The 72,089-nt window shown below is 45.3% G+C and overlaps 1 protein-coding gene across 2 annotated transcripts; it reads right to left on the reverse strand.

Moving 5' to 3' along the window:
• Positions 1-28,081: 28,081 nt before the first annotated feature.
• LDLR (low density lipoprotein receptor) lies at positions 28,082-59,196 on the reverse strand. Of its 2 annotated transcripts, XR_015309330.1 has the most exons (19): positions 58,917-59,196; positions 49,532-49,654; positions 48,624-48,746; positions 47,543-47,923; positions 46,750-46,872; positions 44,450-44,572; positions 43,315-43,434; positions 42,422-42,547; positions 41,498-41,669; positions 41,102-41,329; positions 40,522-40,640; positions 40,208-40,347; positions 38,539-38,680; positions 36,263-36,415; positions 34,184-34,432; positions 33,426-33,503; positions 32,176-32,333; positions 30,229-30,690; positions 28,082-30,168 (listed from the first exon to the last, which is right to left on the reverse strand). XR_015309330.1 is itself a non-coding variant. In XM_086961499.1 (18 exons), exons 1-18 carry the CDS (start codon positions 58,981-58,983, stop codon positions 30,655-30,657), a joined length of 2,661 nt encoding a protein of 886 aa, XP_086817625.1. In that variant the 5' UTR covers positions 58,984-59,196; the 3' UTR covers positions 28,082-30,654. The 2 variants fall into 2 exon arrangements, 1 of the variants encoding a protein (XP_086817625.1); XM_086961499.1 differs by having other exon boundaries at positions 28,082-30,690.
• Positions 59,197-72,089: the final 12,893 nt, after the last annotated feature.

Below are 72,089 nucleotides of genomic sequence, written 5' to 3' on the forward strand. Positions count from 1 at the left end.
ATGACTTGTTCTTGGTGTGGCGGGGACCACAGAATGAGGCTGAGAAATACATCTCTGAATTGAACAAAAATAATCTGAATCTCAGTTTCACGAGCAGTGTCAGCAAGAGTGAGGTATTCTACTTGGACCTCCGGGTCTATGTGGAGAATGACAGAATACAAACCGCCGTCTATAGAAAACCTACTGCGGGCAATACTATATTGCACTCACGCAGCTACCATCCCCGCAGTGTCATTAATAACATCCCTTTGGGAGAGTTTTTGCGAATGAAACGCAACTGCTCAACCACACAGGAGTTTGAGAGAGCCAAGGAACAGTCCAAAAGAAGATTCTCTCAGAGAGGTTATGGGAGAGGAATTTTGAATCAAGCAGAAGTGAGAAGTAATCTAGTGGAAAGGAAAGACCTGTTAACTGATAAACACAGGTCCTCAGATACTAAGATCAGACTAATTACCGATTTTTCAGAAAAATCTCCAGAAGTCTTCAACATAATGCGGAAAAACTGGAAGATTTTAAAATCAGATTCTGTAATCGGGAAGTCAATATCTGACTATCCTCTAATCACTTATAGAAAGGGGAATTCCTTTAAAGATCACCTAGTGAACAGTCACTATGAAAAGAAAAGAAAGAGAAAAGCAACTGTTCCAGGCTTCTATCCTTGTATGAAGTGCAAGGCCTGTAAAAACTCTCAAAAGGTCAAGGAATATCATATTCCAGGCAGGAAAAAGAAGGGCAAAATAACCAAATTGGTGAACTGTAACTCTGACTATACGGTCTATTTTCTGACATGTCCCTGTGGGAAGAGATATGTAGGAAGTACAGTAAAAGCAACCAAACTTAGGGTCCTAGAACATATGAGGGCTATCACCTCAAAGGATCCGAGTTACCCAGTAGCTCGTCATTTCGAGCAGGTACATGACAGCAATAGCAATCTCTTAACGTACTTCATTTTGGACCAATTAGTCAGAACAGAAAGAGGGGGCAACTGGATAAAGAAACTAAGAACTCTAGAATCCAGATTCATTATCCAGTTACAGACCAAGACCCCGGGAGGGATGAATAATGAGGAAGAGATGTGGACTCACATCTAAATAATCCCTTCTAGTCTCTTCATCTGTTTTCCTGTTAACCTGGAAAAATATACATGTATATAATCCTCTTTTTAGACAGAGATTTTGTCCTGCTACCATACACATTCTTTTTAAATAATTGAATTTATTTTGTTCATTGGTGAATCACAGCGATAATTCTAAACAGAAAATGTTTGAATGTTTAGAAGTATATTGTTATGCCCATTCAGGGCTAGATTGTATAACACTGTGGTTTGTCTCTTAATGGACCATAGTACTGTGGACCTTTCGTGATGTTCATCGAGTACTCACAATGAACACCACCCCCTAAGGTACCCGCGGCACAGGTGCCATTAAAATACAAATAAAAAGCATAGGGTGCTGGAAATTGATAAAAATGTAATTTCAGATGTGACTATGTTGAGATTTAAATCAAACCAACATTCTGATATATATGAGCGCTCCTATTGCCTTTTGAATTGATTAAATACAATTAGCCCATTAGCCGTTATAAGATGGCCGCCGTGAAAGTGATGAAATAATTACAACATGTACCCTTTTTTATGTTGATGTTTATCTTCGTTGAAAACACGTGACCTATGTCAATCACGTTTGTTTAAAAATAATGGCCAAAATCAATGTCAGTTTACACTGACGAAGGCGGCAACGCCGAAACGGGTTTGTAGACTGATTTTGCTGAGAAGGCTTCTGTGAATTAAAGCTTGGCGAACCCACGCTATACTGACTTGGAGTGCTCTCATTTTTTGAAAAACCCGAGGATTGGGGGATTTCGGCGTTGTTTAATATATATATATATATATTTATATATATATATATATATATATATATATATATATATATATATATATATATATATATATGCTGCAAATATCCAAGCATTTACTGCCTCCGCCTTAACGAGAGTTGCGTCCTCACCATGGAACTCCTTGGACTGAGTTCCGCTTGTAATCCATGATAAAACGACCACGCCGTGTGAGATTGTTCAAAATTATATTTATTCTACTGCTGCCGGGAGGAGGGAGAGGGAGGAGGTAAGAGGGAGGAGGGAGGAGGGAGAGGAGGGAGAGGAGGGAGAGGAGGGAGAGGAGGGAGGAGGGAGGAGGGAGGTGGGAGGAGGGAGGAGCGAGGAGGGAGGAGGGAGGAGGGAGGAGGGAGAGGAGGGAGAGGGGGGAGGAGGGAGGAGGGAGGAGGGAGGAGGGAGGAGGGAGAGGGAGAGGGAGGAGGGAGGAGGGAGGAGGGAGGAGGGAGGAGGGAGGAGGGAGGAGGGAGGAGGGAGGAGGGAGAGGGAGAGGGGAGAGGGGAGAGGGAGAGGGAGGAGTGAGAGTGAGAGTGAGAGTGAGAGTGAGTGGGAGTGGGAGTGGGAGTGGGAGGAGGGAGGAGGGAGAGGGAGAGGGAGAGGGAGAGGGAGAGGGAGGAGGAAGGAGGGAGGAGGGAGGAGGGAGGAGGGAGGAGGGAGAGGGAGAGGGAGAGGGAGGAGGGAGGAGGGAGGAGGGAGGAGGGAGGAGGGAGAAGGAGAGGGAGAGGGAGGAGGGAGGAGGGAGAGGGAGAGGGAGAGGGAGAGGGAGAGGGAGAGGGAGAGGGAGAGGGAGAGGGAGAGGGAGAGGGAGGAGGGAGAGGGAGGAGGGAGAGGGAGGAGGGAGAGGGAGGAGGAGGAGGAAGGAGGGAGGGACAGAGTGTGAGTGTGAGTGTGTGTGTGTGTGTGTATATATATATATATATATATATCAATATATATATATATATATATATATATATGTATATATATACATACACATACACACTTACGCTGTGGGGACTTGATTGCACTGTGGGGACTTGAACCCAAGTCCCCAAAAGGTAAAGTCTTTTAAATGATTGGAAATGACTTCAGAAACATCTGTGCCAAATTTTACAACTTTTTAAAAAAACTAACTTGTGGGCAACGGTGTGTCACCATGTGTGTTAATTTTTTTGCTCGCTCTGCCCCCATAGACAGGTGGTGGGACTGCAACCTTAAACACACTTACCATATTAAACACACTTCAGTGATTGAATCTCATCTAGCAACAGAGGATAGTGATTTTGAAGGAGCATACCCATCAGAAAATATAATACCTGAATGCAATTGCCGTTTTAATTTCATGAAACCTTTTTTGAGAAGCAAAACATTGATCAAATGAAGCTACTGACTTTGCACTTTAATTTTTTACTAGCTATTTTCTTTGAAAAGCTAAGAAATGCACATTTAATTGAATACTATTGCTTTCCATTTCCAACACATGACAGAGTCCCTATTTAAGAAATGGTGCACTTCATCATCTTATCAGTACTCATGGATGTGACAACAATACAAATATTCTTTTTTTTAAAGGCATATCAATGTCCAAAAACGTGGTAAAGTATGATCATTTTCTTTAATCCTTAACCAGAACTCCCCTTTAATATATACTTTGGCATTGAACTCATCAGTTTTAAAAAGTATATGTAAGACATTAGGATCCTTCTAAATTCCAAACACCCCTTTGAAATAATGACTGCGGTTACAACACAATATTTTAAACAGCCCCTGCTTTACTGGTAGTGCATGTTATGTATAAATGAAAGCCCATTAACATAAAAGAATGTTGTACCAAAATATTTATTTGCAGGTTTGTACCGCGCTGGCATCGACTCCCGGATGAGTATCTCCGCGCCTTTGGCCTCTACAACATAATTTTAGGGAAGGACTGGTTTAGCAGCCATTCTAGTATTGGAATAGGAAGGTTTTCAGCATTTTCCTGAAAGGGAAGTGTTCTGCACATAGCCTGAGAGATTTTTGGAGGCTATTCCAGAGGGAGGGTCCTGCTACAGATAGCGCTTTAGTTCCATGTCTGGCTTTTCTTTCTCTAGGGACACAAAGAAGGCCTTGTTCGCTCGACCTAAGTGTCCGGGAGGGTATGTAGGGAACAAATTTGGTGGTCAGGTATGTAGGACCCATCCCGTTAAGGCTTTTGTGTATAGTACAGCATACTTTGAACTTGGCCCTTTGTTTGACAGATAACCAGTGTAGTTTTGTCAACAGTGGTTTTGAAGGAGTACGAGAAGGGGCGTTCAGAACCAAGCGAGCAGCCATGTTCTGGACCACCTGGAGTCTTGTCGTGACTCCCTCGTTAGCGGACAGGAGCAGGCCATTACAATAGTCTATTCGACTCAGGACTAGAGCTTGTACCAGCGTCCTCCTGGTTTCATCTGGTAGTAGGGGAAAGATTTTACGCAGCATGCCAATCACATGGAAGCAGGCTCCCACAACCTGGTTGCCATGTTGTTTGAGAGTGAGCTCTTGATCTAACCGGACTTCCAGGTTCTTGACTATTTGTTTGGGCTTGGGTGCTAATCCCAGATCTTGTGGCCACCAGTCCGGAGTCCAGAGTAGTTTTGCCTCACCAAACAACATGACTTCTGTCTTTCCAACGTTGCATTGCAAGCAGTTGAAAGACATCCAGTGTGCCACTGCTTTCATGCCCTGAGAGAAGGAGTTTCTAACCTCGGGGGTAAAGATCTTAAAGGGAAAGAGGAGTTGCGTGTCATCCGCGTAAGATATCGGGATGAATACGTACGTTCTCATGATGTTAGCCAGGGGTGCCACATATATGTTAAAGAGCGTGGGGCTCAGGCATGAGCCCTGTGCCACCCCCTTGGAGATTTCAACTTCCTCTGACCGATACTCACCCATTGTTACTTGTTGGGTGCGGTTTGTTAGGAAACTCCTCAACCAAGCCAGAGCTTCGTGCTTCAGGCCGATGTTAGCTAGCCTGGCAGTCAGGATGATATGTGACACAGTGTCAAATGCCGCAGACAGATCCAACAGCACCAGGATAACGAATATGAAATCACGCAACACCCTGTTTGAATCACATTCGAATCACATTCGAATTTGCTGCAATGTGTTTTGCTGCAAGGAAAGAAAATCCCTTGTTGCATTACATCAGTTGGAGATGTCAGAATCTGCCCTAAGAGGAAACTCAAAACAGTACTTTAGAATGGGCAGCCGCAAACATGTAAACGCACACTTATGCCTGACACAAAAACACATTAGCACGACTGCAGATCAGGGTGCTGAAAGCCCTTGGAGTTGACTAGTCTGACCAAGTTAGAGGTGGGCGCTGCTGCCAACGCACCTTCAAACAGAGCTGTAGTTCAGCATGGGACTGCCAAGAAGGGAGTGAGGTGCCCGAGCAAAAGCTGCTGCTGATTTCACGCCTGCTGTTAAAATGCAAAATGCATCACTTTCGAGTTCAAGATGATCTAGCACACATCCTTGAAAAATTACTTTATAATTATGCAATGTATTCTTTGTAAGCAGTCTGCAGATTATCGAGTTTGAGCTCAATTACAGAAATCGAGGCCTTCCAAACTTGGGGTTATTTTATCATTTGTCCTTAACCTGTTAGTAGGCAGTGTACTGCACATTAGAAATACCTAATGTGTTTCATACACAAGGGTTCCTTCAGGAAATAGCATCAGTAAACAGCATCAGTAAACACTGTAGCAGGTAGGTGAATTATGTGGACTATTTCTTTCCTAAAGCAAAGCGCATATGGCTTCTTTCTGTAAACTTGCGAGTAGGCCTGGGTGAAATTTAATTATGGGGGCGAACTTGTACAATTCTATGGTATAGAAATAAAAAGTAAATCTCTGACACCAGATAATTATTTCGGCTGTGAAGCATAGAGATAGCAAATATAATACATATTTATTGAGAATAGATTTTTTTTTTCAATTCGAAAAAATATTTACTGAGCCAAGTTGTGTTTGTACCGGACTCAGTGAAGCTAAACCTTAAGCAGAATATTTCATTTTATATTTAAAAAAGAAATGCTTCAAATATCTAACTGCCAGACCTCTGAAAATGCAAACAATCCTATTTAATCCGTTCTAGCTTTATTTTATCTTTTATCATCTAATGCCAACATGTACATTTGGCCATAAGATGAACTTTGTTGTGTGGTATACTTATTGCTTATGTTTTTTTCATAAAACATTTACTATTTAATTTCTTGGATGTGGAGGCGGTTTAATTTAAGATTAACTGTTTCTTTATAGGCTTGTTACAAGAATGCAAGCATTCTCCGCAGTTTGTTTTCATGCAGAGAAGTAAAGGTAGCCAGGGCTCAATGTGTGGCTCAATGATTAGAGCGGCAGACCCTGATGCAGAGGTCTAGCCCGGGACCAGGGTTCAATTCCCCGCCTCGGTGGGTCTTGGGCTCAAAATTCCACGGACCTGATCATTCTCGCCTCGGTGCCTATTCCAATCATGGAGTCCCACTCTGCAACTCTGGGCAATAGCTTGCTTAATCTCCACAACGGCCCCCACAACACTAAAGATGCCTGGCCTCGACCTTGGGGGTGCCCAGGAGTGGACGCCTCACAGGGGAAGCCAGGATGGGTTCCACAGGGGTATTCGTACAAGCGCCTTGAGACCCGTGCGGGTGAGTAGTGCGCTATACAAGTATCAATTTACATTTACATTACATTACATTTATAAGGCGTTGCCAAGGTCAGCCAAAGATGTACAAATGCACTTTCGTGCATAACAAAGGGCCAGTTAACTAGCGGAGCTGAGAACACCTCATGTCAGTGACTGTTGCAATAAAAAAAAAACACAACGTAACAAAGTGCCTTTCAAGAGAAACCCATGCAGTGGGACAATTATTTCTATGTGTTACTGACAAATATTGTAAAGAAAAAAAGAGAAAGGCCAGGGCATCCCCAGAGTTTAATGGTGCGACGCACTCTAAGCATAGATATCTATTCTAGCTGCACACCAAATTCATCTGCACAAATGTAGAACGTTTAATGGCGACATTTCCTACATTTGATGAAGAAAAAAAACTTTTAGATTTACATTTTGGGCGTCTCCATTTTATTTTCCTTTGAAGATTTCAAAATTATTTCTATCACATTGTATCATATAATGTGGGAGGGTTGATGAGAAAAGGCAAATTAAACTGCATAACGCGGGCACACTTGTGATAGTATCCTTTCCTCATTTAGTCATGCTTTTCAAACAGGTTAACACTGTTTGGGAGAATGTTTCATCTCATTAGTGCCAGTTTAAACCCCAAATGCAGCAATATGCAACAGAAAAGGACTGCTGGGCAAAGTGTGTCACTTCGGGTTTAGTCGTTTTTGTCAATTTAAAGTAGAAACATATTTTTTTGTTAAAATCTGCAGGTTATGCAGCACAGGATTGATTATGTGGCAAAAGCATAACTATACTGAAAATGCCATGGCTGTACAATTAGATAATTCAAGTGGCCCCACGGACAGAGAGCAAAAATAATGTGTCTTTGTGGCTTAAGACGTTCTCAGCAGCCAAAATTAAGCAGGGCAGTCAGGCTGACTATTCTGATTTTATGCCATCTACAACTAAAACAGCAGAGTATGCTATGTTAGAATTGTAATGCACAATGTTGGAAATTGTACCAAACATATGAAAAGTGCGTTAGAATTCATGTGGAATCCTCATACTTGTCCTCATAAGGAAAACAACCATGATGAGCACAGCCTGGTGGTTTGTGATCTATGAAGAGCTGCTCTTCTAATGAAAAGATAAGGCTTAGGCTGAATTACTAGTTTGAAGGTAAAGTTTTTACATTTGCGGTTTTGGTTGATTTGTTCTCTTTCTTGTAATATTTCAACAAAATAAGAAAGGGCATCACCTTATTTCTTAAGAAGAGAAGTATGGACCAGATTCACAAAATGTCATGCATAGCAAAGCTGTGTAATAATCAGCAGTACTGCATTGAGTGAATGGCAAAAAATGATGCAGTACCATATGTAGAAGGAGTCAAACACTGACGTCCTCACGCATTTGTGCTAAAGAGTCATTTTAGCCAGAGGCTAAACTTCATGCAATAGCACAAAAGTGAGGTAGGACTACCAATGAGTGAAACCATGACCCTGCTCCGGAGGGAAACTTCCAGCCTGAACTGCCAAGGCAGGTCCTCCCTAGTTTCACTGAAACCAAGCTAAGCCAGACTAAAGAGCTCTAAAACTTTCAAAACCAGTCTTGTATTCCGGTTCAGGGAGGACCTGGTCTGGCAGTTCTTGTTGGACTGTTCCCCTTGGAGCAGGGTCAAGACTAATTTGCAAATCAGACAAAGCTAGGAATGGGATAAAGAACTTAACCCTGAGAGGCACTGGCAGACAAACAAGTAGTGAGGGAGAGATATTAGAAGAAGCAAGATGTTTTATGAGTGACTTGTATACAGAAGTAACAAATGTAGAACTAGATGTTGAGAATTGGCTAGATACTGTAACGCTTCCTAGCTTATCGGATGAATCTAAGGTATTTTTACAATCTGAAATCACAGAAGAGGAAATTCGGATACAGTGTAGAAAGGCGGCCAGGGGGAAAGCTGCAGGACCGGATGGTCTTCCTAATGAGTTTTATTTATTCGCCCTAGAAGGTTTAGTCCCGATACTGAAAACGATGTTTAATGAAATATATGTGGAAGGCAAAAGTACCCCTAGCTCCTGGGGAGAAGCTACAGTTACATTAATTTTAAAGCCTAACAAAGACCCAAAACTAATAGAATCATATAGACTTATATCTTTACTTAATTCAGATTATAAGTTGTTTACTGGAATTTTGGCGGGAAGAGTGGCAAAAGTTATTAAAACGATAGTGCATTCTGATCAACAAGGCTTTATACCAGGGAGACAATGAAATGAACTGACATTCCAGGTAATGGAAGCCATTGACATGGCTGTAGAAAATGAAAATCCACTTACAATAGTGGCTATAGACGCTGCCAAAGCGTTTGATCAGGTTAGATGGCCTTATCTCTGGCAAGTCATTAAAAAATTTGGATTCCCAGATAACTTTGTCCAAACTCTGAAGAATGTTTATTTGAGCCCCAGGGCGAGGGTTTTAGTGAATGGTGTATTGACAAATTGGTTTAGTGTCGAGAGAGGGTCAAGACAGGGGTGCCCTCTTTCACCATTGTTGTTTAATCTTTACATTGAACCTTTTGTTATTAAGTTGAGACAAGATTCGGATATACATCCCTATTGGATGCGGGAGATAGAACTTAAAACTGCTCTTTATGCAGATGATTTGCTTTTATATACAACAAATCCTGTACATTCTATACCACGGTTATTCGAGTTGGCAGAAGAATTTGGGCATGTTTCGGGATACTCAATCAATAAAGATAAGACAGAAATAATAGAATGGAATCAAGTTAATAATTATCCTGGGGTAAAAACTGAGATGAGATATTTAGGGGTCCATTTAGAGCAGAACCTAGAAGATATCCCCCCAAAAAATTTGAAGAGGATCTCGAAGGAAGTGGTAAACCTTTTAACTAGATGGGCGAATCTCCCTCTAAATATATATGGAAGAGTGAACTTAGTTAAAATTATTTTTTTGCCTAAGATAACGTTTTTATTTAATACTATTCCGTTAACCTTTAACAAAAAAGATATCGCTAAACTGCAAGGTAGAATCGGTACATTTATATGGGCAACAAGGGATTCTAGGATAGCCTGGAAAAAGTTGAGAAGAGGCCTAAGAGTAGGCGGGCTAGCTCTACCAGATTTATTATTTTATTGTTATGCTTTTCATTTTAAAAACTTTAGAATTCTGTTGAATAACCCAGATACTTCACCATTAGGTCTTTTATATAAGGCCATGTTACGAAACATGCCTCAAGGTCAGGTCTCCTTCTTATATAAGTATGGCAATCCCAAATTTTTAAAAAAAGTAAGATTAAAGATATTAAGGGCGGCCTTAGAAACATGGATGTTTATAAGGAAAACAATGAACATACCATACTATGCGACGCAAGCACCAGTGTGGGACTCACCTGGGACTCCTGAATGTTTAAAGGACCAATTGAGTGAACCACTTAAAAGAGGGGGAATAAAGTGTTGGGGGGATTTACAAGTAGGTTGTAACCTGATGAGTTGGGAAGCATTGTGTAAGATCACTCATGGACTATTGACAAGATTTAAATATTATCAAATAGCTTCATGGTGGTCAACCCAACTTTGGCAAGAGGAAGAAACTTATTCTGAAGTTTTAGACCAAATAGTGAGAGGAGGAATCCTGAAAAAAAAGAAGTGGCATACTGGTATGGTGCATTACTTAATCAGGAAGACCAGGCAAAAACTGATGTAATTAGATTATGGGGGGAGGGCTATAGAGAGAATGCGGGAAACACAAGAGACATATACAAGGTTTGGTCTGACTCTTTCTTAATGCTACAGGAATTAGTGAAACCAGCTGCTCTGAAGAGAAATCACCTCTTTACGGCTTATAGAGTATATTGGTCTCCAGAAAATCTGACTACGGTAATAGGGACAGTATATTGCTGTCCAAGATGTAAATTTCCAGAGGAGGATGATATCCACGTATTTATGGAGTGTGTAGAGATCAAACCTTACTGGAAAGAAATATGTTCCTTTTTGAAAGCTGTTCTGAAGAGACCAATAGATTTAAGCATTAGTATGGTTTTCTTTGGTCTACCAAATGATTATCAAATGAATTCACCCATGTATAACTTTATATTTTTTGTAATCATTTTAGCTAGGAGAGAGATTTGCCGGCTCTGGAAGTCAGAAGATCCCCCGGTATTATCAGAATTTTAAAGAAATGTAATATGTATAAGTGAGAGTGACATGGCATGTGATATAAAAAATAAGGTGAAGATATGGGAAAACTTGTAATGTTGTAGAGAAAGTGACAATGGGTCCAATGATTAAGCCAAAAAGAGAACACCGTGGATCCTATTTTCCCTAGTAACTAAGGGGGCTGGAACCGGATAAAGTGAACGGGACTGGAGAAGGTCTCGGTGGAACTAAGAAAAGAACGCCCTATCTTTCTCTGAGGCCTATCCGGAGGGTTGGCAAAAGGCAAGGAGTAGATGGAGGTATTCTATTATGAGTTCGTCTTTTTTGGCAATATGAGGACTAAAAAAAGAAGAAAAAAAAAAGACTAATTTGCAAATGTCTGGGTTCAAATTGAAATAGCATGGTATGCAAAATAGCAATGTGCTACGATGTGGCGTGGCCAGAGTAATTACCAGTGGCTGGTATTAGTTCAAGCATTCCATCCATAATTTTTTTGCATACCTCAGTGTGATGTTGTAAAAGGAATGGATATGCTCAGAAGTGGCTCCTTGCCCACTGAGCCACTGGAACAAGTTATACCCAGCTGAGGAGTCCTACTAGGGCAACACCCATCCTTGCTTGTGTTCGACTTCATGGTGGACCTGTTCTAGCAGTTCAGGCTGGGCTGTTCCCATTGAAACGGGGTCCAGACTGATTTGCAATATCTGGATCCAAACTTAGGTGGGATGGTATACAAAATAACAATGGACCAGGATGGGACATTGAGTATTTACCAGCTGCTGAGATTAATTAGAGTTTATCTTTCTTCACTTTTCTGTATACTTCAGTTTTTCTTGTTCTGAGCAAGCAATTTTAGATGGAAGCTCCCATACAGAGCAAGCTGCCTGTTTGCATAAGACCAAGCATCTCATTTACAAGAGGCCTGCGCTGCGTCAATGTTATTGATGCTCTGTAGCCGCAGGCCTCTGAATCATATCCACAAGGCCACAGAAAGCTACCGTGCATGGCTTTTCATGGCCTCGTAGATACGGCGTTGCCTCACACTGCCTCGGGGAGACGTTCCATGTGATTTAACGGAAGGTGTTCCGACTCAAAGCCCCTGGTTTTTGACACATTTCCAGATTTACAACAACGCATAAACCTGGGAATGCATAAAAAGCCCTGCACCTCCCCAGGGGTGGCAAGAGGGTTGTTTCTGTGAAGAAAGTTTGCCCTTCCTCCACAAAAACAACCTGATTTCTACGCAGACATCCTTGCACCATGGTGTAAGGGTGCCTGCATTGGCACATGGAAGCCATTTGTGTGCCAGTGCTGTGAAAGAGGACAAAAATGCATCATATCTCAGAGATGCACAAGTTACTACTTGTGTAACGATATATCTGTAAGAGAAATTAGTTAGTGATAGATTCCTTACCTTAGAATATCCCCAGGCGTCAGACTGGATCCAGAAATTTTTGCGTAGCAGTACCCTTGCGCGTCGGTAGGAGTCGTCTGCGGCTCCGCGTCCGTCGTCGGCGCTGTGATGACGTCGTCTGAGTACTTAGACGCCCCCTCCGCGTGCTGACGTCAGTTCTTAGACCCAGCTTTTCCGCGCCAGAAACGCAGAGCTATGCTAAAAACCAACACTGGTGCCATTGAAACTAGGGCCCTGAAAGGGGATGACCTTAACCCTAGATATCGGTTCGCAGAACGGGGAGTATGGGTGGGTCGGTAAGGAATCTATCACTAACTAAAGTCTCTTACAGATATATCGTTACACAAGTAGTAACTTGTGCATCTGAAAGAGACACGTTAGTGATAGATTCCTTACCTTAGAATAGATACCCCAGCAATACCAACCCCGGTGGTGGGTCTGCGAACCAATAATCACACCAGAAAGTCCTGGAGGACGGAACGGCCAAAGAAGCCATCCCTCCGGACTTGGCTGTCCAGGCAGTAGTGTCTTGCGAACGTGTGCAGCGAGGCCCACGTAGCTGCCTGACATATGTCCTGCAAGGGGACTCCTCGGCCCAGGGCAGTAGTAGTCGCCGTGGCCCGAGTGGAATGGGCCCTCAGCCCAGCAGGAGGTTCCTTTTAAGCCAAGGAGTAGCACGCTTGGATGCACAACACGATCCACTGAGAGATGGTCCGTTTGTGCACCACCTGTCCCTTCTTAGCGCCCACGTAACCAACAAAGAGTCCGTCATCCACCCAGAACTGGCGTGTGTGATCCAAATAAAATGAAAGCGCACGTTTTGGGTCCAGACGGTGGTGCCGCTCTTCCTCCTTTGAGGGATGCAGAGGCGGAAAGAAGGTGGGCAAGGTGATACACTGACCGATGTGGAAGGCTGTGACTACCTTAGGCAGGAAAGAGGGTTTTGTCCGAAACACAACCTTGTCCGGATGGACAGAAAGGAAAGGAGGTATAGAAGATAGAGCCTGGAGCTCATTCACTCTCCTGGCAGAGGTGATGGCAACTAGGAAAGCAGTCTTCAGAGTAAGAAGGCGGATAGGACAGTTGTGAAGTGGCTCAAAGGGAGCACACATCAGAAAAGTAAGAACCAGGTTCAAGTCCCACTGAGGCATCACGAAGGGAACAGGTGGAAACGTGTGTGTGATGCCTTTCAGGAATCGATTAACAACAGGGGACTTGAACAAAGAAGGTTGATCAGGCAGCCTTAGAAAGGCTGAAAGGGCAGAAAGGTAGCCCTTGATAGTGCCCAGAGCAGAGCCCTGCTGGGCAAGAGAAAGAAGGAAGAGAAGAACCTCAGAAAGAGGGGCAGAGAGAGGATCCACAGCCTTTGCTGTGCACCATGCCACAAATCTGTTCCACCTGCAGGCATATACCAACTTTGTGGAGGGACGCCTGGCTGCCAGAATGATGTTACAGACTTCAGAAGGCAAGTCAAATGGCCTCAACTGTCGCCGCTCAATCTCCAAGCATGGAGGTGGAGACTGGACAGGTTCGGGTGGAGGACCGTCCCCTGCTGCTGCGACAGAAGGTCCTCCTGAAGAGGCATACGAATCGGGTGATCAACTGACATACTGAGTAGCTCGGGATACCAGTACCTTTGTGCCCAGTCCGGAGCCACAAGGATGACTTATGCCCGGTCCCGCTTGATCTTCTTCAGCACTTTGGGCAGAAGCGGTATAGGCGGAAAGGCGTACAACAGACGGCAACTCCACTTACGACGAAAAGCGTCTCCGAGCGAGTGCCGCCTTGGAAATTTCAACGCGCAGAACTGATGACATTGCGCGTTCTCTTCAGTGGTGAATAAATCTAACCAAGGCTCTCCCCACTGCTGAAAGAGGCCTTGCGCCACGTCCGAGTTCAGATGCCATTCGTGATCCATCATGCACCGGCGGCTGAGTTCGTCCGCCCTGGCATTTAGAGAACCTGCCAGGTGTTGAACCACCAGGGTCACACCCTGATGTTCCAGCCACTGCCAAAGGCGCAGAGCCTCCTGGCGGAGGATCCACGACCCCACCCGCCCTGTTTGTTGCAGTACCACATGGCGGTGGTGTTGTCCGTGAACACCTGCACTAAACTCCCCCGGACAGAGGGGAGGAATGCCTTCAGTGCTAGACGAATCGCCCGCAGCTCCAAAAGGTTGATATGGAGCCGGGACCCTGCCGGAGACCAGAGGCCTCTGATCTCCGCCTCTCCCATGTGGCCTCCCCAGCCCTGGAGGGACGCGTCCGTCATAGCTACGTGCTCCGGTTGGGGAAGGGAGAGGGATCTGCCGTTGACCCAATCGCGGTCCGTGAGCCACCACTGCAGCTGTCTCGCAGTGCCCTCCGAGATCAGGACACGGCCGGACAGGTTGCCCTGATGCTGGGCCCACTGAAACTTCAGGTCCCACTGCAGAGCCCGCATCCGCCAACAGGCGTGATGCACCAGAAGGATGCAGGAAGCCATCAGCCCCAGAAGCCGCAGCATCAACCTGACCAAAACTCGGGATAAAGGCTGAAAGATTGGAATCAGAGCCTGTATATCCCAAACCCGGTGTTCGGGTGGGTAAACCCGAAACTGCGCCGAGTCGAGAACCTCTCCGATGAAAAGGAGCTTCTCAGAGGGGCACAGGTGTGACTTCGGCACATTGATGGAGAACCCCAGCTGGTGCAAGAATTCTGCCGTCGTCTGGAGGTGGCTGACGATTGTCTGGGGCGAGCCCGCCTTCAACAACCAGTCGTTGAGGTAGGGGAAGACTAAAACCCCTACCCTGCGCAGATGAGCTGCGACGACCGCCATCACTTTCGTGAACACCCGTGGGGTGCTGGTAAGGCCGAAGGGGAGCACGGTAAACTGAAAGTGCTTGTGGCCTACCTTGAACCGCAGGTAGCTCCGGTGGGCCGGCAGGACGGGGATGTGGAAATAAACGTCCTGCAAGTCTAACGCTACCATCCAGTCTCCAGGGTCCAGGGCAGCTAAGACCTGAGCCAGAGTCAGCATTTTGAACTTCTCCTTCCGGAGGAAGCCGTTGACGTTCCGTAGGTCCAAGATAGGGCGTAGGCCTCCTTTGCCCTTCTTGGGTACCAGAAAGTAGTGGGAGTAGCAACCACATCCTACTTCTGGCCCAGGAACGCGCTCGATGGCCCCCTTGGCCAAGAGGGCCGAAACTTCCTCCTGCAAAAGCCGCGAATGATCCCCCGATACGCGGTGGTGTTGCGGTGGCATGGCTTGAGGGGTCGTCTCGAAGGGGAGGGAGTAGCACCTTCGGACGATTTGCAGCACTCACCTGTCCGATGTAACAGTGCACCAGTGGGAGTGGTGATGGCGAACCCTGCCCCCCACTGGCGTCACATGGGCCGAAAAGCACGGACTAGGAGGGTTTTGAGGCAGATGCTGCGGGGGAGGGTGTGGACTGGCCTCGCCGTTGTCCCTGACTGCCTCCTCTGCAATTTCCACGGCCACCACCGCGTTGGATGTTAGTCTGCGGTGCGTGGCTGGCAGCACGTGTGGGGGCGCCCCTTCCTTGGCCATGAAAGTAGCGAAAGGCACCCGTTTGCTGGCGCGGGGCCGAGAGGCCCAAGGACTTGGCCGTAGCCCTGGAGTCCTTAAAGCGCTCAAGCGCATGGTCTGCCTTGTCACCAAAAAGGTGACGGCCATCAAACGGCATGTCCATCAGTGTATTCTGGACATCGGCCGAAAAGTTGGTGGACCTCAACCAGGCGTGGCGGCGAATCGCCACCGTCGATGCCATCGCTCTGCCTAGTGAGTCGGTGGTATCCAGTCCACACCGGATTGAATATTTTGCTGCATCCCGGCCTTCCACAAGGGCTTGGCCGAGTTTGGCCCGTACCTCCAACGAACACTGGCAGCAATTCCGCGACCGGGTCCCACAGAGAGTGGGTGTAGCGGCCCAAGAGGCATGCGGTGTTGGATGACCTTTTTGCAGTACTGCTCATACCTCTTGAATTCCCTGTCCGGCGGAGCCGACGGGAACGCGGTCTGGGAATTGGACGCCTGGATGACCAGACTCTCGGGGGTGGGGTGGGGGGACAGGAAACATGGGTCGCCTGGGGCCGGGCGGTGCCGTCTGGCCACGTTCCTATCTAAGGGCAAACCCGTAGCTGGCCTGGATCAAGTGCCCAAAAGAACGTCGGTCAAGGCCTCATTAAACGGCAGCAGAGGCTCGGCCGAGCTTGACTGCGGTTTAAGGACCTCAGTGAGGAGGTTAGTCCTCACGGCCGCAATGGGGAGCTCAAGGCCCAGGGCCTTGGCCGCCCTCAACACCACTCTGTAGGTTGCCCCCTCATCCGTAGCCACGGTAGGAGGCGAGACAAAGCCAGTGTCTGGTGAAGTGTCCAGACCACTGGCATCCCCAAGTCCACCTGGCCAGTCCTCTTGAGACTGAGACTCTCGGGTCAGAGGGTCCTCAGACCCCTCCCAATACTCCTCTTCACCCATCCCCTGATAATCAGGGATGTCAAACGATAGGGCCGGTTCATAGAAGCTAAACTCCCCAAGCGGTGTTGAAAGTGATGCCCAGCGGCGCCGTTCGACACCGGAACCAGAGCGAGGGAGACATCGGAGATGGCGCCGGAGGGGACACCTGAGGGACCGGCGCTGGTGAGGTCGTTAGGTCAACCGGCAACGACCCGGATCCCGAAGCGGATCCAATGGGGCCCTGCAGGCGCCAGGCTCGAAGGCGTCGGGCCGAAGCACCCGACGGCGTCGGGGCCAAAGCCCCCGACCCGCTAGGGGCCCCAGACGGGTCCGCTGGGCCCGAAGGTGCAGCGGAACCTGTCAGGGAAGAGAGGGACCTCATGGTCATGAGGAAACGCTCGATCTCCCCCGGCGTCGCGTCCTGCCAGGGACCGGAGGGTGTGGAGCAGGCCGCGACGCCCGCGACTCCGATGGAGCCGTGTGGCGGTGTCATCCGAACCCCCGGCCTCATCGCGCGAGCATCGGGGGGAGTCAGAAGAGTGATGACGTCTCTTCGGCTTCTTGTGCTTACCCGATGACGACTTCTAACCGGAGGAGTGATGTCGACTCTCGGAGCTGTGATGGCTCCGACCCCGCGACCTGTCCCTCAACCTCCTATGGGACCGGAACCTCTCGCGGCGCGGGGCCGACTGCCGGAGTTCGAGTCGCTTGCGGGACCGCTCCCGCCTAGCTTTCAAAGTCAGGGCCCGGCAGTCGGGGCAGGTCTTGTCGTCGTGGTCGACGCCGAGACAGTGGAGACACTGACGGTGAGGGTCGGTGACCGACATCAGTCGGTCGCAATCCTCACAAGGCTTGAAACCTGGCATCCCTATCGGCACTGTCCGGAGTCACAAGACTCAAGAAAAATTATCATAAGGGATCAAAAAGTCTAGTCAAAAAGTGACTAAAGTACTGCTTTTTCCAGATCTGCGCTTGCTGGCGCGGAAAAAAAAAACCTGACGTCAGCACGCAGAGGCAGCGTCTAAGTACTCCGACGACGTCATCACGGCGCCGACGACCGATGCAGAGCAACAGACGTCGCCTACCGACGCACAAGGGTACTGCTACGCAAAAATTTCCGGATCCAGTCTGACGCCTGGGGATATTCTAAGATAAGGAATCTATCACTAACGTGTCTCTTTCAGATACTGTGCAGTCCTACTCTTTTCTTGTGATGCAGGTGAGTGCAGCACGAAGCCTTGCAACGCTGCCCTGTGCCAAAACTTTGTAAAGGGGGCCTCGATTATCATCTTATCAAGATCTTACATTGGGATAAAAGCCCCACCATTGCTTGCCTTTTTTGGGCTTTATTTTTTTCTCATTTGCCTACTCCTGTTTAGATTGCTTGTCTTATCTTATGTTTATCCCTCCTGTGGAGAATAACCTCTTTAGTTGTGTCCTAACACTCCTCACTTTAAGGGAACTCATTTTGTGTTTTCCTTAAGCAGTCTACAAGAGTGCATGTGTTTTACAGCTGTCTTGTCTGTCTCTACTTCTCCCTTTTCTTGTTCTTCTTTCTCTCCGGTCTGTTTTTCTCACTCCTTACTGCTAACTTTTGTTTTGTTTAAGCACTCCACACATGCATGTGTTTTCTAGCTGTCTCCCTCGTGTGCTTCTCTCCCCATGCTGCCATCTCTCGTCCGCATGCTTCCATCCTTCCACTCCACACACTCTTTATCACCGGTGTACTTCTGTGATGTTCTCTGCCTCTTGTGATTCCCCCGCTATCATGCACTGATTTTCCCCTTCCCCCGCTCCTGCATTACCAGGCACCTCCACCACCAAAACCGGCAGTCCTTTTTTAATTGCCACTTTTGTACTAAAAAACATATTGTTTGTATTTTCGGAATCAAATGACATCTTTCATCTTGGATCTGCTCTTAAAATAAATGTCAGCTGTGTCCTTCCACTGGTGAGCATATGCTTTCTGATGCATGTATGCATCAGTGAAAAGATGTTACCACTATTGTGTCTTTCTTTATTTGTTATTTTGATGGTGCTGCACAGCATCCCAAAGGTGTACAGCACTGCTAAAAGCAATTGGCACAGCCAGTAGGCCCAAAAGACAAGATATACTGGCTTTGTCAATGATTGTTGTGGTCAAGCGCTGGCCACTCTCTTGATGTTGGAGTGTGTTCTCAAGTATTGCCTTAGTTGAGTGATGGTGTCTGTCAAGCGATGCTATACCTGTGGAAAACTGTGAAGATATTACAACATAAATGAGCTATGGAAATATGGTTGAGCTGTAAATCTATGAAGGTTATGAGAGAGCTGTGGAGGCTTAAGGAGATATGGTTAAGAAGGTATTGAAAACAACCTGGAGCTGTGGCGAGGTTTGTCAGACTGTAAACTGAAGCTTTTGAAAGTGAGTACTGGCTGGTGGGTCATTTACCGGAGTTTGCAGCACACAGTGAGGGGAAAAGCATCAGCTCCTCACTTCTCCGCGATCCAGCATACGCTGTGAAGGCAACGGCTGAAGTCCGGGCCAGCGGACTACACTACCCAGCAGCCCCGGGGGTGGCGCTGTACCTAGACGCTCACAACGCGCCCGGAGGCGCTTTAAGATCTATGAGCGCCGAGCGTGCTTGGTGGTCATTTACCGGAGTTTGCAGCACGCCGTAAGGGGAACGGCATCAGCTCCTCACTTCTCCGCCATCCAGCATACGCCGTGAGGGCAACGGCTGAAGTCCGGGCCAGCGGACTACACTACCCAGCAGCCCCAGGGGCGGCGTGGTACCGTGACGCTCACAACGTGCCCGGAGGCGCTTTAAGATCTCTGAACGCCTCCGGCATCGCGGGATGCGCGCGGGCACCGCCGGGAGAAGCCTGGGACAAGGGCGGGACAGTCTGAGGCAGTCCGGGCCAGGAAGAGGCAGGGCAGGGCCACCCCCCTGACATCGGGGTTCGGATCATCGGCTCTGTACATGTAAGAACTCTGGCACTGACATTTGTTTACGGACTTGCATGGAGAACCCATTGATTGAAAAACTACTAGTCTCTTGTCACTATTATAGATCATATCTTGGCACAGCTACCTACAAGGGAAATGAATCGTCGCCCAAGTAGTGGTAGGAAATCTTTGGTGGGTGGGCCTGTCAACCAGTTTATCACAAGGGCAGCAAATGTATTGGAAAGAGAAATAGCCTTAACCGAGAGAAGGTTGTCTTCAGAACTACTACAAAACAAACGTTCCTCACTGGGTTTTATCCAACATGCCACTACCCCCGATTCCTTGGGAACGGAAAGGATCGTAGATAGCGAGTTTGGAATTCCATTGCAACAACAAGATAAGCACATACCCACCAATTCTAGTAAGGAGTACGAAACTGACCTTTCTCATACAGAACCCCCAATAACAACTATCACTGAGGGGGCAAGCCAACCTAAACCTGCGTCGCCTACGAAGGAGGATAATTCATTAAAGCCAAGACAGGGAAACAAAAGGAAGCGTAGGGGGACCTGTTTAGCGGGTAGGCGTGCGAAAATTACTAAAACTATCCCAGGTGTTACGAAGGCCTTAAACTTAAATAATGAAGGTAGAGAAACCCCGCCTCACTGCCCAGCCACACCCTCTAATTCTCATCCAGAATTAATGGGAGCCATGGAACACCTATTGAAGTCCCTCTTGCTTCCCTTAGTAGAGAGAGTGAAACGGATCAGTGACCAATTGGAGTCCCTTAAAGAAGTAATTACAACTAATACTAACCAGCTTAATGCTCCGGCCGCTCCTATCACAAGTTTCCAAAGATGGAATCACCAGTAGTTCACAAACGAACAAATGAGTCCCCATGGAAGCAGGCAATGTACCCATAAGAGATAAAGAGGGAGGCTCAGTAGGTGTACCAGTTCCCAAGCCCACACAAGCAGCCAGGGAATATCTTTCCAACAAATCCACATATGGTGCCTTACAACATATAGACCTTTCACCAGAAGCAGCGCCATATGTTATAGTCCTCACTGGGGTTCCTGAATTGACAGTGGGGAAGAAGGAAAGTTACCCAGAACTCAAAAATAAGGTGATTTATTGGCTCCGTAATAACGGGCCCCTACCACCCAACCTAGATGGCGATTTACTTCATGTAAGACGACTGGGCTGGGTGGGACAGAGACCCTAGATCAAAAAAGGAGATGTCATTATAATACATTTCAGGGACCACAGGGTCATTGCACATTTGAGGGATTGTTTCTGGAAAGGGGGGGGGGGGGGAATATCAACGTATGATCTTAAGCTACTTCTACCCTGCATCCCTGGTGGCCAAACCGCAAAGACCCTGGAATTTACACACAAGAAATCTAGCCGGCAAAGCTTTCAATATCCCAACGTCCAATCGCTTTTCACTGTTGTCAGGAATAGAGAGGGTAGACTGACTTGCTAAGAGACTAACTAGTGAGCCTCATCCTATAACCCAGCAAGTCATATCAGAGGCCAGCCCAGATGAAGGAGATGGAGTCAAGGGAGATGGTACGAGCCCCCTCGCGTTAAGGGACCAACATTCCGCAATCCAGGTCTTAGAATTAGCGAGTGATTATAGGCTTGACCCAAGATGTACTGATCAGTGTGGTGTATCCATCGCCCAAACAAGGATCAATAACCCGCTTGTTAACACCTCCACTCCCACTCATTTGCAGGTTACCAAGCGTCTATTAAATAATTTGTCAGCTCACTTAATAGTTTCCTGGAATATAGCAGGTATAAAGAGCAAATTATCGTCTCTAGACTGGCTAGCATTTATTGACCTCTATACGGTCATCTTATTCCAGGAAACCTGGCAGGTGGACCCTCAGTTTAGGCAGGGTCACTTGAATTTTTTTGTTCCTGCAATCCGATCCACTAGAGGCAGACCAATGGGGAGCTTAACTACTTTGTGTCAAGCAGGATGATAGTTACACGGTTACCCAGATAGATTTCGGTTGTAATGACATTCTCATTATAAGGTTAGAATGTCCAAATGCCAGAGACCTGTACATCATTAATGTTTATGCGAGGGGAAAACCGGGTGGAAAAGTCAGAGGTAGTCTTTAAGCTGGGATCCCATTTGGACAAACTTAACGGTAAAGGACACTTGCTAATAGCGGGAGATTTTAATTGTTGTTTCGAGCCCCTGGATCAAAATGATATTACCCTAACTAAGGAGGAAGACAGTGCATGGGGCATCCCACAACTAATTATCTCCCCGATAAAGCGCTGGACTCAGGCCGCACTCCAGCTCAAAGCTTTATGCCTAGAACAGGGGTTGCGTGCAGTTAATGGTAGGACCAGCGCAGACAAAGAAGGAGCACCAACATTTGATAATGGGGTGCGTACCAGTAGAATAGACTACATACTGGTTAACTTAGAGTTTTGGGAATCTATCCATGATATGTTTATCATAAAAAGAGCAGAGAGTGACCATAACCCACTAAGTTTAACTTTGGACCTAAATGGTGCATCGCAGGCAGATCCCAAACTAATAACCACTGACCTATTTCAAACAAATGATCATCGGAGGGTGAAATGGTCTGAATGTCTATTGAAACAGGAACACATTTTAGCTATGGGGAAACTAGCCGAAAGGGCATCCATGGAGCTTCAGGAATGCTTATTAAACCAAGCCTCTCCGTCCATGGCTGCTCCTATTCATTTAACACTTTTCAATAATCTTTAAAAACAATTATTAAGGAGGTGACTGGACCCAAACAACACTAAAAATCACAAACCAGCTTCCTGGTATGATAAGAGCTGTAGGGTCACCTATAAAATACTCGCTGCAGCAGTAAAAATCGAGAAATCGGGATGTAATCCAAGATGCAAGGCACAAGTCTAAGAATGCTCAGCGGGAAGCGAAAAAATCTTGGGACGAAAAATATTGGCAGGAACTATATGATGCCAGCAGATCTAGAAACATGGTAGGTTTTTGGGACCTGGTAAAATGGGGTAAGGGCTGCCCCAGAGCTCAACCAGAAAATAATGTTTCTCCTGAAACATGGGTGAAGCACTTTAAGAAGCAGTTTGCTTGCCACATCTTGGATATTGGGATATCCCCTACAATCGCCCCTGCCAAGACTTCCCAAACCCCCTTACAATTTAGTCAAAAGGAGGTAGGGTATGTCCTAAAAACTGTCCCGAAAGGCAGAGCGCCAGGTCTGGATACCATACCAGCGAACCTTTTCATTCACGGGATGGATGTATGGGCAAAGTATATAATGCACCTTGCTAACGCTATTGCCAACGGCTCCCCAATTCCAGATACCTGGAAGGGAGCCGAGATAATTCCTATATTTAAGAAAGGTGACCACTCTGACCCCACTAACTACAGGCCAATTAGCCTAATAGACTGTATTCAAAAGGTGGTGGCCAGGTTAGTTCTATTGAGGATTCAAAGCTGGATTGATGATGTTGAAGCCTTGTCACCTCTACAAGCTGGGTTCCGTGCACATACAAGCACGGTGGACCAGGTTTTTAGATTTGTCCCGATTTATTGGAGGTGGGTAGTTCTTGGAGGGGGCACCTTATGCGCTGCATTAGTCGACTTAAAATCGGCCTTTGATTTAGTGCCCCGAATGAAGATGTGACAAGTCCTCCAGGAACAAGGCATGCCACCTGAACTACTTGCGTTTTTAGTTAAACTTCATGATAATGATTATGCCCAGGTTCGGTGGGGTCAACAAGGACAGGTAACAGATCGGTTCCCAATTCTGAAAGGCGTAAGACAAGGATGTGTCTTGGCTCCAACACTGTTTTCTCTGTACATCAACAGGGTTATCGACTACTACAAGGACTTTCCAACTGATGCTCCTAAGCTTAGTGGTGTGTCGATATCACTGTTGATATTTGCAGATGACACCCTTTTGATTTCCAAGACCCAGCAAGGCCTTCTAAGAGCAATTGGGCGTTTTGAGACCTTCTGTAATGACTATGGCCTTGTTATTAATGTATCTAAAACCAAATTTATGGTAAGGCACAAGTATGTGACAGGAAGAGCAATAATGAATGGGGAGCCACTTGAGCAAACCCAATCATTCACATATTTGGGCATTACACTAGGCTCAAGGCTCGAATGGAAACCCCATATTAACCGGCTGGTAACCAGACACGCCCAGCTGGCGGGAGGGCTCTTAAGGGAACTGGTAACCAGACACGCCCAGCTGGCGGGAGTGCTCTTAAGGGAATTGCGCTCCTCGGCCACCCAACCCATAGCTCCGGCGCTTAAAATCTATGACACAAAAATTCAAGCATCTGTGTTGTATGGGGCAGAACTATGGGGGTCATGTAACATTTCTGCTCTGGCAATTGCTCAAAACAAATTTATTAAAGGCTTAGTGAGGTTACCTCCATCCACCCCACTTTTACCTCTATATATAGATCTGGGCTGTCAGCGGATAGAGGATGTAGCGCAATTCAGACCTATAGCATACTGGCGGAGGATCTGGGTCACCCCAGAACTCTCCCACTATGCTCAGGCACTCCTTGAGGTTAGGGACATGGACACAGCTAACAGAATAAAATGGTTCCGAGACTCCAAGGCCATCTACATCGCCATGGGCCTTGGTGATCTATGGGAAAACCCAGCACAAAACATTTTTCCCTCACGCAAGATCCTTAAAGAACTGTATTGGTCGATGGTCTCTTTACGAGACTTTCAAAGATGCACTGTGCCCTCATTACAATGTGAGTTTCTTGAGCTTAAACACCTACCAGCCAATGAACCCTACTGGGACCTTATTACAATCCCTGAGGACAGGAAACGGTTTCACCAATACAGGGTGGGCACTTTGCCAATTAATACCTTACCTGCAAATGGTCCACTGGTGGGGGTGCTATGTGCCCCTACTGCATTACACAACCAGAAAGCCTTGTTCACATCTTGTTTATCTGCCCGGTGTATAAAATTCCGCAACTAAGGTGGATCAGGCCGGTTTGTCTCCAGAAAGACATACAAAAAGGTAAGGAGGCCCTCAGGGTCTTCAAAACGGACAGCTCTGAAAGTTTAATAATTGCTGTGTCTAAGTTCCTTAGCTGGATGTGGGTAATACGCAGGAATAAACTGAATTCAGTAGTTGCCCCCACTGTCTAAGTAACCCCTATATTTCATGAAACAATGTTTTGTATATAAAGTTTTCCTCTAGATAAATTGTTGTAAATATTGTTCCTTTTAAATGTTTTTTTTTTAATGCATTTTAACCCCTTCACTGCGGCGACTATTCAGCCGCAGTGCTAATGGGGGAGGGCGGCCGAATGCTGGTGACGGAACCGCTCCGTCACCAGCGTCGGTTGCGCTGTGCTCATGACGGAGCGGTGCAGTCACAGCCGCGCCACGCAGGCGCGGCGGCCGGGCCATGACGGAACCGCTCCGTCATCGGCACAGCGTGACCGCGGCTGACGGAGCAGTTCAGTCATCAGCAGGGGAGGGGTTAATATATTTATGATCTTAAATGGAAATCTTATTGATTTAAAGATAAGGAATAGCCAGAGGACAGAATTGCTTGGAAGTTCTATTGTTACAGCTGTTAATGAATTAGTCCTGTTTATTGCACTATTTGGGCATGATGATGTTTACTTGTCCCTGTAGCACCGTAGCTGCTATGGAACGTCCAGCTCCAGTGCTGAACGTTCCATTGCGCAGGTGCAGCTGGAACGTCCAACGGCAGCACTCCCGAGGTAGTGGTGCCGTCGGCCGTTGGACTGGGCGCAGCACTTATGAGGTTAAATTCTTTTTAAACTATTGTTTTTAATGTTTGTCTTTTATGACATGATGTCGAAATAAAGACTAAATGAATGAGTACTGGCTGTCAGGATATAATGTGGTTAGGGGAGGTGCATGTAGAGTGAAGAACAAGATTAGGCAACATGTTGAGTAATGGAGAAATGTAGTGTGTTTAGATATACAAGGATACTGCAAAACAGATATTGCTCTGATGAGTCTGTAAATATTTACGGCTAAGTAGACAAGTGCAGAATATGCAGAACTCTGAGCAAATGGGAGTCTGACCGGAGCCTCAACTCCAGGTAGGATTCTTAGAATGAGCAGCATCGCAGCTGTACCCGCTATAACTCGGGAGAGCTCATCTGTATGGTGGATGGATTAGCTGCATTTGCAAGTTCAGAGTGTGGGTTGGAATTGTGGATGGTTTGCTTCTGATGGGGAACTATGACAATGTAGGTGATTACTACATGTGTGGTTATTCCCCTACCACTTGTATTTATTTGGTTCTAAGTTTAAAACATTTTAAATTTGTTAAAGACAAGATCAAAAGTATATCCTGAATTGGGATTTGCAGGGAACATTCCGATATTTATTGATGATGCAGGCATAATGGTTTATTCACAAATAAAAATTGCTTCCTTGGAGACAAACATGCTGATGCACGTTTTAATTCCATTTTACAAGCGTAGAATATTCCTGCTTTCTGTGAACCTCCCTGTGTTTCCTGAACCTGTGTTTTGGGGGTTTTTAGGACTCTGTGCACTTTACCCTTTCTAACCAGGGCTAAAATACCTGTGCTCATTCCTTTAAACATAGTAAAATTGACTTAAACTCAACTTGCACATTTATTTTACCTGTCATTCCTTAGTGAAGTAGTAATAGATGTACCCAGGGCCTGTAAACTAAATGTTACTAATGGGCCTACGGCATTTGTTGTTCCACCCACTTAGGTAGCCCCTAAAACATGTTTCAGGCTTGCCATTGCAGCCTGTGAACAGCTTTGAACTGCCAATTCAACTTGGAAAAATAGCCCCATGCCAAATCTAAACCTTCCTTATTTTATTACATATGTCACCCTTAAATGTATGCCCCAAACAGCCCTTGGGGCAGGGTGCAGTGTATGTAAAAAGTTGGACAAGTACTTTTAGGTTTTACATGTCCTGGTTGTGAAAAACTTACATCCCATTTTCACTACTTCAGGGCCTACCTCTCCCATAGGATTACATTGGGTTATCTTATTACTTTTAATAAGTGCTCATTTTTGATTGAGAACAGATTAAATTGTCACGTTTCATCTCAAACTAATTGTAATTTAGAATCCTCTTTAATGGTAAAGTCGGATTTGAAGGCACAATTTTGAAAATGCTAATTTTAGAAAGACATTTTCTTGTTTTCTCCACATGATGCCTGCAGCGGTCACATGACTAGGTGTAGTGGGCTGGTAGCTGGCCTTTATGTATTCCTCCCAGACAGTATTACAAGGGGGGACTAGCTGTGGGCAGGATGGATCATCCTGGCAGGATAGGTAGAGATGGTGGTCACTTACCACACATGCACATGAAAAGGGCCTCCTCATCCTACTCACAAAGAACTTCACACTAGCCTATTGTCACCTCAGAACCTTTGGAGCCAGGGCAGGTTATTAAATACAATTAACATTGTGTGTTCAATGGAAGCAAAACCTATGCTCTGGAGGAGAGAAAGGTAATCGTTAAAACTGTCTTTAACAGTGACGACATGCATTAATTTTGAGGAAGACATATCTTAGCACAACAGTTTATACCAGAAGTTGAAAAATGAAAACAATCCACAGAAAGCACATTATGGTGTTTGCTATGGCATTGCTGGAAACTCCTGTTTTGCAGGAGATGTGCACTCAGGAGCATATTTACAACAAAGTAACGCAGCACGGTGCAGCAAGTCATTTTGCTGCGCCATGCTGCGTACGTTTGGAAAGCACAGAGATGCGGCATATTTACAAGAATATGTTGCATCTCTGTGCTTTCCCCTGCACTGGCGCACAAACTGCAGCCATGTGCCGACGCAGGCACCCTTGCACCATGGTGCAAGGATGCCTGCGTTGTGGGGAGATTGTTTTTGTGCAGTTCCAATTCAGAACGCACATGGCTTTTTATTTACTTTGCCTTAATCTTCACATACATTGTATTTAAAACTGAACAAGCTACTACGACTCCTTCATTTTCGATTTCACTTTCTGCATTGCTTATTTTTTTGCATTGGTTTACACTCATCTTTCTCTCTTAAACCATCTAGTGTACCTTTCTTTGTTTGTACCTTTCTTCGTTCTTGTCCCTTCCCTCCTTGTTCTCGCTCAAAACAAAAGCTTTTAGAAATAGAAATTGCTCATCATGTATGAACATTTGTCTAAAATGTGAACACTTTTCTACTTTGCTGATTTATTTCAAGTAGAATTCTCAAGTATATACTGTGCTTTACTAAAGGAGTTCTTTAACAGAAGCAAAAAAGATCCATCGGCTAATTTTGGTATTTTTCAGGACGAAAGGCTACACATACGTTGTATGCCACCAATTTCAGGCATTCCAACTTGCAACCAAAAGGTTTTTGGTTTGAATGAAGCTATGTAATTGTAGGCTTATCAAAAATGGGCTTAAATGGAGTGAAATCAAGTTTCTAATTATCGGCAAGTTTGAAACTTTCTGCAGTGAGATGCAAATTAAACTTGACAAAAATCACATACAAATACCAACCATCACCAATCACCAACCCCCACGGAATATTCAATTGAAACAGAAGACAAACTAAAGACTCGAAGGCACTAGTCTTATGAAATAAATAAATCATATTTTATAAATTCTTTAGCAATAACATCTTTTCTGAAACAAAATGTACATACAAATGGAAACAAAAGCGTTGATGTGCAAAATAAAAAAAAGGATCTTTTAGGAATTAACATTTACACCCATCAGAGAAGAAGAAAGATCAGAATAGTGGTTTTGACAGTTTTCAGGCACTATGTGGGAACGAACTTTTTCTGGTTGACCCATTTCAGTTTTTCATTCAATTTAGTGCAGAATTGTTCTTTGTTTTACCTTTTCTGGCTTACGTTGCAAGAACTTCCCACGTCATAATGTAGCAGGGCCTTGGCTACGTACCACACTACTGGATGAAGTAATGGAGGAGAATCCCAGTGCATTAAGCAACTCATGAACCTGGTCATAGATGTCAATACCAAAATGGGACAGCAAACCTAGTTTCCAATATAGTGCTCAGGATTGGTGACTGGTTCTTGCTAGCCCAATATTATGAATAAATAATCAGACGTGGAAGCCGCCTGTTTCGGACATTGGCAATACGGACCCTCAGAGAGGTGTGCATTCTCCATTACTACAGGGAGACACATACTGCTTTGTTCTTGGGAACCAACTTTTTTGAATGAGACCAGTACAATTTGTCATCCTAGGCACTTCATATTGCACCTTGCCTTGCACAGAGAAATGGCAACACGTCCAACTTTGTAGTACTCGCTTGAGGCGTTTCTGCGCCTTTGCAGAAGGCACAGTTGTGGTTGGCAACGTGATGGAAGGCACAATTGTACAAACATTCACAGCGTGAAACTAGTTCATGAAACATCTGTGTGCGCCTTGCAGAGAATATTCTGATAGGTCCCTGTATTTTCTAGGTGACAATAACCTTCATCTATACGGCTTATTAAGAGGTGTTTTCTGCTATGTGCAGAACATTGCTTAAAGCAAGGAAGTCACCTGTCTCTAAATGGATGGTGCAAGATAGGTCTCTAGGTGGGTAGAGTGTTTAAAGAGGGGTCTGCAAACATGTATGTCAAGAAGGCGTTTCTCACGTTCTACAGAAATTGTAAAGGCCATGCTTGATGCAGAAACATTTTCTAAAAACAATCTACAACCCTCTACAATATTTAAGAAAACAGTTGTCCGCACAAAGAGAAGACTTCTTCCAAACAAGCACAACCACATTGGCAAGGTGTTCAAAGATCCCAGAATTTAGGGCAGGTAAACAAAACATCAAAGAATGGTGCAATGGGTGGAAGATGCTGCCAGTTCGATGACCACTGTATATCTGCTTGGTCTTGTGCAAGGTTCCCACTGGGTTGTGGATGGTCAAATGAGCTAAACAATATGTGGAGAAAAGAAACTGGCAACACTGGTACCCAAACTTCTTAAGTGTTGGCAACAAAATCGTATACAATTCTGGCGGTTCACAGATGGATTTCTGAATCTGTGCTAAGTATTAAAAACCCTCTTTCCCACAAAACCCAAATATTGACATTCCCAGCAAAGTATTCAAGAGCAACAGAACAGGATATAAGAATATCATGATTACAGCTCATCAGAAAGAATCATCAGAACAAGATTTTGGGCCCAAGAGCCACACAAAAACGCCTTCATACCACTGTATATTCTATTTACAAAACATCGTGAACAGTGCAAGGTATTAACAGTCCTTCTGTACAATATACAAAAACCCAAACAACAACAAAATATGTATATAAAGTGCACAGGGAAGGGAGAACATTTCCAGGGGGGGAAAAACTACAACCTACAGGCACAGTAGTGGTTCAACTGAGATAGAGCAATTGCCCTCCTTTCGCCATCATCCAGACACGCCAACCTTCGTTAAAGCTTAGGGTCAGCCAATAGGCAGCAGTCCTGAGTGGCACAGGTAAGCGTGCCTTTTGTGCAAAAGGAGGACAGCAGGATGGCTTGTGGAAAACCTCAGGGATTTCCTGGGGCGCGTAAACAGTACTTTCTCCTGAGGTCGAGAGCAGCGACAGTCTGGCAAACACAATCACTTTCTTTTTTTAACAGTTTCCCCCACCTCCCACTGCTCCCCAATAGTCTTCTTCTCCCCTTCAAGGGGTGGGTTAGTTAGTCTTTTAGCTCTATAGCTGAAAGTGGGACGCGGTTGGCTTATGTCCAACCTTGTGCTCCACAGACTTTCAAGCGCTCGTCACAGATATTAGTCTCTACTCCAGAGAACTGCTTGGCTCCACGACCCGATCTCCGATCTCCTTCATGTTTAAGAGACTCCCCGATAAAACTTGGGGGCCAAAGTGGCACACTCTTGTAGCTTGCACAAAAATGATTGGGGAAAAAAATACATATCTTGATTTATCATAATAAATAAAAAAATCTAAAGCTCCAAAAACATTTCAATTAAGGTGTTAAAAAAATTAAGCGTCCGTCAAGTTGATCAGGATGGGAGTTGCAGTGTGCTCAGACTTGGATGGGTTGGGTTAAGCGCTGCAGAGTGTAGCCATCTTTTTCTTCTTTTTTTCGTGTACTTTTTTTACTTCAATAAACTCCTCTCCCCACAGTGAGCAGTAGCAGCATCTTGGTTATGACCTATTCAGCATGTTTCACGCAACATCATCCTCCACGCTAACTATTTGTCTCTGGTGAGGAGAAAAAAGTACAGAGAAGGTTAGGACGGGGCTGGAACGGGGGTATAGGGGTTGGGGGAAGAGGGGAATAATATAAAAGACAAAAGAAATTGGCTTCGCATATGTCTACTTCTTGTTTGCTTGTATTTACAAAGTGAGCCTGTGTTAAAGAGTGATCCTGTTCTTATGCCTGATCTAGAACTGGGACTATAAAATGTATTTCGGTACCACCATTACCAACGCCCTCTACAGGAGATTGTGGTTTTTGCGTTTTGGAATCACCGAAGCGAATAAAAAGTGGCTGTTCCTCATGGATAACTCGCATAGGTGCTGCTTCTGCCCCCTCCGGCATGAAATTCTTCTGACAGAGGTTAGATGTACATTACTATAGGAGACGTGTCTTTTCTACTGTAACAATAACCAGAAAAAATAATGGCGACTAAGCCGCCCAAAGACAATTTCTTTAAACTACAGGGGTTTAGCAATGCTGAACAAAGGACTATAAAAAGGAAAGTAAACTGCTCACCAGGGTTTAGCAATGCTGAACTATGGGCCACAAAAAGGATAGGAAACTGTTCACCAGGGTTTAGCAATGCTGAACAAAGGGCCATTGAAAAGAAAGGAAACTGCTCTCCAGGGTTTAGCAATGCTGAACTAAGGGCCTCAGAAAGGAAAGGAAACTGTTCAGCAGGGTTTAGAAATGCTGAACAAAGGGCCACGGAAAGGAAACTGCTCACCAGGGTTTAGAAATGCTGAACAAAGGGCCACAGAAAGGAAACTGCTCACCAGGGTTAAGAAATGCTGAACAAAGGGCCACAGAAAGGAAAGGAAACTGCTCACCAGGGTTTAGAAATGCTGAACAAAGGGCCATGGAAAGGAAACTGCTCACCAGGGTTTAGCAAAGCTGAACTAAGGGCCTCAGAAAGGAAAGGAAACTGTTCACCAGGGTTAAGAAATGCTGAACAAAGGGCCACAGAAAGGAAACTGATCACCAGGGTTTAGAAATGCTGAACAAAGGGCCACAGAAAGGAAACTGATCACCAGGGTTTAGAAATGCTGAACAAAGGGCCAGTGAAAGGAAACTGCTCACCAGGGTTTAGAAATGCTGAACAAAGGGCCTCAGAAAGGAAAGGAAACTGTTCACCAGGGTTTAGAAATGCTGAACAACAGGCCACGGAAAGGAAACTGCTCACAAGGGTTTAGCAATGCTGAACTAAGAGCTACAGAAAGGAAAGAAAACTGTTCACCAGGCATAGAGATCACAAGCCTCAGCTCGTTCTTTAGTATGGTGCAACCAACCCTGTGCCTCAAACATGCTCCAACATGGAAACTAGGAAGAATTTGTATTAAAGACCGGTAGCCAGGTGAACACAATTAGGCTGATGCGGAGAGATCCTTCACGCACCATCTGGGAGAAAGGCGGAGGCGCACCATGGGAGGACAATGACTGAACATTAAAAGGGAACTAAGGAACTCAGGAGGCCGCAGTCTACTTACAGAAGGATATGTGTAGCCGTCCTGATTCCGGCAAATATGGATCTCATCTTCGGTGGTCTTCTGGTACACTGGATTGTCAAAGTTGATGCTGTTGGTGTTCTTGAGCCGCCACTTCTTCCACAGGAGGAAAGCGCTGAAGGCCACCAGGCAGAGTACAGCTAGAAGGAAAAGCAAAATAGCCATTTGTTTCTGTGCAGATGAGAAAGCGAGCATTCATTCACACGGTCACAGTAATTCCTCTGCACAAAAGAACCTGGTGCTGCTAACAAGTGTTATTGCACATTTTATCAAGCTCAGAAAGCTAAAGGCTGATTTGACCACAAGATGGCAAGTCAGGGTAAAACCAGCACAATTTGTCAGGCAGCCATCTTGTTGGTAGTGAACAACCGGCCTTCAATTTAATTGATCTCAAATATGTCCAAATTCTCCTCCTTTAGATGCCACACATTATCATTTTTTGAAGTGGCTTCTACAAACCGTGCCCCCCTGCAGTCTAGCCTTTTTCTGTGAACGCTGCATCAGTTCGCCACCCACTGTGTGCTAGACATGGAATAAGCTTAACAGGAAGACCGCTTCTTGGTTTTGGCACCAAAAGCATTTCACTTGATAGAACACTCAGGCCATCAGCTCTTTTGCTGGATAGGTGGCCACGTGGACAAATCCACCTGCTGCCTATCCTGCACGCAACATAGTCCAGGCCCATTAGCTGTGTGGATAAAGACAACCACCACGGAGATCGATGCATAACCTGCAGGTCACAGGCTTGAATCAAAACAAGATAGGCCATTCGGTCAGTGCCCCAGATGGAGACTGCAGATTACAGGGATTGAGGGAGGGACCTTGGCTACTCATCGGTCTAATGTTTAACACAATGAACATCAGTAGTTCTGGGTAAGATCACCGATCTCTCAATGCTGGTCTCTTTGTGTGGCCTACAGATGACAAGTTGGAACCATGGCATGGCCAACCAGTTTTCTTAATCACAAGGTGGATGACATGCCTATCAATAACATCTTTTATGCACAGCACTTGGGAAAAGGTGATCGGTTTGGAATTGGGTGCTGTATAAAATACAAGTTATTAAAACAAGTGCCCCAAAAAAATCTTGTTTTCGTGGCTACTGTGTAAATCTGGCGTTCACACAAGTCGCAAGAAGGCAGTTAAGTAAAATGCAGAATTTGAGGCAGCCATCCCCCTCTTCCCCTATCAAGAAAGAGTGGTGTAAAACAAGTAGAAGGACATGTGCTTACCGAGAGGGATCACTATGTAGAGGGCTGTAGGGCTGCCATGCTTGCCTGTGCTGATGTCTGCTGCAACGTCATTGCGAGCTGAAGGGACAAAAAAATAAAATAAATGGATCATGCAAATAAACACATGAGCCACAAAATGCAATTCCAAACAATGTGATGCAATTGGTTTAACCCATTCACTGAATCCCCCCAGAGTGCCCTTCGCAAGGCAGCGGTCAACAGTCACTAAGGTGTGGCTCCCCCTCCCCCCATTCAAAAAGATGTGCAGTATAAATTGATCACTGGATCGCAAATCAATATGAGAGTTTATAGGAGGTCTGAATAAAGAGATGCCCTCGATTCAAGGGACAGTGATATTTTCCAGAACCTTCTGTAAATATTCCAGACCCATTCACTGTATGGTAGAAAAATGTAATCAGTGCGCATGTATGACTGTGGACAAGGCAAAAACTAAATGCTGCAGGCAAGTAACAGCTATCCAGCGCTCTGGTGTGACCCAAGTAACAGCTATCCAGCGCTCTGGTGTGACCCAAGTAACAACTATCCAGCGCTCTGGTGTGACCCAAGTAACGGCTATCCCGCGCTCTGGTGTGATCCAAGTAACGGCTATCCAGCACTCTGGTGTGACCCAAGTAACGGCTATCCAGCACTCTGGTGTGACCCAAGTAACGGCTATCCAGCACTCTGGTGTGACCCAAGTAACGGCTATCCAGCGCTCTGGTGTGACCCAAGTAACGGCTGTCCAGCCTAGGCCTTACCTTGGTGCGGCACAGTTTCCGTCAGTGGGGTTGTGGCCTCCAGATCCAATGCAGGGTTCCTCTTAGGCATGCTGGTGGCAGGAGCCAGAGTCGTAATCCTGGGAGTTTGGGTGGTGCTCCTGGTTGCGGGAGGAGTGGACCGGGGAATCAGCACTCTTGTGGTGACTACACGAGCAACGGTGGATGTCCGCAAGGCACTGGTGGTGGCAGAGGGGGTGCTGGCCTTGGTAGAGGGGACTGCAGGTGGTACTTTTGAAAGAGAAGAGAAAACGTTTGTTGGTAAGCAAGGAATTTATCTTTGCACCTGGAAATGTAGCAATTCTAAAAGAGCACAGAACATTGAACTACAAATATGGGTTAAACCCTGCATGGCACGCGGAGTGGGAAAAATGTATATAGTAAAAAGCTTCTTTTGAGGCTGCCTGTCTGACTAGACAGGTCTGGGCTGCAACTCTCTCCCAAAATCTTAATTTGACCATTGTGCCTGCATGGGCCAGGATGGATGATGGATCATCCCAGAAATCATTTAGGCCACACACCCAATCAAGCTTGATCTCGTTAGAAGATTTCAGTTTTAGAATATCAAATAGTTCCTCTCTAAAGGGGCATAGTCCATCAGTGACACAAATATGCACCCAATAGAGTGTCTCAAAGCAGCGAGCTCAGTGACGGTGTTGGTATGAAGGTCCAATGTTACTTAGTAATTGAGAAAACATCTGAAGAGTGGATTTACATGCAATAAGGGGCAAGCATCCAAACGATCCGACCACTCCATGCCCCTGTAACCCCCCCCCCAAAATGGGATCTAAATCTGCGAACGCCAAACCACTAGGAACATGAAACGTGGTGGTCCACAGCCATGGATTGCTCAAAGGCCCTGGAAGGTCACCAATATCTTCAACATTCAACCCGCTTTGTTCTGCCCGGTCAAGGATCTCTCCACAGGCACAAGGACCGCTTTGCCATTAGGCCATGCTCGCAGTCCAGTTTGGGTTTGATAAACAGATGGACCTAGTTAACTACTCCTGCAGCTGAACTATTCATTTTTATTTATTTGCAGGCTTGTATAGCGCTAGGAATAAACTCCCGAAGGAGTATCTCCGCGCTTAGGACAGCCGGCAAACAGGTATCTGAACAGTAACACTGATTTTCTAAAACCATCTAAGACAGCTACAGAAGTTTTTAAACTAAGAGACAAGGCTACAACTAATTTTGGCTAAACAGGAAAGTTTTCAGTTGTTTTCTAAAAAGGAGATGGTCGGGACATTGTCTCAATAAGAGTGGAAGCGCATTCCACAACATAGGACCCGCCACTGACAGGGCTTTACCACCTAATCTGGTCCTCCTGATCTTGGGTACATTCAGCAGCAACTGCTCACTAGACTGAAGTGTGCGAGTAGGAACGTATGGTACAATTTTTTTAGCCAAATAGCCCGGTCCTAGATCATGTAGACCTTTATGTATAATACAGCAGGTCTTAAACTTCACTCGTTGACGTATGGACAACCAGTGCAATTTGTCCAACAGTGGTTTAGATGGAGATCTAGGGGGGGCATTAAGGACCAACCTGGCTGCTGTGTTCTGCACTACTTGCAAACGGTCTAGTACCTCTTCATTTGCACCTGCCAAAAGACCATTACAAAACTAGAAGGGTGGAGACCCCACGAGTCCTCAGAAACTCTATGTCAACAGTCGAGGTGAGGCATGCTCAGGCTTCTTTCAAAGGGGAGACCAGGGCCGTACTTCCAAGGAAGGAACAAAGATCATGAATAGGTCAGGGCTTTTAGAACACAATCCCTCAGCCTGGCCGTTCAAACAACACGCCTAAATCCACCGACTTCAAATGGACAGGTTCTCCAAAGGATTGCATTAAACTGAGCCATAAATCTCAGACACCGAATGAGTGAATTAACTCAAACACTGGTTTTGCCAAAGTAGAACTGACAAGCAGCTTCATGCACTCCAACTGGCGTCACCATTAAAAACGAAAATATTGCATGGCTCAACAACGTAGAATTCCACTTTGATCACTTAGCAGTTTAATACAATAAAGTTAATCTTAACAGGAGCCACGCTTACCCGTCACGCAACTCCTCATATCTAGGGCGAGGTGCAGGTCATCGGGGCAGGCACACGTGTACTTCGCGGATCTGGCAGTGATGCGTGGAGCAGGAAGGCAGAGGTACTCGCATCCGCCATTGGGGAGAGCGCTGGTCTCGCACCAGTTCACACCTTTAGACAACGGAAGGAAATGGGAGGGGGAAAAAAAGTGAGCAGGTTACAACAAATTAGTTTTTTCCTACCTCACAAGTGGTGATCTCCCTCCAACTTTGCATGCAGGCTATCCACCCTACCACATATTAAAAACTATGTATAGAGCAGGCAAGTAAGGCTAGTGAAAAATATAGTATAGTGACAAAACTTGGAATGTGATCAGTGTGCAAAACATTATACAAGCAATATATTGGCTAGAGGCATCAGTGTCGCCCAACCCCACTTTTGGACTTACTGCAAATAAATATTATATACAATGATGAAAGTAAGACCCTAAAAATCAGCTATATCATTTTAGTGCCACTACTATAATTGAACACCCCAACAAATAGGTGGCTTGAGGGACTTGCTATGACAATGGTTGCAACTTTAGAGCAGTCATACGTCAAGTAGACCTGGTCTATAGCCACTGAAGAACTCAGCAATGCGCATTGCTACTAAGCCTGATCACCAGCAGCATATTTCCATCACAACGGCAAGCAGTCAATTGATTCCCACTCTGCAAGGATTCAAGCGGACAACACTCCACAATCGGTTGACAAATCTTTGTCAAGCTTAAAAACACATGAGACTCTAAGAAGAACGCACAGTCGCTGAAGAGTCTCAAGCCAGGACCTGCGTGCGGCCACTGAAGAACAACAGACTTCTTCAAACAATGCTGGCCAAATAGTTGGGGCTGCTTGTTCCTGTTGGAAACCTACACCCCACCTCTGAATACCTTTTAGGATTCACACTTTTAGGAAAGGTTGTGCTTACGGAATCCTGCTGGCTAAACTGTGGAATTCTCTCGCCCTCCTTGATTCGACAAGAGAACAAACCTCTGACCTTCTGAAGCAAACTGAAAACCTGGCTCTTCGTCTGTTAAAGATGTTCTTAGCATCCCTAGCCTGGTTATGGCTCTTTTTTAACACTGGCGAGCACCACAATGCCATTTTTAAAATTGCATCTGAATTCTTTAATTTATAAAACTAAAAAGTCTCACTAGTTTTAAAACATTAACTTGAGACAGTTTATGCCTCCAGGAATGTGCGATGAGAGCTAGAATGATGCTGTACAAATAATGGTATTTTTGACAATATAAAAAACGAAAATATTACAGGACTGCTGGTTATCATGCCACTTAATGAGGAGACGTTTCTTTATTAGCCAATACATCATTACTCCATTATTTTACAGTTCATTGATGGATAAATTACTTTTGGACCCTACTTCTAGTTAAGACTCGACAGCATAGGAAATGTGTACACCTAATAACGAAAGTTACAGCTGAACATATATGAGCCCAGACGAAGTTCCCCTGGCAAGAATCGGGAACTAAACGCGTTGGCTGTGTGCCAGTTTTTTTAAAAGATGTATTGAATAAAAAGAAGTAACTCTGGAACATATCTTGACGTCTGTGTATTGACTCCGCAACTAGTGCACCTTCCATTTCCTCTTGTGAATTTGGCTACTATGGACACCCCTGTACGGCGGGTGTGGTAAGAGACTGCACCACCTTCTGAATTTACTGTAGGAACGGACTGGATGTGCTTGACCTTGGTCTGCCGTTTGTTCTTTAATAGATTTTCCCTGTATTCGTGGTCCTGGCAAAGGCCTCAGATCTGTAGGGGCGACCGATTGTCTGAAACGGCCATACCACTAGGTGTTTGACCAATAACCCATCCACACTACGGCTCAGTTTTTACCCTTTTCCCTGTCCCTATCTTTTAATAAAGATTCCTCTTCAAAGACAGGAGAGAATTTTACGATCCACTCCCCACATCCTGACACGGTCACCACTCAGACAGTCTCCCACCTGGTGGTGGACGTTGTCACTTGGAGAACAGGACACTCAAGTGATTAACCAGAGGATGATCCTATCCACAATATCGCACTTAGGGTGCTGGCATGCACCTTCGGTTGTAAAGACGTGTTTGAGGGTCTTCAAGACAATCTTCTTGGAGATCCTGTCAAATGTATAGGGTTCAATCGCTGCTATTTATTAGGGATATGTTAATGGGAAGCTGAGTGAACTTCTGCTTCTTTCTTCCCCCCTTCTGATTTAGAGTAAGGTGCGAAGACAGTCAAATCTTAGTCTGTACCTGTTGGCTGTTTGAGGTTGTGATACAGAACGATATCCTCCGGAGACATCAGATCCTCAGCGACAGTCACAATATCGCCCCCAGTCAGTCTGTTTGCACTGAAAATTGATTCGTGTTCAATGTCGGTCCAGAATACTTTGTCCTAAAAATATATATTTAGAAAGAATCAAAATAATTTTTTGTTAAAAAGGTAGTCAAGAGATTCTCAACGGCTCAAGCAGACAAAACGTTCAGCACTTGCAAAACACATTTTTACAGATCAACAAACAGTAGCAGATACGAAGAGCAAATATTGAAACAGTAGAAAAATGCTGAAAATCGCTTTTTTTTCTTGGCAAGAGTTCTGAGCAGACCTGAGCGTTACAGCCCTTTGGCCCGGGCGTACACAAACTTTCATACAAATGGAAAGGAACAGAAAAAAGTTTTCAAACACTACACAAGGGGTTAAATCGTTAACATTTGGTGGTATTGTTAAAAGTACATTTTAGAAGATGTTTAGAAGCAAGCCTCTAGGAGGCTAGGCTCCAACAGACAGTAGGATTCAAAAGAGTCTGACAATGGAAATTTTGGGCTACCCGATAAATGATCTATCACTTTATTAGGTCTTAATAAGAATAGACCATAAAAGTACAGAAATATTGCACATGGCTATATTCAAAGATTTAAAACATACTTTCTTTAAAATAGATGAAAATAAATATAAATGCATAAACATTAAAAATTCCTCAATACACCAAATAAATTAGGATTAAGTGTTTTCAGTAACAATTTACTGGACACAAAATGTTATACCTACATTTTCTTGGGATTAAAGCAGAACTACCATACCCAGGAAAAGGCTTGCACGACACTACAACTTTGAGAGAAAAGTGTACCTTTGATAGTGAGGTAGGGGTCACTCCATATGGCGCTACAATTGTTATATTCTTGCATAATTTTAATCTCACAGAAGATATTCGGTATATTAGGAAATGGTATAATAACAGAAAAGGTGGTAGACTGCGAGGTACGGTGAACTCAATTGTAACGGGGCTACCCTCCACTAATCCTGGGCATGACACTTCATGTCACTACTCCTCACTTCCTTCATCTGCGAAAAGGGAAGTGCATAACTGGCCCAACCCATGGAGCTTTGCAACGAAAATGGACACTTTCACTGATGTACCAAACAAGATACCATTTCTCAAAAAATATTCTTTCTGGAGTTAATATTTCTGGAGTTAATATTTCCAGTGGCCCTTGTCCATTAGGAATACAACAGATCACCAACATTACAGCACCCGAAGACAACAGCTGCTAGTTAGCATAAGACGTGATAATTTATATTTATTCACTTTTAAGGCAAAAAGCCTCAGGATCTAGTGAGCAGCTTGATGAAATTTAAAGGTAACCAGCTTTCAGTTTTTGGGGCTACTCAAATTCTTCAGGTCTAAGAAAAGCTACCCCCATGGCTACAGCCATTACATGAACTCAAGGAAAAAGGCTTTCTGGCACAGTGCAAGTACTAGAAAAACTCAGATGACTACGGGTAAGATCAGCAAGGCAGATCAATGCATAGACATCATGGAGTTAATTACCACCATGACATACAAGGGTAAACATGCAATTTGGAAACATTAACCTAAAACATCCACAGGGTGCATGAGTAAGTTACCAATAGAACTCTCACCTCGAAAATAGTGACTGCAAATGGGTGTGCCAATTTCTCCTCATCCATAATTACAGTTCTTCTGTTCCCACCATTTGCATCAATACTGGACAGAGAGTGCAGTTTGGAGTCTACCCAGTACACGCGCTGATTGGCCATGTCTGAAGAGAAACAAGGTAAGGTGAATGAGCCACTAAAATTCACATTTTGAAAAATGCAGGGGAAACTATAACTAATGGTTCATTCTAGGCACGTTTACGAAGAAGCCAACTATGCTCCAGGTGTTTATGGGGCCAAAGTCATGTGACTTGCATGCCTTTCCATCACTCACTCACCTAAAGAGATGCCGTTGGGCCACTCAATGCCATCTTGCACCAGAGTCATGCGGTCCATTCCGTTCAATCCCCCTTTCTCGATTTTGGCAGGGAAGCCCCAGTCGGTCCAATACATGAATCTAAAAAACACAAAGAGACCGAAGGTAAGCGACTAACAGCAATCAACCATCATCACTTTAGTCCCACCCTCTTAGTGTTCTTCCGGTGCTCTGGCACGGCAGAGCTGGAACAGTGCCCAGATGACAAGACAGGGAAGGCCCCCTTTCCACAATATACACATCCTCCCCATCAGGCCCACCACACCTCACCCATCAGGCCATATCAGGCCCACCACACCTTCCCCATCAGGTCATATCAGGCCCACAACACCCTCTTTATCAGGTCATATGCCTTTCAGGCCCACCACCTTCCCTAACAGGCAATATCAAACTACTAAACAACATTTCTGGAGGGGACCTGAATCCAGACACCATTATCGTGCTTGGAAACCTCTCTCCGTTTGAATCACAGGACGGAAGAAGTTGCTCATTGAACAGTGGTCTCTGCCCTTACATCCCTAAAGGGCTCCATCAAACCGTACCCTTCAACGGGGTCCACCACGATGGCCCTGGGCCTGGCCAGCCCCTCCTTCACCAGCGTCCTCCTCTTGGCGCCGTCGGTGTTGGCCACGGAGATGGTTCTGATGTCGGAGTCGGTCCAGTAGATGTTGCCGTGTATCCAGTCCACGGCGATGCCGTCGGGCGCTTTGATTTCATGCTCGATCACAGTGGAATGGTGAGAGAAGTTGTTGGCTTTGTCTAGGAAGGCACTGCATATCAGAGGGAACGGGAAGATAAATTAATAAAATTACAGTTTTCCTCCCCTGGCTAAAGCAGATAATGACGGAGTTACATTGCGCCTAAACAAAAACGCATTAGAAGTGACATTATCTTTGGGAGAGGTGGCACTTCCGGTTCGCGGTCCAATCAAAACTCACCTGTATATCTTTTTCTGCGACAGGTCCGACCAGTAGATCTTATTGCTAACGATCTCCATGTCGAGAGCCACAACGTTTTTCAGCCGCGGGATCAGACTGGTGTACTCGCTGCGGTCTAACGTCATCTTCCGCACCTCATGTCGATTGGTAAAAAAGAGGTAGGCCACGGTACCTGGAGGAGCAAGAAGCGATGAATCAAACTTGCACCTCGGGTTGTTAGCAGAAAAATCGCACTCAAGCAAATTAAAGCAAACCTTGCGGTTCCTGAAGTCCAGCTGCCTTCTGCGCGTCTCCCAACTAAAGCCAAAACTAATTTACTGGGATGCTGTACACGGGACGGTAGTTGGGAGGAGCCCTCTCTCAAATACCGGAATGGGGTAATGAGAAATAGATTTTTTTTCTTTTTTAAACGTCTGCGATTTGGAACACTTTTGACCAAATTAATTAGGCACATTTTCAGTCACCAGGAAGAGGGTTATCCTGTCGAAACACGCGAGTGCTGGCTGTACTTTTTGATTCAAGGAATTAATAAAGAGGGTTTTTTTAACAGCACCCTGATTTTTAATTTGTATCATTTTTGAGATTAAAGAAAGATTAAAAGGAAATAAGACAAGATAGAGTGACTTTCCCCGTATACCTCCTATTGGATTTTACATTTCACTACTCTGGCACCCAAACACACAGGCGGTTTTGGACTCTGAACAAAGTTTTAAGTTGCCTACCACATCTGGAAGCTGCTAGCCAATGTAATACAAAAGCATGTGCCCAAAAAGGCGTCTGTGAGACAACAAGCTGGGAAGCAACCTAAAAGCCTCAGCTGCTCTCACATCAAGCAAGACTAGGAAAACAGAATGCCAGGGCCACTGCTGAGGGTTATGGGGGAGCAAAACCAACCAAGCGGAATAGAAGCCATCTGCTACTCACCAATAGCCTTGCAGGTTTTGGACACCGGGTCGATCTGGTAACCCTCGTTGCAAGCACACTTGTAACTTCCCTCCAGGTTGATGCATATTTGGCTGCAGGTGTCGGGATTTTGGCACTCATCTATGTCTGAAGAAGAGTAGAGGGAGGGAAAAAAAAACACGAGAAGTTTAAAAAAAAGTCAAGAGGGAATTATATGAACAAATTAAACATTTAGGACACACAATTCCACAAGCAAACTGCCCATCATTAATGAGAACATTTATAGATTAAGAAAACGGAAACTTCTCCCTCTCCTTTAAATCCTCCCCACTCCCAGATAGGGTAGATGAGGGGAGTGGCCCACAGGGATGTTCCATTCAGATTTACGATCCAGACAAGTTCCACATGCCCAAATCCAGTACCAACATAAATTATGAAATATTTAACTGAGTTGTACAAATAATTTAAAAGCAAAAAAAAAAGTCTCCGGTATGAAATGTTCACTTCCTCAAGGAGAGATGCGTACTAGTAAGTTTGTTTTGCAGTTGTGTGAAAGCCTGTTTTATAAAACATTTTGAAGTCAGTAGGGCCAGATTAGGATGTTGTTGATAAATGTGGGGCAATGGCGGTAGCGCCATTAGAGTTATCAGAACAAATTTCTGCAAAAATTTAGAGCCTGCTCAGTAAACATTGTGGCATAACCAGAACAGCACTACAATAGCTGGTCGTTTCGATGTCCACACTGCGGCACCAAAAATGATATTTAAGGCACACCCCTTGTCAACTACTGTAAATTTGTAATATTGTGGAGTGGAACATGCCCAGCACCAAGTTACCGTCACTTTTTCTATTCTGTGTCAAAGTTTATAATGGGGGTGCAGTTTGAGCAGAAGATTGCATCTTGGAGAATTTACCTTCACAGTGCTTGCCGTCGAGAAGGCGAAAGCCAGGGGGGCACATGCACTCGTAGCCGATCTTTAGGTCCTTGCAGATGTGCGAGCAGCCGCCATTTCCTCCCAGGCATTCGTTCTCACCTGCAAAGTATAGTGTTTCATTAGCACAATGTTACACACACAATTACCAATACTAATAAAGCAAAGCATGTCCAGATTCGGACTCGAGGGGAGGCGCACTGGGCATTTACAGCAACAGCAGGAGTAAAGACACTCAAACATAGCCAATGACCTGCCCTGCCTACAAAATGAACAGTCTTCAGGGAAAAAGGAGAAGTAATGGATCTTCTTCAGAGTAGAAAATCTCTGGCGAGTGAATGCATTCTCAGAAGTACAGCAGTCAAGGCTTTTAAGCCAACTCCCAAAAGGAATGACCATCCAGTGCAGGATAGTTAATGTGCAATGGTCAAATGGGGTGCCAATGCAGAGGATCTCAACACAAGATTCCCAAGCATTGGAGAGCAAATGTAAAAACCTACATACCAGACAGCTAGAGTGTCTTGGCATACAAGAGCTAGACTTCACTCCGTAATGCACAATGACCAGTCTGGATAGACTCAATGGTACACGAGCCAGGAGGTGACCAAAAGGCAGTTGCTCAAATGCTCAGTCCATCACCCCCTTTGGCATCTCTTTTTTCGCCCCAATTTGGCAGGGCATGCCCAGACGTTGGTCCCTTGCTCACTTTGCCACTGTTCCCATGAGGCACAAGGTCAGACTGATTTGCATATGGCCATGTCTGAACTGGGGTGGTGGAGTGAGCTAAAGAATGATGATGGATTAAACCCAGATCTGTTGACTGGGGGGTGAGTGTTTGATTTGCTCAAACGCTCCGTCCATCATCCCCTTTGGTATCGTAAAAGGCAGTTTAGTCACTATCCACCGCGGTAGAATTGAAACCAGCTGCCAAGAGGGGAATGTATCTTGACGTTTGTTATCAATCCACATCCCCCAGGCCCTGGTCTGAAAACCCAACAGGAAACTGTAATCCACCCTTTACTTCTGCACATACTCCTCACCCTTTGCATATCCCAACACCAATCACTCCACGCAAGCAGGTCTCTGTAGCATCAGTTGACTGTCAGAGGTCTCTTACCACACTCCTTCAGAGGTTCATCTGACCAGTCGCGACAGTCTTTGTATTTGTTGCAGACTTGGTCCATGGAGATGCACTCCCCGCTGCGGCACTTGAACTTGTCTGCCCCCTCGCACTTGGTGACTGGAGAGAGAATGAGAAGGTAATGATGAATAAGTGTTGACTGGCAAGAATATTTATAATCTGAGCCCCATTGCCTTCTTAAAGCCTTTGAAGGGCACTCAGCGAAGGGTTGTTGCCTACAGCAGCATTAATAGAAGGAACCAGAAAGGTTTTTGGTAGGATCGTGCTTTTGAAAGGTCTAAGTAATTTGGTCACGTATCAGGCTGTGCCCAATAGTCAACCGCCAACCACTTCCTGCCATTCAAAGTCAGTCTAACCCGACGCAAACTGCTCTGCCCCGGGTCTTTAGGCCTTTCAGAACCACTCATATAAAAGTTACTACATCACACGCACATTCCTCCTCAAAGTTAAAAAACAAGGTTGAACTTTCAGTGCTTGGAGTGAGAGTGCGTCTCAAAAAACGCTGCAGCAATCCACGCAGAGATGTATTGACATATATTATTTTTTATAGTAACGCCTATCTACTGGATACACCTAATTCCCTCACAAGACCGTTATTGAACCACAAAAGCAAATAACCTTATTCTTTATAGTTAAAGGGGATACACCTCCGAAAACATCCATGATTCTACATTCCTTTCCCACTGCTGAGCTTAAAGCCACTTAATAGTAAAATGAATAATAAAGACATCATTGAGGATTTACCCAAAGATGAACAATTTATCTTCAATTTTTTAAGTGCCAAGCTCGATAAATGCACTTGGTGAGTGAAAAATGTGATTTACTTTGTTGATTTTATTCCACTTAAATTGATACACTACTTCTTTAACTAAACCCACAATCGCACTAATAATCAGCAGCAAACATCTTCATATCAATTTAAATAATTATATTTTCGAAATGACTGCGATTTAAAGTCCTGTTTTAAACCGGACTAATTTTAATTATTTAGGCAAATAGCTGAATTTTGGCCCAGGTCAGGCCCAGTACATATTTGGCGAGAATAGTCAATGCACTTTTACTACTCGTTCCTAAAACACAGCTTCAGCATTCGGCGACGCCGACCCTCGAAATCAGTTTAGTCCAGTATGTCACTTGTGGAACAGACATGCCTCAGAGACGTTGCTATTAAAACATACTGCCAGACACACGGAAAGACAAAACAGGGAGAGCTAGCAGCAGGCTAAACTATTTGCTGATCCACTTCTCGCTAGAGCTCGTCCAGCTCAGTTGACTCTCCATTTGGGAAGCTAGCCAACTCCCTCACCGTGCGATTTCAAGGAGGAACACTGCATATAACCAAGGGGCTTTCCACCATCAGGAAAGGCTAAGGGCCCAATTTAGAGTTTGGTGGACCGGTGCTCTTTCACAAACGTGCAAATCTATCGGATTACAAGTGAATCAGTATATTGTGCATTTGTAAGTCAAAGTCTACAACAAGCCCTAAGTTTGTATGGTTTAACACTTCCATTTACATTTTTCGTAACCTTTAGCTTAAAAGTTTATTAACTACATAACTTTTTAAGCAGAGGCAGAAAGAGCCAATAGATTGGTTCTTCAGCAAGTTTTCATGACTAGGAAAAAGCAATGATCCGTTAGTTAAAAAGGTAATGAGGAATTTTATATATTTTTTTAGCAAATTTAAGATTTCAAAAGAAGTTTTAAGAAACCTTCAACTTTAAAAAAAAAAAAAAAAAAACATGTGGGATATCAATTTAAAGTAGCTTGATTCATTTATAAAAATATTTTTGCCACTTTAAAAAGGAAGCACTTCTTAAGTGCTAAGCGCATTGGTCTTATATTTCACAAGGCAATAAACAAAAAAGCACTTGCAGGGGTCACAGTGTTCTAGATCATTTCGGTTTTCCTGCTGAGGCGATAAAGACCATAGTTGGGACTTTTACTGTTTTAAGCCTGGCTGGACATTTCATCTACGCCCATCTGAGGCTATTGAAAAAGCATCCATTTCAGGACACCATCTACATCAAACACAAGGAAACTGGAAACCCATGGAAAAAAGGTTTGACCATGTACGCCTCCTTTATTGTAGTATCATACAAGGAACAGTTGTACGTGACTTACACATGAATGTACTACGCAATTGGAGCCAATGTTGCCATTAGTTGGCACACAGTGCTACACAAGAAGACAAATACACTGGAGGCTGAACAATATTGGGACACAGCACTGGCGATCACATTGACTTGAGCCCATTTGTCGAGGTCCAGTTAGCTTACCATTTGCACAGCCAATCTCGTCACTGGAGTCCTTGCAATCATGCTCCTTGTCACACTGCCTGCTGCCGTGGATGCAGGCCCCGTCAGTGCATTGAAACTCATCGGGCCTGCAGGTCGCCTTCACTATATTAGGAAAAAAGTTGATTCCACCTATTAAAATGGTTGCTTTAATAATAATGCATTTTATAGTGCTTCACACCACACTTGCGCCATTTCGAAGCACTTTCAATAACAGGTGTTACTACTGCATTCAAAAGGCAATTCACCCTTAAAGTCTGCAAACATGCAGTATCCAAGCAGCGATTCAAATGTGTAGCATGGCAGCTTGTTTTCTCAAATTTCTTGACACAAATGCATCTTGTACCACATAAGAAAGGTAGCTAGAGTCGCAGACACAAAATATGCAAGATAAAAGTGGCTAGGTACCAGTGTGGACTCCATCTTCTTTGGACTGTGCTCACACACACAAATGGAGTTTGCAGCAACTAGGGGAAGGACGTCCCTGACGAGGCAGCCTTACTCCTGAAAGCCAGATATCTTCCAGGAGAATTAGTGACATTCAAGCCTTTTGGATGGCAAACCCTACACTGCTTGCCATACATTTAAGCTGGTACTTGGTACACAGCGTTCATTCACTCCCACATTCCCATGGATTGTAAAGCAATTACGACATGTAATCTGTGGTCTTCTTTCAAAGGTCTCGCCCAATAGACCAGATTAGATTAAACCTCATTTGCCAAGAAACAAATTCCACTTTCGAGCTGCCTGAAAGAGCCATATCCTGGAGACTTACCACAATTTTCTTCGTCCGAGTGATCCTTGCAGTCGAAGCCCCCATCGCAATACCAGGTCATGTGGATGCACTCGCCGCTGCCGCAGTGGAACTCTAGTGGCGAGCACGGCTTCACCTCACGGGCCGCTGGAGTCTCGCCACAGTGTTCCGGCGACTCGTCGGAACCGTCATCGCAGTCATCGTCACCGTCGCAGGCCCACAGTTTAGGGATGCAGGAGCTGCTTTTCTGGCACTGGAAGTAGGCAGGACCGCAGGTGGGCGGGGGACAGCCTTCCTCATCACTGCCATCATCACAGTCATGGTCCTCGTCACACAAAAACTGCACTGAAATGCACTTCCCACTGCGGCACTGGAACTGGTCATCCGCACACGCCTTGGGTGCTGGTCAAGGGGGGAGAAAAAAAGTGCCATAAACACACAGTAAGAACAGAACAAAACAGCTTTATTTCTATACACACACTAAGTCACCCTTATCCCACGCCAAAAGGATAGACTAAATATGCAAAGCGGGGATCATATAGAGCTCACTTGTCCAGCGAATGACTAAAGGTCTGATGTATCAAAGGGATTTCCCCATTCTGGTCTATGGGAAAATGTGTTGGTACTAAAACCTCATTGCCCCTCTTTCATTCTTACTCTGGCAGAGAAACAGCTGCCGTATGTGACAATTGCACCCTAAGCAGGTCTTGCTTTAAGAGAAAAGCGACAAAGGCATGTACCTATAGGATGATTAAAAGGAGGCAAGAGTAAGATCAGAGGGCCTAAATAGCAGTTTTGACAGGGACATTTTTAGAATTTTAAGGATGACAATAGTTTTCAAAATTGGAATTTTAATACTGCAAGAAAAAAGTCAGACCTGGAAACAGTGCAGTGATGCAGAAAGCAGATCCATTGCCTATGGTCTTATGTCTATGCGGCCATGGTTGGCAACAAATACCAAACATATTGTCAGCACTCATTCATTACTCTCTCTTTCTAAGTCTTCTCCTGAGTGCACTTCATTTTGGAATAACCGGCTTACACAAACCAAAGAGTGGGGGAAAAAACTAAAAACACCCGGGATTTTCAGACCAACACTTACAGCAGTTCTCTTCATCGGAGCCATTTTCACAATCCGCCTGAGAGTCACATTTCCATGACATGGGGATGCAACGGTTAATTCGCCCTCCACAGCTGAATTCCTCCGGCCTGCAAGTGACAGACCCTGCAGAAAAAGTGGAGAGAAGTGGTGAGCACACATTGTTTCTCTAAGAACCCGGGCCTACTCAAAATTGCAATATAGTGGCAAGGTAACAAGGTGTCCCTTTCACAGTTCATTGTAACCCAGACCGATGTTGAATCCCTGTCTCTTTAGTACCAGCTTATGGCCTTAAAACAGACTTAACATACTCCTTTGGTGAAGCTCAAACTAGATCAGAGGACACAAATTACAGGGACCTGCTCCTCCTCAAACATCTGTGTGTTCTAAACCAAAGGGGACATTAAAAACCCAATACACACCCCTTCAAAAACTAAATTCCAATTCAGAGATGCACCCAGTGGACAGGGACTATTGGAAACAGGAGACCAACAGAGTCCGTTGTCTAGGCATGACACAGCCTGCTGGCTCTAGGCCAGCCTTAGTAGGCTTTTACATACTATTTAATTCACGACCTGCCCGTGCACACAGTCGGGAAGCCATTGGTAAGGCATGACCTGTCAACTTTTCACTTGAGAAGTCAATGAAGAAGATTTTTTTTTTTCAAAGTGTATTTCTTCAAACCAGTTTAAATGTAACTGTGAATATCTGGAGGTTGTCACTTCCATCAGCATTTTGCTTCATGTAGGCCAAGTGCTATTTTGGCCAAAGTAAGGGAATTAAGAAGCCAAATTGTCCATGTTCCTCAAGGAGATTAAACAATGCCTAATACTACAGCACAGAGCTTGCAAATGCAGCCTTGAGGCCAACTCGAAGACCATATGGCGGTCATAAGGGCTAGCAGTACTCACGGCAGGTCTCCTGCGATTCGTCGGAACCATCCTTGCACTCGGCGCTGCCATCACAGATCCACTTATACGGGATGCACTTTCCATCACCACAACGGAACTCACTTCGGCCACACTCTGCAACACCTACATGATGGGGAAGGCAGATACAAAGTTCAGATTGATGGACGGCTGTAACCTTTGGCCTCATCAATACACATTCACAGAAAACAGAATGGTCTAGGTAAAAGCTTGCTACACCAGAGAGCTCATGGCATGAGACGCAGAGCAAGCAGCGGTTACACCATTGTTTTTGGCTCAAGGACGTCTCAAGAGAAAAGCAAAATTACAAGTGCTACACTGTAAGGAAAAAAAAATGTCTGATGAGATGAACCCGCATGAAATTGGAGAGCTTGTGATGTACAAACTCGGATTTAGTCACACCTGACATTGAAGAGCTTGAGATCTCTAGAGTAGGACAGCTACTTGCACCTGAGAAGGCAAGCGTAGGATCTCTGGCCTGGATACTGCACTCACCCTGGAGATGGGAAATCTCGAGATCTCTAGATGTGGTGCGGTACTCGCATGACATGGTAGAGTGAGATCTGTGGAGGGGGGGGGGGGGGATATCTTCTGAAACCTGACATAGGACAGCTTAAGATCGCTGGACTGGAACAGATACACTCTCTCTCTAACATGAATTACAAGTGCAATTTAGAAAACCATTAGTCAAAGCGCTTCGGTTGTTAATGTGCTACCAAGCAAAAAGAGCAGACCCAAAGCAGCAGCACATTATAAAAAAGTAAAAAATAACACGAATTAACGATTCAAAACGGTGGGCTTTGATATAATCTGTGAAATGGTAGTGGACCATAAAGTGCTGCGATTCTACAGTAAGTCATGACAAATTTTAGATCAAGGCATTAGCTCAAACTACACTTTCAAATCTTTTTGACTAGCCTCATCTTCACATTAGATTGTAAACCTTCTGAACCAGGCACTGTACCAAACAACGCCTGCATTGATGCAGCCCCTTCTCTGGTTCTGCAATTTGTAAAAAGATCAGCGCTGTGATGCTGCTCACACATTGCTCCGCCATACCAGAAGAACCCTGTCCATTTACATCATACAAATTAAACGAAAACATCACAAAGTGTTCCCCACCCTTCTTGAGGGCATTTAACATTAATGGGCTGATGCCGTACAGGCCAATGAAGCGTAGAGTTGGGTGTGGTTCATGTGCTGTTCTGTACAAGTCGGGGTGGGTCGGCTTTGCAGGAATAAGATAAGAAATGTAGAGCCTCATATTCAAGATAGATAGATAGCCCAGCATAACTCTGCAAAGCTCACCCTCGGTTTTCTTAATCCCGATCCAACTATAGGAATACACTTATTTCGACATTTCTACTGTAAGAATACCACTATTGGTTCCTATTAGCCTCCTATAAGGTTGGCCTTTGGAACCTACAAGCATCAGCGATCAAATGAGAAAAATAGTACTTCTCCAAGAAAATAAAAAAGAAAAGAATAATCATACCAGGAAGCCTCAGCAGCAAAGGCCAAGAGTTGCTTCTTAAAGTACATAAAAGGAAGGTAACACCCACAACTCTGAATACTACCAAAAAGCATGCTCCTCCAGCACGCCTACCTGGAAACCCCTCAGCAAGGCATCCAAGCAAAGTAATTTCAATCTCAACACAGACAACATTCCACCTATGACACCGTACAGGCTCTGCAAGGTTTCTTTCGGGACAATCCAACTCCGCTAGGGGCAGTCTAGACAATCGTGAACTTAGATTTTATGAATAGAACATCTAACAAAGGATGCAATTCATGAAGTGGTTAGCTGAGTATCTACAAACAATGTTGGGAGCTGTAACATGCGAGCCATATAAAAATCTGATAATGTTGTGCTGCTGTTTTAAGGATTCAAGCACTTTCTTCTTGGGCAGTCATTTCTTATCTTCAGAAGGAGTCTGCGCTGTGCAAACGTGGCAAAACTCACCACACTGCTGCTTATGAAGTGACACTTTTCACCTTCTTGGGGAAATAAGCAACCAGTGGCACACCCAGTGAAGCTGAGTCACCACCTTAAAAGCTTGAGTTCACTATGTTCACAAAAGTGGAGCAACTACTCCTTGGGCAAAGAGAGCCCCGCCCATTGGCAAACCTCCAGCAAGGGCAAACCCATGCAGCTCCACCAGATCCAAATTTGCCTTGGGCTTTGCGGTGCTAGAATATGGGAGGAAAGGAGGAGGAATTTGGATCACACCACAGGCCTTACTACCAATCAACAGGCAACTATGGGGAGGTGGTTAAGGCTCAGTGCTGCCACAGGGAGGCTTGTGACTAGAATCTAACAACTGAATAGCAGGCACTAGCTTTGGAAAAAGAATATACACAATGGACAGCTAGGAAAATAATGTAATTATTTGCAAACGAGGTTGACTACATTTTTTGCAAGTTCTATTTTTTTCCTCTATAAAAGTGTGGGGGAAAAGCACAGAAAAAATGTTCAGGCACTACCAGGTCGCACGAGTGCACGATGAAGATGTGGTTTAGAAGGTAGCTTGCAAGTCCCAAGTTTTAGTCAATATGCGATGGCCTACTTTGGTTAATTATCATAAGCCTCCACGTGCTCTTTGAAGCAAACCTCATCCCTATCACATGAGGGCTGCAGGCAGCCAACAGGGAGGTTATCGGAATATAAGCTGGAGTGGGTCACAATTTATGTCACACTCTCATGGTAGTCCCTCACATATAATCACTCAAGAGTAGGATACCAGGCTCATTCAACCACATAGTAGAGTGAGTGAGAGCGAGCGTGTATAAAACACTATAAAGGAGTTAACATCGAAGAGAACATTCCACAGTGAAGGTTCTAGCAGTTTTGATCTACAGCCGGAGTTGGCTTGCCTGCACTAGGTTTGCGCAATCTAGGTGCAAGAGGGTTGGATCTTTGAGATTTTCATAATAACCACCGGCTATGTAAAGAAATTCAGTTTCGGTTGCTTGAACGTCAATGTGAGTTTTGTGAACATTCTGTAGACAAGCATGTTTTCTGTCTTCGTGAACCTACATTGGACACTGCTGGTCTAGCACAGCTAAAGAAAGGAAACATTCCCTTCAAATATTTCCGAGATTCATTGTGTCTTTAATAAATATCTTGGATTTGAATGCCGTTTTTAAGGAACCACAAGAGGGCAGCACAAATCTATAAACCTAATTTTTTTAAAGGAGAATCCTCTAAAACCCCTTGAACTCAATCAAAATAGATACACTGAAGAATAAAGTAATTAAAATCGAAGGTCCATCATTTGCCAGTTGTGGTAATCAAGGATCCTTTACTCTCCCGGGATACACACAATTCCTGCATCCCAAGCAGACATTGATCGTCTTGGTAATGGGGCAAACAGATTAGTGAGGGGAAATGTGAAAGTTACATTTTTCGCATTAACTGGGGACTTTCTGGTTATAGGAGGTGTTGTCCCTCTCTATACTTAATCAGTCAGCGGCAACACAGAATAAATACTAATAATGCACTATAGCAAGCGCGAAGGCTTTCAAGGGCATTTTCTAAAAGTCTATATCACAAAGGGCAGGTAAAGAGGGGGGAGGGAAAGGCAGATGTACATGGTCAGAATTTTCCAGTCTTTTTCCATGACTTGTATAAGAAATAATGTTGCAAATTTGGGAAACCATACCACTACAAAATCCCATGATGCGGTCACAAAAAAAGTCAACCAGAGCCCCAAGTTCAAGTAGATTGTTAATTTGGTGAAACAGCAACAGGTAACAGCAGTCTCACCACTTAGAGACCCTTTAGCACAAATACCAGCCAGCCAGTCAAGAGAGTGACCAAATTCCAGCACATTGTTGCCCTGGCACTCCAGTAGGTAAAGAGCAATCCAATACCATTGCACAATGTTTATGCGCCTGACAAGTTAATTAATACCCAGAATTGAAGGGATGCGTGTCTTGATGGGGGGGGGGGGGGTCCAACTGCGCCACCACACCATCCCAGATCAATGGAGTAGGGTTACTGCCCCCAGCAGCTTCACAGTCTTCGCAGGTCCAATAGGTTTGACTTTAATAACAAATTAACTGCAAATGCGGATTGCCTAACCAGGCCTTGGACTGACTAGTCCCAGATGATAGCCATGTCCTGAAGACAGTAAGCCATCAATCTATGTAGGGCACACTGATGAAGACACAAAAAACGGTGTTTTATCGCCACTGCAGATTTCAGTTCTTTATATATTTCTGCCCAAGTTGTAGTTTGGACGACAGTTTCTCAGAAGACCAAAGCTGGTTGGAAGCTAAAGGTCAACAAAAACAAGGCCTGATATGTACAGACAGGGGTCATATTTTCCCTTCATAAGGTTTGTCAGCCAATAGAAATGGTCTTCTGGAATTGAGGGAGACTTGCTCTAGCTGATATTCACTCAGCCATTGCCCAGTCAACTTTGCAAATTAATGTAATGGAAACTCTGAAGTTATTAGTATGTACTAAATCAACATCAATCTTTCTGCAGCCTGCAGGGAAAGCTGGGTTCCATTTTATGGCGACCTGCAGGACCATGGTAGTTCAAATATATACAACTAATAAAAACATGAAAATAGCGAGACACGAATTGTTATCAAAATGTCACTTTTCAATAAGTTACTGAAAAACTTAAGACAAGGGACAGTGCAATAAACTATTTATTGTGTTTAATATTTCTCCAAGTTTGTGTCACCCCAAGGTGCTCTCAAGTGGTCCGACATAACTGGAATTAAAACAAGCCATTGTAATTAACTGCAGTTAAACTTCATCGCATTGGGTCCCCTCACTTTAGAATCCACACATGTTTTTGTATTTTATTGCTCAGCGGGTTAATGCATCTACCGCAGAGATCAGTCTCTACCAAGAAGATTACAAGGTTAGACCCGGGTAAGATAATTCGGGATCTATAGGCGTTGGCTATATAGATCTGCGTGTACCCTCCAGGACACATGAGGGGGTCCCTGCAAGGCAGGCGAGGCACCACTTCCCACCTCTGTCGATGAAATCAATACAAAACATGCATTTGGTACAAACGTTATTAAAAAGGCAAGGATGCTTACTGTGTCTCTTCAGTTAGAATAACAAGCAATCACCCCGTCCACCCTTGAGTGCCATACAATAAGTATGCAGACTAAAACATCGATGGGAAAGTTGATCACTTAAGCAGTACGTGCATATTATATTCTTTTTGCAGCGTGCACAGAGCTACCACGCCTAACAACTCTGCATACAAGATGTAAAGACGCCATCTTGAGGCGTGTCAGCTTCAAGAGAAGCGTGAGTGTCTTTAAAGTGGAATACTAGGGGAAGGCACTGTTTAGGTGTAAGGTCACAAGGGGCGCCAAACCAGTGACATTTTTTTTTATTTTGTCGTTGTTTTAGCTATAGCACGGTAGACTGAGACACCAAGGAGGAACCAGTCTGCTAAATGTTTGCAAACCTTGAGCCTAATCATGCTTTTAGCTTTCCAAGGTCGATAACGTGGACAACCCAGCAGGGTTGTTTATAGATCATTGAAGACACCTCAATTAAGAGTGTGTTCTTCCAGGCAGGGGCCTGGCCAGTCCTATCCGTGGCACTAGCCCAACTGGACTCCTTAAACAGAGCATCTCTCTGCATAATACTAATCACCCAAGGAATATTAATATTACGCAATAAGGAGGGTGATTTCAAGACACAGGTAGGCCTGGCAAGCCCAGGTTTAATATACAAAAGGTGCATTAAGGCCACAACAAGGAAAAGTCAATATCACATGAAACGAGGAGATAATTGAGAGCGCAAGGCAAGGAAATGTCTCCACACTTCAACATCTCTAGCTGCCCATATCTGGGGGAAGTAGCCCACAGAAACCAGAAATCGTAATTTAGCCTGGGTCAGACGTGAGTAGTTTAAAGAGCCTGGAGCTTATCTGAAGCTGTTCAAGGTATGTATGAACAGTCCATACCAGGCCAGACATCAAGCCAGCTCTTGTCAAGTGTGAGAAGCTCACCCAACTCGCATGTCTCAGACTGCCCGAGGTCAGGCCTGTGTAGCTCCTTCATTCCAGAGGCCTAGAGCATAATGAGTTCACTCGATTTTTCTTTACATTTATAGAATTCAGAAAAAGGCCCAATTAGCAGGGGAGTGTTGTATGAAGAAACCCGGATGTGTGTCCTGCATGAAGGATACAAAACGCAAGTAATCTACGTGTCATGAACAGAGCATGTGACCTAGAAGTAATTATGCGATGAAGACAGGAATGATCAAAAGAAGTGCGATGGATCTAACCACCTGACGACCGATTCCTCCTTCATCCCATGGGCCAGATCTCTAAGTCACATGCTCTCTTCATGCGATTTAAACGGCTTTGATGCCACCCAGTACAGAGTTCTCTAGTTGCTCCATGTCAAGTGTGAGCTGCTGCCTCAGTCCAAAAATCTAAAAGGGGTCTCCCATCAGGTATGAGCAGCGCAGCCACACCGCAGAGTTCATGCTTACACATGTTAACTAGAAGTTACTCTCTGCCCCCTCGGGAGGCTAAGGTGTTCTGAAGCGTATCCTCTGCACCTATAACCGTTCTTGAGCCCTCCTCCCTCCCAGCACCTAAGGCACGGTATAGCCCTTCAATACCAAGGCCTCATTGCTGCCTTTTGGATTAAAGGATAGTAACAGTAAGGCTCCTTGCGTGTATTCCACAAAAGTATCAAATAAGAAAACTCAACAAAACGAATGCCACCTACAGAGGTATCCTCCTAGGGCTGGCTCTGTTTTTCTTCCTTATGAGGCTGGTAATACATATGGTTGCAAGTGACTATGTCACGAAGACAATCTTTTTAGTACTGGGCTTTCATGCATCGTAGTTTAAGGAAGGTGGTCCGGTTTGGTAAACAAGAAATATAGAGTATAGATTAACATTCTTGATAACAACTATTTGCAAGAGTAAAACCTGGGACTGGAAAAGTGTCTCAGCAACATCCAGCTGATAAGCCTGGAAAAGAGCAAAGAATGAGTTGGGGGTCGGTAGAGGTGGCGTCAAGGAGTTACACAAGTTATTTACAGTGTCTGACAACTTAAGAATGTTGAGGCACGTCTTACATTTGAGGGAATTCCCATTTGATCTTCTCTGATGGTTAGTTGGAAAGTTGGCCCCAAATGGCTAAAAAAAACACTAGGCATTGGATTGCTTGGCCACTAATGCACGACTTGAGCAGAAGATGGAAGATCAAACAAGGAAATGGACGATGCACTGAGTTCTGCCACACCCTCGTTCATAGCAGGTTTGCAATTCTTGCACTTTAAAAGTATTATTTTTCTATGGACTTCATCTTTTGATTCAAGGGATCACATCTCACTCCAGCAGATCCAAAATACTATTTAACAAGGAGGGATGGGGGGGGGGGGAATAATCGCCTGAGAGAGATATTAGTCTCCCCTTGCAAGCATATTCCACATATATTCAGTACTTCTGCTTCAAACTTCGTTATGTATAAAAGCCAGGTGCACAACTGCATAAACCTAAAAATTGTGTAGCACTCTGCTGCATTTCTGCTAGTATTACATACATTGCTTTTTTACAACAGGTGCATCAGTATAGATTCAAAAGGAAGTCTTAAAATAAAACGGCTAGGTTGATAGACATTCTATTCAAACTGCAGAACATGTAGGGCGGGGCCTGTGATTCTACAGTAACGAACTAAAAAGAGGAACCCGGATGTAACTAGGCCTTCTAGTGGGGCTCGCTCTTGCACGAGGGGAGGCAACTTTCCATTACTATTCTGGGAAATATTTCGGAATGTGCGTGACGTGTATTCTGCAGGCAAGCCCAGTTCAGATAAACCACACTGGATATACTTATAAAAAGGCCTACGAGGTTTTGTTTAATCCAATAACACATGCCCTAGACATGTTAAGACAATAACCATCAAAACTGAAACAGCAGTTTGATCATGAAAAACTAAACAATGCAAACAAATATTTACTCCCCCACCTCCAAATGTGGCAGGATAGTGCCCTAAAAGAAAATAAAGGAAGAGAACATCCAAAGAGCACTAAAATGTTAAAATGGTAAAGGATGAAAGCGCCTGTCAGATTTCTGAACAAGTGGTAGGTAGTATTTCTCGAAGCGCTACTTCATCAAGTTAGATGCCATAATGTGGAAAGCACGCATGATACCAGCCTCAGACTAGAACACATTTTTATAGCCACCGTCAACAATTTAGTAAAACACTACTCGTTTTCAAAGGTGGAAGCTTGCTAACGGGTCCAATTGGGAGAATGAAGGTCACTGGTTAACAGAGTGTCTTCGCGAAAAGGAACGGTATTCTAAGAACGAGATATGTATCGAGGGGCCAGAACATTCCGAGTGCCCCAAGGGCGGGATCGACCTATGACAGCCGACAGACCAAAGTACTCCCCTTACCCGCCGGGCTCCCTGTATAACAGGAAACAGAGGGGACACCGCCCCACGCAACGCCATTCGTCACGCCTCGTCCCTCGCGCCACCAGTCGCCACGCCTCGAACCACCCTCGGGCCTCACGCGCTGTGCTCGTCCATTGGCTACGAGACGAGGGCTCGCGATCGGCAGTTATGACGTTGCCCAATGGGAGAGGCTCTAAACCGGCTTCTATCGCCCTCCCATTCACTCGGTGGGAAGGTGAAAGGAAGGGGTGTGGGTGAGTGGTACGAGAAGTTTTTAACAGCATACAATTGCATGAATATAGAGCAAGCGTCGAAACTTAAACCTACTATGCATTGACGTGGCAACCATTTCAAACAGCCCCGCTGTCAGCTCGGAACCGAACACAAAAACTTTGCTTCGTATCCATGAGACTACCTAATTGGCAGCTGGAGTCAAATTAACTGTTCAATAAGAGAATCGCAATGAACTAGAAACAAGTGCCACACCCAACCCCTTTTATATACCCCACATTACCCACGCCATACTAGACGTGCAAGCAAAGTGGGCACCACACGCAAGCAAGGGGGTTATATATCCTGTGCTCTTTACAATTAAACTTACATAAAATGAGTGGAAACATTAGGAGGGTGCAAATCAAGAGCGGACAATCTAGGTTCCAAGTTCACATCGCCCTGACCCTTTAACACTTCCCCACCTGTTCCCAAAATATGAACACATGGGGATATCGTTACACTCTGAAACAGTTCCACAAATTGAAATAAACAAGTATAGAAACGAACAATAAATTGGGTCATAAGCAGGGGCCCAAACCTGAAACAAATCAATTTAACAACTGGTAAGATGCGAACATCGTCATTTTGCAGCATAGCAAATAAATATTTTTCTACACCGAATTAAATATACAATCCCAATAACCCAGTATTTCAATCCCATTAAACCCGACTAGTTTGGAAATAAAACTCACCAGATGTAGCTGCAGCTCGGTGGCACATTAGTACAAAGAAGAGTAACGGCACCACACATGCTACCATAGTGCAGGGGTCTCCTTTGGCTAGATAGGGACACTCAGAGCTCTTTGAATTTTGGGGGGTGTTTTCTTTTGGGGCAGTGGGTGCTCCTGCCAGCAGGCCTCTTCCTCCTCAGAAGGCTGATATAGCTCTGTGTGGGCAGAAATGCAATGTGCTTTTTACTACAGGCTGTGGGAGGAGTCTGTAGTGGTGTGATTTCAAATCTCCAGCTTTCTCAGGCTTGGGGGGCGGTGCTCGCACAACACATGATATGACATCAGCAGGTTTCCACACATCCCATGGATCGCAGCGTCCCACCCTACGTATATACAATATTGTTATGGTGTATGGCGTGCATCCCCCAAAATGACCCTGGCTCAGCTTTTCTCCGTATTTATTACGCAATAAGAATACCCCAAGCTACTGGGGAAAAACATCATTTCATTTTTCTAGTTCTCCCCATAATATTTTAAATTGCACTATATTTTGTTAAAATTTGTGAATAATATAGCTTCTTTCGATTCTGAGCATCTTTCTTAATTTGAAATTAAAATGCACCATAGTTTCTCTTTCTTTTCTCCTTTCACTCTATGCATATATTACTAATAGTTCCTTGAAATAGATGCATTTTACAGCAGACATCCCCGAAAAGGAAAATATGACTCGCACATTCTAAATGATTTAGAACATTTCGTGGATGATATTGTGCCGGCAACAGCAAGGAAACGTTGTATCCAATTTAGATACTGGTCCCTTCCCCTATTTACTTTTACATTTAGGCGGGGAGGGGGGCTAAACAGAGGACATTTTATGAGGAATGTGCCTCATGCTTTTCAGTGAATGAATCCAGTGGAGCATGTTTTATTCTTTTGCTCAGTGTATTGTGGCCCCAGGGATCTGTCAGGGGCGGCTCTAGGCTCATGGCGGCCCTGGGCAGGGAGCGTAGGTAGGGGGCTCCGGAAGAGGGGGTCCGGGCGGGGGCGGGGGGGTGGGGGGGAGCACGGAGGCCAGTGGAGGCCACGGAGGCCAGTTGGTTAGGGTGTTTGGAAGTGGAACAGAGCCGGAGGCCGCCAAATCCCTGCCAGGGGCTGCCACACAAATATGTATCCATCCTCAGAGGATTATTATATTAAGGATACATATTGGCGTGGTGGCCCCTGGGGTTTGGTGGGCCTGTGCAGGTGCACAGCTTGCACATGCCTAAGGCCGCCCCTGGATCTGTACATCCGCCCACTCTGCTGTAATTTGGGGGTTAGGACGTGCAGAGCAGCGCTAAGTATTTTGAAATGCGACGCTAGTCGGTGTGTAGTATTTGTAGTCTCATGGTATTTGTTGGCTGTGCGGAGGATAAGGCACATTCATATAAAACTAAAACTGATTAGTATCATTTGTGGTGTTAAAACTTTAGACTTGTGGAATTGACTCCTCTGTTACCTTCTCCAGGGTTTTATTAGCACTTTTAAATGGTCTTAACACATGTTTTTAATGTATTCTTATTTATTGATTTTATCTAGATTGTAATTGTCTGCTCTTTGATGATGGCATATTACCAAATAAAGCTAATTTCAATGATTAGTGAACCTGCTACAGCTGAAATCCTTCTGTAATCTGATCTCACGAGCAAAAAAATCCAATAGCAGTGGAATCCATTGGTCAGTTTACCTACCTGCTGCAGAAAACCGGGTGTAACCTGAAGGTTATAGATTGTAATCTGCCTCAAAACTGTCTGGTGGGTTTATATACATGTTGCAGGAATGTGTGTGCAATTTGCAGGTAATTGATTTACGTCCTAGTACTAAGAGCAAGGAATGGGTTAGTGGGCTTGTGCGGCCAATCTTTAGGTCGTACGATTCTAGTAAAACAATTCAGAAAATTATTGCACGCAGCCCTTTCTATTCGCACACATTCCCCACTGAAACAGGGTACACTGGCACCAAGTGATGTTTAAACTTAGCCTGTAGCAAACTGCTGACCCGCCTCAGTAATTTGGTTGTGTACAAATCTATATATATATTTTTTAAATCAAAGCACTTCAACGGAACAATATGTTGGCATAACTGTGCTTGTTTTGTTATGCAAAAGCCCATTGTCCTGTTTCACCACTCAAAGGGGCATATTACCAACGATTAGCGATATTTATCGCTAACTAGGCTTAGCAACGAATTTTTTATCGCTAAGCATCGCCGGAAATTATTGCTGGGATAACGTGCTATTAGCAACGTTTATCTCCAAAGCGATAAATTTTTCGGCAATAGCGTGAATATCGCTGAGAATACAGTGATATTCATGCATTAGCGACAAAATCCTCTTAGCCATGTTATCCACCTCCCATTGGATAACATGGCTAAGAACTGGTCAGAGCCGGCGTTCGTTTTTGGCGATAGCGGGAATATTTCCATCGCTACGCCTACCTTGCTAATAGGCGATAGCGACGTTAGCGACTGCTTTCAGTCGCTAACAGGTTGGGTACGCCCACTTTGCATGTCATTAGCGATAAATATCGCTGACATGCAAAACGGGACCCAAACCGCTCGCTATCGCCTAAAGCTGTCGCTAACTGCTGTTAGCGACAGCTTGCTAATAGAGCAATAGAATTATCGCCGCTTAGCGGGCGTAAACGGCCGCTAAAGCGGCGATAATTGCCTATCGCCCTGCTTGGTAATATGCCCCAAAGTCCCTTATAAATGAGCCTCTGTCTCTCTCTCTTTCCCAGGTTTCTGTGGGCCTACGCCTATGTTTTCAAGGTCTCCTGGATCAAGACGCCACACTAGGTCAAAGAGAAAATGAGTCCACAAAACACATGTAGGAAAATGATAGATTAATTTGACTCTCAATGTCGTACTATGGATTGAACTGATTATATACTATTACCTCTTCTTCACAGGGGTAGTGTCCGAATGTTTTAATTATATCCAAATGTAATAAAACAAATTAAAAAAATTAAGTTTGGACTGAGGTGGGGTGTGGCTGAGCCAACGTGGATGTGGCCTCCTGACCCCAGATCTCCTCTCTGCTTCCTGCTTAATCGTGAGACCTCGCCCTTCAAAAAATCAACCCAGGAGACCATGGAGCAGCATAGGTACATATACTGTGATCCCTGGTCTGGATAGCAAGTTAGGGGTCTCGCCCACCAACTGGTACCCCATTGCGCTACAGCGAAGTTAAGGCCATATGCGAGCAACTAAAATGGCGATGCAACTCTGCTGAGGCCTGAAACCCACTGACGGCATGCAGGGGACTCCTACAGTTGAGGCACAAGTGCTGCAGAGAGACCGCTCCAGGTCTTTCGGCTCTCCAGCTCTCAGTTCTCTGCGTACTCTGCAAGAAGCACTCTGCCACCTCCACCACTACGGCGGCCGCAACAACAAGCAACAATCGCTAAGCAGAGACGAGTGATGAGCTGCAAGCAGCTGGTGGCAGGAGAAGTGAGGCGAGGTGAGGAGCTGCGAGGAAAGCCAGAGGGGTTAACGCTACATCGAGAGAGTAGCGGCCGGAACCACAGAAGGTGGGTAGGTGCCGGGCTGCTGAGGCTGAGGCCACCTTCCACTGCTTCTCACCCGACTCCAGCCGATTTCTTGGGGCCGGGACGGCAAGGCGTGGTGCGGTGTGGGCAGCACCACAAACCTCCCTGCAGCTCCAATTTTCACCCTTTTCACACCCAGAGCGACACTTGCAGTTGCTGTTGTTCCTATAGCCCTAACAGTCTAACTGCCTAACAGTTGCAACTGACGCCCGATTCTCCAGACTCTTCAGACTGCCGGCTGCAAGGTGAGCTGAGCTGGGGTGTGGTGGGGCGGCCTGTCACGTTGGGGGTGCCTTGTTGAAGGCTAGCTGTACTCAGCCCTCGTGAACTCAGTAGCCCCGTAACCAGGCCTTGGCAGGCGTTGGCTGGAGTGGCCCAGCTGGGGTGGTGTGCTTGTGGGTTGTCAGAGAGCCTGGTGGTTTCTGATCCCGGACTTGGACCCCCGGACAGCTGCCCCTGCCACAGGCCTCTTTACGACCTAATCTTCAGCCAATTTTCAGCTGCCCATGGTCCTACTACAAATAAGTTAAACAAAGTCTTTGTCAGACCAGCAAAAGCCATTAGCGGGGGTCAACTGTTGCATCTTTCCGGTGAGCTGCAGAGAATCCAAACCGGAGTTTCCTGTGTGCCCTCGTAGCAGAGCAGCCTCTGAGTGCGGTGTGGCGGGCTGCCGCCTTGACTTGCGGGACTGTTCCTCCCTGCCCCATCACCTGTTATCCGCAGAGGCAGCTTCTAACAGCCCCCAGACCAATGGAGCGTGAGGGGTGTAGCAGACTTGCGAGACTTGCAGGACTTTTTTCTCCCCGCTCCTGCCAACCGCAGAGGCAGCTTCTAAGCGAACCAATGGAGTGTGTGGGGCGGCACAGTCTGGACTGACGGCAGTCCCGATCCTGTCCGCCCTGCGAGCCAGAGCCTGTCAACTGTGGGATGCTGGGGTGCCGCAAACTCGGAGCAGCGACTTCCAATCTACCAGTCCTGCGAGCTCGAGCCCGCCACCCTGCAGAAGCGGCCGGAGGCTTCAGAAACGGGAACGGCCAGCAGCGTTTGATGCGGAACACTCTGTTGGCCCACCCGCTGCGCTTGCCTGGAATTCTCCTCCTTGCTGTGACCAGCCGGGAACTTCCAGCTAAGGGGTGCCCCCGACAGGCCGAAGATCCAGCCAGAGGGCCACACCAAGAGTGGGAATATATATGACCTGCGCAGCTGGGCAAGGACCAAGGACCCCATCCAAGTAGCGGGCAGCCCATAGCGGACAAACTTGGATGCTGGACACAGGAATGATCTGTCCTCAAAGCGTGTAGATATCTCCATTAACAGAACATCCCCCATACTCATATATGACTACGAAGATGTTCCTAAGGGCTCAGAGCTTTTTACAGCCACAACATCTCCTGGAGCCATAATTGCAAAAGACAAATCCCCCAGGGTCAGTACAACAACATGCGAAAGGTCAACAGTTCCATCCTCCCAATAATTGGAACAAAGCCATCTTCCCATCGTCTCTCATCTACACAGCTCTGGGGTCGGACGAAAAGATCTCTGTCTTGCCACAACTTGGGAGCCTCTCCAGCTTTATTTGATTCACATATAACAAAACAGGCAGTAAATCAGGAAGAGGGCTTGGACCCGGGGAACAGCCGGGGCGACTCTGACCGGCTCCTGTAGCCCGCATAACATAAAAAAAATCCATACGATTACTTGCCTAACGCCGAAAGAAGACCCGGCCAATGCCGCCTCAACCCCAGGTATTGTAGCCCATACTAGCAAATGTGAATCATGCATCTCTATAGGATCATCTCCTGAGTTTGATCCGGGGACAAGGGACTCTTTATAGAGATCACCACCGCTCCTGCCTTTTGAGCTCTCATGCGCTCAGGACAACTTGCTAAGATCAGTCAGCACATCCTGTAGGTCTTGCACCAACATTGGACTTGGACAGTCAGCCAGCCCCCTCCAATTTAAACAACATTAATGATGGGATGTCGGGTGCACAAAGCACCAACCCAACAGTAAGGCGGTTGAACGGGAACTCACGAACCATCGGGTCCCCTACCAGGACTTCAATCCCTCCTACCAGAACCCTGAATGTCAGCCAGAACTACAGTAGGGATGGAAAACACTTAACAACCCGCCATGGGAATGTGCAAGTCGAACTAACGGTACATTTTTCCACCAGTATCAAGAATCACATCAGACATGGAGGCTGTCTAACAACTTGGCCGGGAAATGTACAAGGCCAACCAATGGGACATTTCCATCAACCTAACAGCCTGTTTCCAACCTCCTCTACTAGTACCCAGAATAACACCAGGCACAGAGGAATTTTAACAACCTGCCCGGGTAATGTTCAAGGACCACCAGTAGTCCCACTCTATCACCCTAATGTCACCCCACCAGAACTGTGTCTCCAAGATCAAAGGAAGGAACGGAATTTGACCCCCAGGCTCCCTGCAAGCCCTCCAGCCTGGATCCACCCACGTGGGCACTAATCACACTACACAATGACCTCTTTTCAACCCTGGGTCAACAAGGCCCCCCCATGGGAACCTTGGGAGAGGCCCATTCCTCAAAAACAAGTATGATTCCAAGCTATACGTCGAAAGGCAATCATGATTCTCTTAATAGAACAAATATTTTGACCCTCCTCCAACATACACAGACACTCTCCCAGATCTCAACCGGGGACATTGTCAGGGTCCAATTTGCCTCCCTGCCTTCACACACAGGGAAAGAACCATCGTAACCTGGGCCAACACAGACATTACTGACAGAGTCCTCATGGAAAAATAACAATTTGCTGAATGGGGGATCGAAGTACAGAGGTTGGAACAGGAAAAGTATCCATATATCCTCTAGGCACCCACAAAGAACTTCCCAATGGTTAGCATATTGAAAGGGATCCGAGGAGGGGAGGGCTCCCTTGCTCAAGCCAACTTGAACATTCAATGCACGGTCAATGGGCCTTTGGGCGGAGACAGGTCATCTCCACATCTAAACCCCGCCCCCTTTTGCTCCCCACCCTCTCCAAATTCGGCCTATTGGGGGTGGGTCACGGTCAACTTGGCCAACAAAACTCAAGGCCCCATCAAGTGAGGGGTCCGGATTGACAAAGGCCTGGCTCGTCCCAAGTAACAGCCCTGCTCAACCAAGCCCTTTTCTGCCAACATCCAATCACTAAACATAATGACCTGGAACGTCGCAGGGATGGCTAAGGTTCTGCAAAGTACTTCGGCGACCATGCTCCTTGCAGGAGCTGATCTATTTTGCATTTAAGAAACGTGGTCAGCCACGTCCATTCCAATAGGAGGTTTTGCAGACTACTTCAAACCTGCAATCAAAGGCACTATATTCAGGAGACCTGCGGGAGGCATCTCCATATACACCAAACATGCCATGAAAGTCTATTTCACTGAGATAAAGAATGACTCTGACATGTTCCTGTCTGGGATCTTGAAAGGGCTTAATACGGGCGAGGGTCCCCCATCCCTTCTCTTAATCACTGTATATTACAACCCTAACGGCCTGCCCCCAAGGACAAGCTAACTCAACTGATGGCACAAATTGAGTCTTTGCTCACACAGTTTGCTTCTATGGAACCTATAATCCATGGGGATCTCAACATGCATAAAATAGGCGAGGATGTGCCGTGAAGCCACTCCGTTGGGAGCGCTGGGAGATTTAATGCCTTTATGCGGGCATATAACATGGCCACCACGCACTCCCTATCTACAAAGGTCAAGCCATGGGTATCTCACGCACCCACTCACAACAACCAGACCACCATAGACTACATTCTATTAGGTGAGAGGATACAAAAATAAATGCTAAACTTCGAAGTGCTTCCACGGAGTGAAAGTGATCATGCCGCCTTTACTCTGAATTTAACCATCAGAACAGACATCCGCTATATCGTCCCCTGCATCGGAGCATCCCATGGTGAAGAACAGTATAGGCTCCTTAGAAGGATTAAATAGGGGGCAAGGACAACCAATGAATTTGCCTCATAGAAAACATCATGGGTCGGATGGCAGACCGGCCCCAATAACTGTGGTCATATAGGGGAATGGGACAAACTAGCATACGCACTGGCCACACTGCTGCGGGGGCACTCCATATACAGTATCCCCCGAAATCCAACATACGTCCTGGGTCAAGTTCCAGTGATAAAGCAATGTGCTAAACGCTTAAAGGCCAAACAAAGGGCCTTTCAAAAAACTAGGTCAGAGTCAGCCAAAAAGGAACTCAAATCAGCAGCTAAAAATCATTCACAACAGGTTTGGAAGGCAAAACGTGAACTCACTGAGACAAAAAGGCTGAAAATGTTTGACCTATTGGTACCGTGTAAATCTCAAGAATTCTGGCGATATCTAAACCAACTATTCCACGGGACCTCAAACAGAGAGAATTCTCTTGATGCAGCTACATGGGTAACTCATGTTAAAAGACTGTATACCGAAGACCCGATTGGCACTCCGCAGAATAGTGCCTCAACATCTGGAGAGGGACATGGAAACACCCTAGCAGAGCCGGCAGTCCCTCCAGCCGCTTCAACTTTCCCAAGCAAAGGGGAGGTCCGTTTAATTTTAAAAGAGATACGACAGAACAGAGCCCCCGGCCCTAGTGGTCACCAAGTTCCCTTTTTAAGGAAGATACAGACTTCTCGTCAGACATCTTGGGGCAATTATATGCGGAATGTAGGCTACAGGGGCATGTCCCAGACTCCTGGAGGGGTTCACTGTTGCAACCAATATATAAAAAAGGGGCAAACACTGACCCTGGAAACTACCGAATGATCGCCCTCCTGGACATCGAGGGCAAGGCCTAAGCAAGCTGACTTTTGGAGGAATTAGTGGACTGGGGCGAGGCGCAAGGACGTTTGCCCTTTAATCAGACCGGGTTTAGACCAGGGGGCTTAACTGTGGATAACATTGTTGCCCTGTCGTATCTAGCCCAGCAGACAGTGCCCCATTGCACCCGCCGCTTTTTGCCTGCTTCATCGACTACTCTGCGGCCTTTGATGGTGTAGACCGGTCCATCCTTTGGCAGAAACTGGCTCGCTGGAACATCAGTCCACCCCTATTAGAAGCCATTAAATCACTATACTCGCGTACCTGGGTAAGGGTCAAACTCACCAGTCAGTTTGCTACAGGGAAAATTGCCATGGACCGGGGGCTAAAGCAGGGATGTGTCCTGGCCCGATGCTCTTCAGTTTGTATACTGCGGATATGGGCCAGGCACTGCATGGAGCCTCACTAGCCACCCCCAGTATTGGCCTCACAAAGATACAGCTGCTGCAGTACGCCGATTATCTGGTTTATTTATTTATTTAATGCGTTTTTATATAGCTCTTTTTGACCATACTAAAATAGGCTTCAAAAAGCGTTTACGGCCTGCTCGGTATACAACGTTCAGAACAAGCTGGTCGCGAATTCAACGAAGTCCAAAATAGTAATTTTTGCCCATTACCCGAAAAAAAAATTGCAAAATGGCGGTTGGGCACGCTGACTCTGGACTGTGTCAAATCTTACAACTACCTGGGAGTTTGGATCAACAAATCGGGACGCCCACAGAAGAGGAAAGTGGTCACCTATGCCCTTTGCAAATTATATGCAACTCTGGATAGCCCTACAAAGAGTCCTGAGGGCCAAACATTTACCATCCCTCAATTACGTGCAAGAGGCATTTCCAGGGAAATTTGCGCAAGACCTGGAAAAAAAACATTGCACCGCCCACAAAGAGATATTTTGTCTACCAGTTTGCACAAGGAACACCTTAATTCGTTTGGAATTTGACCTCAATCAACAAATACTAGAGGAGCTGGCGACTCTCTCGAAATACTTTTTCTTAACAACGGCAGCCCCCATAAACTCTATGAAGGCGGTTTTAAAATCTATTTTCCTACAAATTAGCAACCCATGGTCTGCCTGTCTTGCCTTAGCCAAAGATCCTCTGCAGTTGCCACAGAGAATTGGGACCCCAGTTTAACCAACTATGCTATCATCAAGGCAACAATAAAAAAGCAATTGCGGCTACACTCTCGCACTTTGGATATGGAATCCCTGGCAGCAAGAGGCTTTCATGAGACCCAAAGTCTCCCACACACACAGTCCAGCCAGAAACTCCACCTTAGGCAGGCTGTGGGGATGCCAGCCTTACACAGGATCTTAGCTGCCAGATAACACCCTCTTCCTTTAAAAGAACTATATCCAACTGCGAACCCAAGGCAGAGTATTAGGGAGTGCCTCTTCTGCAATTACAAACGAGAATCCTTGGCCTACATTCTAATTTGCTGTCCAGCCCTCCAGCAAGCTCTTAGAACTTATCCTAGACCAATCCTCCTTCAACTGGGCACCCGTACAGCAAAAGAGGCAGTCCAACAACTTTATACTTTGGACATTGTAAAGGACATGGCAAGCTTTTTGTTTACCCCACTCGCACACTATTGAAGGGCAAATCTCCACATGCTGAGTCAGGACCACCCTCTGGAGTTCCGTAGAAAGCTGGGCCCGGGTTGTGGAGGCTTGGACAATACTGAACTTTTGACTTGCTTTTCCCATAACAGGTTTTTCTCACATTTCTGTCTTATTTTAAAAACAAAAACAAATGGTGGTTTTTAATAATTTTTTGAACAAATATTTATTGCTTATATTTCTAAAAGTGTTTTTTCTCCTGTTCTTTTTAAAATATGATGCGTTTTGTAATGGTTTTGATTAACTGCACAAATGAAAGTCATTCATTAATTCATTCATTCATTCACAAGTGCTGATGGCAGTGAATCAGGACAATATAGCCAGAGACATAGTGGGTTGCCCTGTTACCTAGGATGTTTTGGTGCTGTGTATCTGGAGGACCTTAAGAAGTCTTCAAGTGCGGCAGGGGCCAAGCCCGAATCCAGGAGAAACGCTTGAGGGTGTGAACTGATGGCGAGACATCAGTCTGAGGCTGATGGGCCGAACATATCTTCTGGATCAGGGCTTGCAGTGGCCGCTATGGGTGGAGAGGAACTCAACCCCGCTCCATAACACCATCTAAGTGGTGCCTGCGGGCTCAATGGAGGACCTCCAGTTGGATGTCACAACCTCATGAAACTAATACCCGCTCACCCAATTTTTTAAGGGTTTGTGGACCTGGCAAATAGAATCCTTTGCTCTGAGGACCCTCAACTAAGTTTGTGACTTCTTTCACTCTCACTCTTGGAGCATGTAAGTAAGAAACTCATCCGGATAGCAATAGCACAAAGTGCCGTGGCCAGATCAAGCAAAAGTGTCATGCCGAATACTGGTGGTACAGATTCATTTCTTTTCTAACAAAGATTCAATTATAGATAAAGCAAGACAATGGGGACTGTTTTCCTATAAGGGAACTCGCCAGTGTCTGTTCTAGGATCTCTCCACAGTGACTCTGATTAAGTGAAAACTTTCAACCAGTTATGGGATTTCTGTGCTCCATATAAATACGTTATAGGTGGGGACACACCTTTAGCATACTCTTTCAGTCGGAGGACCAGTAGAGGGCAGTATCTTCCCAGTAGGAACCAGATATACTGAAGAGGACACTGAGGTGCTCCGCACCTTGGGGTGAGTTGAATTCCCTACTAGAGGAAAATTGTACAGAGTCTCTCAAATTAACAATAGGAACCACATATACTCTGCCATGATGTACGCAAACAAAGAGCAGACCAATCAACACCTGCATGAGACCAGTGCACAAATGATTAACGACAGAAAGCTCCCATAAGCATAAGCATAAGCAGGTGATAAAGACACTGGGTGAAGATGAATCAAAGTGGAGGTAGGGGATTGAAATTGGAAGCCCATGGGATAGCGCCAGGCCCTGACGGGTTTACATGCAAATTTTATAAATCCTTTGCTGATCAGATAGCGCCTCATCTGGTGGCAATGTACGGTGATGCTCACGATAAATTGTTACTACTGCAAACATTGAGTGAAGCCCTGTTAATAGCTCTATTGAAGCCCAATAAAGATCCAGAATATTGTGACTCCTATAGACCCCTGTCCCTAATCAATGTGGACACGAAGATTTTGTCCAAATTGCTTGCCACCCGCTTACAGCCACTGATGCCCAACTTAATCCTACCAAACCAGTCAGGGTTTATTCCGTCAAGATCGACGGCTCATAATACTAGAACACTCTTTGCGCTATCACATTATCTAATCCCTAGTACCAAAGCTGCTGCGATCTTACTAGACGCGGCGAAAGCCTTCGATTCTATAGAATGGGCGTATTTACATACAATTTTGCGGCAAATGGATTTCTCCCCTGTTTTTTTACAATGGGTCCAAACGGTGTACACGGCGCCTGCGGCACGCATCAAGATCAACAAATATGTATCTGACACCACACCTATAGCACGGGGGACAAGACAAGGTTGCCCTCTGTCCCCCCTGCTGTTTGCCATTGCGCTTGAGCTGTTGGCTTGTAAGATAAGACAGGGGCACCACTACTCAGCGCTTCAATTCTCGCAAAGACCTTTGCACATATCGTTATACGCAGACAATATGATGTTATATGTCAGAGACCCAGCGCAACATTTAAACCCACAATTGAGGGAGTATATTAAATTTGGGCAACAGTCGGGACTCAAAATCAACTGGTCCAAACCACTAATCATACCATTAACAGACACCACCCATCCACATTCGACAGACTACCCGTTAGAGTGGCAGTCAAAACCAGTGAAATACTTGGGTGCCTGGTATCACCGGGACCCAGAAGTAGTCATTCGCACGAATTACGGTAGGGCAGTAAGTGCGTTAGAAGAGAAAATAGAGAGGTGGATCCATTTACCACTATCGTTAGCTGATCGCTTGGCCATTGTGAAAATAGTCATTCTGCCAAAATGTCTCTATCTTTTTAATAATATCCCCACTAAACCACCTGTGGAAGTGTTTAAAAGAATCTCCACTATGGTGCTACGTTTGATATGGGTGGGTAAACAGGCCCAGATCGAAATGCGCGCACTAACGTTACCTTACTCACGAGGAGGGTTTAAAGTCCCAGATTTTTTGTTGTATTATTTATGCGCACAAGCACAATACGCCCATTTTTGCTATCACCAAGTCCCTTACCTCACCCATGTTTCAATTGAAGAAGGGGATGCACTACCGATTCCGCTAACTGCAGTCATAACACACCAAAGACCCCCACTTCACAATCGAGATATCAACACTATAGACACAACGAACAATGCTTGGCGCACAATGGGACATTAGGCACACAAATTGCCGTTATATGCTTCTGCACTGCCACTACATTAACATCCTGATCTATCAGTGACCCAGGAAGAGGTGGGTATGGGATTTCTCAGGCAAGTGGGCATTGACACCATGGGGGACCTATATTGCAACGGTTTGTTTAAAACAATAGATGACCTTTTATTCATAAGCAACCAAACATTATTGTTTAGGTTTACATATCACAGATTACAGGGGGCGATAAAGAAACTATACCCATCTTTCTCTGCGGGTCCGCAGCAATTTTCATCACTACAACTACTACTTACCACTCCCACTCCTAAACTTATGGTATTCAAATTGTATGTTCAATTGCAGGAAGATATAGAAGACACTACGCAAAAAGCGCTGGA

Source organism: Lissotriton vulgaris, chromosome 1_1, assembly GCF_964263255.1.
Source record: "Lissotriton vulgaris chromosome 1_1, aLisVul1.2, whole genome shotgun sequence".
Taxonomy (NCBI): Eukaryota; Metazoa; Chordata; class Amphibia; order Caudata; family Salamandridae; genus Lissotriton; species Lissotriton vulgaris.

What these genes read in the sequence shown, in the direction of transcription:
- LDLR (XM_086961499.1), bottom strand. Translation starts at nt 58,983, where the DNA reads ATGGTAGCATGTGTGGTGCCGTTACTCTTCTTTGTACTAATGTGCCAC. An exon ending in CCGAGCTGCAGCTACATCTG is followed by an intron (nt 49,655 to 58,916) that starts GTGAGTTTTATT and finishes CCCATCATGTAG; the next exon opens with GTGTTGCAGAGTGTGGCCGA. An exon ending in TTGCAGTCACTATTTTCGAG is followed by an intron (nt 38,681 to 40,207) that starts GTGAGAGTTCTA and finishes ATATATTTTTAG; the next exon opens with GACAAAGTATTCTGGACCGA.